Raw genomic sequence first — 72,089 nt, forward strand, 5'->3', positions numbered from 1 at the left:
ACCTTTGACAAGGTGATGGGTCCCGTGCTGGAAGCGGCCACACACAAGCCCATCTGGAGGCACAGTATCCTGGACCCTGACAGCATCTGCTGCCCAGGCGAGTAACCAACAATTACTAGAACCTCACTGTCACCCATTTTATTGTTACAACCTGTTGGTTACATCCATCTCCCTATAGAAACACGTAGAAGGATGTATTTGTGTTTTATGCAACCTAAAATGTGTATAATATGTCTAAGATTTGACATTCATACATAAACAACTAGCAAATATGGAAACAATGTGAGAGATACGTAAGTAATTGTGTGTGTCCCAGGTGAGAAGGTGGAGAACAAGCAGGTGCTGGTGAACAAGTCCATGCCCACCGTCACCCAGAAACCACTGGAGGGCAGTGCCCAGCCAGGACAGCCCCAGTACAGACACATGCCCATCAGGTGGGTCAGCCAGCCTCCTCCCCTCACCACTCATACACCCCTGCCTGCCCCCACACAGAACTATTATTATAGACTGGGTGGTTCAAGCCCTGAATGCTGATTGGCTGAGAGCCGTGGTATATTGGAAATATACCACACCTCCACTGGCCATATTGCTTAAATATAACGTTCGTTCCTCATCTACTATCTCTTCTGAACTTTGAGCAAAATACTTAGTGTCCACTATATGACATCAAACAACCAAGTCCTTTCAGGTCTCTTTCAGCGATTTAGCCTTGTCAGATCAGGTCAGATGATGCCCGTGCTTCCCTCTCTTCCCTACAGGCGCTCCACAGACTCCTACATCGAGAAGGTGATTATCTCCTCCAATGCAGACGATGCTTTCCTCATCAAGATCCTGCTGAGACAGACCAGGAGACCAGAGATATGAGAGTTCAGCAGTCGGCACTGACAGAAAGGTACTACTGACCCTCCCTTATCTGCCCTTTCAGGGCCATATGATGCTTATGATCGGGAAAGCAACTGATCTGTCGCAGGCCTGAAGTGTCTGTTGTCTGCACGAACTGCGGAGTCTCAGTGCCCCATGTCAACATTTAGTGACGGGAGAATATACAGATGTAATCTAACACAGTGTTGACCAACTGAAATGGTAGATTCCTTTGCAAGACTTTGTGTTTGTGTGTGAGCGTGTGCGCGCATTAGTGTGTGTGCACGTGTGCATTTGTGTGTGTTGAGTCAGGCCCCAGTGTTGCCAGTAGTTCCAGTGAGGGCCTCTCTCCTCGTCTTTCGAGGGGCTCTGCTTTTCAATTAATTGGCTCTTTGTCCTGCGCCAGACTATGCAAATGTATTACACCCCAGCAGTACACTGCCGCTCCTGGGAAAAGTGTTTACAACCGCCATTGTTTTGCTGCTGCACCTCCCTCTAGAAGACAGGGCCTGTATGATGTTTTAATCGGAAAGCTAACTGGCGCCATGCATAATTTACTCACTTCATTAAACGGGGTCGCTGCTGGGGCTGGCCGGTCAGTATAGTCATGGGACAATGTCCTCTGTCTCTTACAGGAGTGAGGGGTCACCAAGGGGTTAGGCATAGCAGGAGAGGGGGAATGCTAGAACTGGGGAAAGGCCCGGGATGGAGCTACAAGTGAACAACCTGAGAGTAGTGCTGTACTGTAGCAATGCTGGAGTGTGTTCTTGGGTTGTTTCATGTTGGTGCACTAAAGAGCTATCTGGATTTCTTTCCTGCTGCCATCCTCACAAGGATTTTGTACGGAGTGACGGACTGTTAGTACTGTTGTATACACTGTAGGGGTGGTATAAGTGTTGCAAATTACTTCGTTTTTTGTGAAGCGGGCTATATATTTGTTATATGAAATACAGAGAATCCACTTTCAAAAAGCAATTCTGTATTAGTTAAAAAAATGTGTTTAGCTGAGTTTTGGCAATTGCATTAAATTCTACGTCTAGCTGGTCATGACAAGTCTCATAAGTTATTGTAATCAGAGCAGAATAAGTTGGGGCAGCAGGTAGCCTAGTGGTTAGAGCGTTGGGCCAGTATTTCAGTTACTGGTCCAAATCCCCAAGCTGACAAGGTAAAAATCTGTCGTTCTGCCCCTGGACAAGGCAGTTAACCCATTGTTCCCCGGTAGTCAGTCATTGTAAATAAGAATTTGTTCTTAACTGACTTGCCTAGTTAAATAAAAAAAATTAAGTAAATGATTTAGCGCATACACACACACACACACACACACACACACACACACACACACACACACACACACACACACACACACACACACACACACAGCTGCAGGCCAGGGGTGGCGGGCGGGGGTTGGTGTGTGTGGTTGTGAGTGCTGGGGGCCCATTGTCCTTGCCGCCAGTGTGGAGCTGTATAGGGCGTGATGGAGGGCTCTGGACCCTCGCTGTTGTCTTGGCTTTCTCTGCCGATTTCATGCCTCTTTTATCATTCACTTTCACACAAAACAAACAACACAGAGGACGTCTGCTATGGGAACTAGTCTCTCTCTCTCTTTCTCTCTCTCTCTCTCTCTCTTGCCTGCTCCTTCTCTCTCTCCATTTTCCCTCTCTCATTTTATGCCTTTCTCTCCTTTGCCCTCTGGTCTATTTTTTCCTGTTGCTCTGCCCTTTCCCTCCCTCACACTTCCCTCCACTCCTGTTTTTCCCTCCAATATCCTCTCTCTCTCGGTCTCTCTCTTTCTCCCTCTGTATAGCCTATTAGACGTTTGCCCTTTCTTGGTTTTCGCTCTTCCTGTCCTCTCCTTCCTGCTGTTGGATGGGGCTCACTCTCACAAGGCATGGACCTCCTTAGTCCTTAGAAAAGCACTGTTCTTGTTCCCAATCAAAACATTTTACATTTACATTTTAGTCATTTAGCAGATGCTCTTATCCAGAGTTAGCTAAGAAGTACAACCACATATTTCAGTCATAGTAAGTCAATTCTTCCTCAATAAAGTAGCTATCAGCAAAGTCAGTGCTAGTAGGGGGGAATAGTCAAGTGCGAGTGTTAGTTCACGAAAGGCATGCTTTTTTGGGGGGGGGGGATTATTTAAGATACTGTTTAAAGAGGTAAGGTTTCTGATGTGGGAAGCTGGTTCCACCATTGGAGTGCCAGGACAGAGAAGAGCTTTGACTGGGCTGAGCAGGAGCTGCCTTCTTGCAGGGGTCTATGGCACTAATGGACCACTAAGTGTGGCTAACACTAACAGATCTGCCTGAACTTTACTCATGACTATCTGTAGAACAGTGACGCCAGCAGAGGTAACAACCATAGAAATAGAATGTAGACCTATGGAATACACATTTTTATTCTATGATGAAACCCCGTCATAAACAAGTGAATGACTGACACCACATTCAGAAATACTACTACCCATCATCTTACTGGTATATGTCATTGCAGGGAAATGGGTTAATGGGTAAATCCATTTGAATTCAATCACTTTTTGACGGCATTTACCCGTTTTGCATACCCCACAATACCATGAGACATCCATGTCTTCATCACTGGAAAAGATAAAAGATTGAGTTCGATACCATTAAAAAGCTTACAAAAAGGGTTGTTAAACTATTTTATAATTTCTTGGTAAAAAGTTTTTTTACCTTAACATCAATTATCTAAAAATGGGTCTCATGTACATTAGCTTAGACATTACATAATCTGAGTTTTTTGTGTTGCGCTCGCCATCGGTTGAGACACACCATGCTCCACAGGGTGGGTGTCATTTCAATCATAGAAATACAATTCACAGAATGGATCTATCCCTTCAGACCACTGCAATGTAGCAGGTATCCCATTGAAATTCCAATTGAATTGAGAAATGTTTTCTCCTAATTACTACCACCGAGATGGCTGTTGGTCCACCCACCATTGAATGTCAACTTAAATGGTCATGCCTATTCTGTTATCTATATTTCTATGATTTCAATAGGCTTCCAATGGAGGATTGACATTATTTAGAACAGATATTCCCATTCAAGTCAACATTCTCTGATATCTGGACCTCCAACCATCTTTGTGGTACCATTTGTAAGTTGACATTTCAATTTGATTCCCATTTTGGACCATTTGATTTAGTACATTTATCAGCCAAAACATCCACCTTGTATTCAAGAGTATGTTGTGTCTCAGCCGATGGCGAGCACAACACAAAAACCTCAGATAGTGATGATATGGTGGGGTATGCAAAATAGGTCAACTTTGAGCACCTTTATCTCTTTAATGCTTTGTCATTCAGGGCCAAAAAGTTACTTTTTGAGCACTTCCAATATGGACAAATATGAATGGAAGGTTTTGTTCAAATCAAAGGGGTGCTGTCAAAAAGTGATTGAATTCAAATGGATTTACCTTGAAGGCATTTCTCTTATGTCAAATTGGAACTTTATTTTATTATCCTCACATATAGTATACACAAAACTACAGGAACAGTTGTTTGGGTGATGTTAGGCACAGCGTATTTAGGGTGTATCGTTTAGCGTTCCCCATCTAGTGACCAACAGGTTCTACAGTTACAGTGAGGGAAAAAAGTATTTGATCCCCTGCTGATTTTGTACGTTTGCCCACTGACAAAGAAATGATCAGTCTATAATTTTAATGGTAGGTTTATTTGAACAGTGAGAGACAGAATAACAACACAAAAATCCAGAAAAATGCATGTCAAAAATGTTATAAATTGATTTGCATTTTAATGAGGGAAATAAGTATTTGACCCCCTCTCAATCAGAAAGATTTCTGGCTCCCAGGTGTCTTTTATACAGGTAATGAGCTGAGATTAGGAGCACACTCTTAAAGGGAGTGCTCCTAATCTCAGCTTGTTACCTGTATAAAAGACACCTGTCCACAGAAGCAATCAATCAATCAGATTCCAAACTCTCCACCATGGCCAAGACCAAAGAGCTTTCCAAGGATGTCAGGGACAAGATTGTAGACCTACACAAGGCTGGAATGGGCTACAAGACCATCGCCAAGCAGCTTGGTGAGAAGGTGACAACAGTTGGTGCGATTATTCGCAAATGGAAGAAACACAAAAGAACTGTCAATCTCCCTCGGCCTGGGGCTCCATGCAAGATCTCACCTCGTGGAGTTGCAATGATCATGAGAACGGTGAGGAATCAGCCCAGAACTACACGGGAGGATCTTGTCAATGATCTCAAGGCAGCTGGGACCATAGTCACCAAGAAAACAATTGGTAACACATTACGCCGTGAAGGACTGAAATCCTGCAGCGCCCGCAAGGTCCCCCTGCTCAAGAAAGCACATATACATGCCCGTCTGAAGTTTGCCAATGAACATCTGAATGATTCAGAGGACAACTGGGTGAAAGTGTTGTGGTCAGATGAGACCAAAATGGAGCTCTTTGGCATCAACTCGCCGTGTTTGGAGGAGGAGGAATGCTGCCTATGACCCCAAGAACACCATCCCCACCGTCAAACATGGAGGTGGAAACATTATGCTTTGGGGGTGTTTTTCTGCTAAGGGGACAGGACAACTTCACCGCATCAAAGGGACGATGGACGGGGCCATGTACTGTCAAATCTTGGGTAAGAACCTCCTTCCCTCAGCCAGGGCATTGAAAATGGGTTGTGGATGGGTATTCCAGCATGACAATGACCCAAAACACACGGCCAAGGCAACAAAGGAGTGGCTCAAGAAGAAGCACATTAAGGTCCTGGAGTGGCCTTGCCAGTCTCCGGACCTTAATGCCATAGAAAATCTGTGGAGGGAGCTGAAGATTCGAGTTGCCAAACGTCCGCCTCGAAACCTTAATGACTTGGAGAAGATCTGCAAAGAGGAGTGGGACAAAATCCCTCCTGAGATGTGTGCAAACCTGGTGGCCAACTACAAGAAACATCTGACCTCTGTGATTGCCAATAAGGGTTTTGCCACCAAGTACTAAGTCATGTTTTGCAGAGGGGTCAAATACTTATTTCCCTCATTAAAATGCAAATCAATTTATAACATTTTTGACATGCGTTTTTCTGGATTTTTTGTTGTTATTCTGTCTCTCACTGTTCAAATAAACCTACCATTAAAATTATAGACTGATCATTTCTTTGTCAGTGGGCAAACGTACATAATCAGCAGGGGATTAAATACTTTTTTCCCTCACTGTACAGTGTATTGTTAGACAGAATTTTCCCACATGCACTGATTTGATTTCCCCTCTCGAGTTGAGTTGATCCCCCTCCACTTCCTCTCTGGGCTGGACTGACTGAAAGTCATGTGTGTGTAATCCTGGTCTCACTGTCAGGCTAAGCACCTCTCTCCACTTCCTGCTCCCTTTCTTTTCACTTCTCTCCCTCTCTTTTTTGGTTTGCAAATGGGCCTACAATCTGTTTGCTCTAGCCAGGGATGGAAGAGTGCCTCAGCCCCTGGGCAAACATTTGCCCTCACACTTAAGGCCTCCAGTCCCAAGCAGCTACCGGAGGCCCGGGGCCCTTGCCTCTCACATCATGTGAATCTAAAGAGGGCCCCACCAGACAACAGCAGCATGGCAGTGTATGCTGCACTGGGGGTAACTTAGTGTGGAACATGCAAGTGTCACATTTTCCTTCAGTTAGTGTTGTTTTTTAGTATGCTCCACCAGAAGCAGCAAACTGAGGCAGAAATCAAAAGCTCAAGCCACTATCAATTGATAACGCTTCAGAGATGTGCATAGAAACTCTTGAAATAAACTTGAAATGTAGAAAGACTTCACTCACTCTTAGCTGTAGCATGGCTCATTGATTACAGTGGGTCCTTTTCATCCCCATGTCCAGTATATCATTTGTGCCTGCACTTGGACCTCTTTAACTCAATCTCCCTCTCTGAGATGTGTGACTGGTGTGTGTGGCCTGATCGTTCCTAAGGAGGACATGCCTTTCTGTGACTCGGGCATCTGCCCTGTTATCATCACGAACCCTCACGACTACCACTCCAGAATGACGATACAGTACCTCCACACAATTCAACATTACCTATTCTTTGCTTTGGGGGGTACAAAGTACCACTCAAGGGAACTGGTAGCTAGCAGATTTTAACAGGCTAATGTGGACGAAGATAGTGTCAGCAAGTTAAGGTTGGTCGAAAATTCTCTGTGCTACTCCGAACAGTACCTATCCTGTAACGGCTAATGGAACATCACATCCGCCCGTCACAATCTGCTAACTAGGGAACTGGATGTGGAAGATCAGACTTATCAAAGTATCCCAAGTTTCACGTGGCTTCTTCTAACTCATGGGGGAAATGAATGAACATTTGTTTTGATACAGTTTGAAACCTAGCCCCACCGAACCACTTATGGAGAAAATGAATCAACTTTAGTTTTGTTTTGGGTTGATAGTTTGATACCTACTCCACAAATCTCCCTCACTTTCTCCATTTTGCTCTCCTTGATATCCAACAGAAGCAGAAGCCCAACACGACTGCTGTGTTGACCCTCACTCTTCACAGGTTTGAATTAGCCCTTCTGAGACAAAGCGCTCATTATCCCCCCTACTCCATTGGCTGGGTTATCATGGGCTTCCAGAACACACGTCCATTGACAACACTAAGCAGTCAATGTTATTGTTCACGAACAGATATCGGTTGCTGTGGAAACCGCTGTTAAGGAAGTCGCTAGCTTCGTAGCTTCTGGTATTCCGACTTTTTTTTCTTTCTGAGTTTAGAATACAATAGAAAACTAGATTTTACAATGGACCTAAAACGCTGAATGACACACGATGAAACCTTTGTCATATGTTGCAATGGTATTTATTTGATAGAAATGTGTGGACTGTTCAGCAGCATTACACATGTCCCAGCCTTTGATCTGTCAGTGTACTTACGGTCTCTGTTACACATACGTTGTTTTAGATACAGTTCAATTTGATCCGTCTTTTTGAGAGAGTGGTTCCTTATTATTGGCTAGTGTTGTCTGAGGTTGTCATGGACAGGACACAGCAATGTTTGGCCAGAGAGGATGATCATGTGTGCTAAAGTCAGAGGTTAGAGGTCAGAGCTCTTCCTTCCTGTGACCTTAGTGATGGCTACTGCTTTTCAGTGGAATGGTCTGGAGTAGGGGGTGCACTGTACATTACTCTCAACAGCAACACTCATGCTGAATTTTTTTTTCTCTCTGGCACTTAATTGATCAATCACTGTTATTGATTATCTAGAGAATTCACACTGGTTAGCCTGTTATAAATTTGTCTCATTAATACAAGGGCATAAACCACTGAACCAGTAGGCCTGTTGACTGTTTACCGAGTTGTGTTGTAGAGCAGTTAACATTACCACCACACTGATTGTTATTGCTGCTGTACTTTCATCTCATCTTAAATGTTCATTATCATCTCATTTTGTACACTGCATGTACAGTACCAATCAAAAGTTTGGACACACCTACTCATTCCAGGGTTTTTCTTTATTTTTACTATTTTCTACATTGTAGAATAATAGTGAAGACATCGAAACTATGAAATAACACATATGGAATCATGTAGTAACCAAAAAAGTGTTAAACAAATCAAAAAATATATTTTATATTTGAGATTCGTGCCTAGTTAAATAAAGGTTAAATAAAAAAATAAAAAGTAAAACAAATTCAAAGTAGCCACCCTTTGCCTTGATCTTCCTGTCCGGGTTGGCCCCCCCCCTTGGGTTGTGCCGTGGCGGAGATCTTTGTGGGCTATACTCGACCTTGGATGGTAAGTTGGTGGTTGAAGTTATCCCTCTAGTGGTGTGGGGGCTGTGCTTTGGCAAAGTGAGTGGGGTTATATCCTGCCTATTTGGCCCTGTCCGGGGGTATCGTCGGACGGGGCCATAGTGTCTCCCGACCCCTCTTGTCTAAGCCTCCAGTATTTATGCTGCAGTAGTTTATATGTCGGGGGGCTAGGGTCAGTCTGTTATATCTGGAGTATTTCTCCTGTCTTATCTGGTGTCCTGTGTGAATTTAAGTATGCTCTCTCTAATTCTCCCTCTTTTTCTCTTTTTCTTTCTCTATTTCTCTCTTTCTTTCTTTCTCTCTCTCGGAGGACCTGAGCCCTAGGACCATGCCTCAGGACTACCTGGCCTGATGACTCCTTGCTGTCCCCAGTCCACCTGGCCGCGCTGCTGCTCCAGTTTCAACTGTTCTGCCTGCGGCTATGGAACCCTGACCTGTTCACCAGACGTGCTACCTGTCCCAGACCTGCTGTTTTCACATCTCTAGAGACAGCAAGAGTTGTAGAGATACTCTGAATGATCGGCTATGAAAAGCCAACTGACATTTACTTCTGAGGTGCTGACCTGTTGCACCCTCAACAACCACTGTGATTATTATAATTTGGCCCTGCTGGTCATCTATGAACATTTCAACATCTTGGCCATGTTCTGTTATAATCTCCACCCGGCACAGCCAAAAGAGGACTGGTCACCCCTCATAGCCTGGTTCGTCTTTAAGTTTCTTCCTAGGTTTTGGCCTTTCTAGGGAGTTTTTCCTAGCCACTGTGCTTCTACACCTGCATTGCTTGCTGTTTGGGGTTTTAGGCTGAGTTTCTGTATAGCACTTTGTGACATCAGCTGATGTAAGAAGGGCTTTATAAATACATTTGATTAATTGATTAATGACAGCTTTGCACACTGTTGGCATTCTCTCAACCAGCTTCATGAGGTAGTCATCTGGAATGCATTTCAATTAACAGGTGTGCCTTGTTAAAAGTTAATTTCTGGGATTTCTTTCCTTCTTACTGCGTTCGAACCAATCAGTTGTATTGTGACAAGATAGGGGTGGTATACAGAGGATAGCCCTATTTGGTAAAATACCAAGTCCATATTATGGAAATAACAGCTCAAATAACCAAAGAGAAATGACAATCCATCATTACTAAGACATGAAGGTCAGTCAATGCGGAACATTTCTTCAAGTGCAGTCGCAAAAACCATCAAATACCATGATAAAACTGGCTCTCATGAGGACCGCCACAGGAAAGGAAGACCCAGAGTTACCTCTGCTGCAGATGCTAAGTTCATTAGCGTTACCAGCCTCAGAAATTGCAGCCAAATAAATGTTTCACGGAGTTCAAGTAACAGACACATCTCAACATCAGCTGTTCGGAGGAGACTGCGTGAATCAGGCCTTCATGGTCAAAATTGAAAGAAGAAGCCACTACTAAAGGACACCAATAAGAAGAAAATATTTGCTTGGGCCAAGAAACACAAGCAATGGACATTAGACTGGCGGAAATTTGTTTTTTGGTCTGATGAGTCCAAATTTGAGATTTTTGGTTCCAACCGCCGTGTTTTTGTGAGATGCAAAGTAGGTGAACTGATGATCTCTGCATGTGTGGTTCCCACTATGAAGCATGGAGGAGGAGGTGTGATGGTGTGGAGGTGTTTTGATGGTGACACTGTCAGTGATTTATTTAGAATTCAAGGCACACTTACTTAACCAGCATGGCTACCACAGCATTCTGCAGTGATACGCCATCCCATCTGGTTTGCGCATAGTGGGACTATCATTTGTTTTTCAACAGGACAATGACCCAACACACCTCCAGGCTGTGTAAGGGCTATATGCCTAAAAAGGAGAGTGATGGAGTGCTGCATCAGATGACCTGGCCTCCACAATCACCCAACCTCAACCCAATTGAGATGGTTTGGGATGAGTTGGACCGCAGAGTGAAGGAAAGGCAGGCAACAAGTACTCAGCATATGTGGGAACTCCTTCAAGACAGTTGGAAAAGTATTCCAGGTGAAGCTGGTTGAGATAATTCCAAGAGTGTGCAAAGCTGTCATCAAGGCAAAGGGTGGCTATTTGAAGAATCTCAAATATAAGAAATATTTTGCTTGTTTAACACTTTTTTGGTTACTACATGATTCCATATGTGTTATTTCATAGTTTTGATGTCTTCACTATTATTCTACAATGTAGAAAATAGTAAAAATAAAGAAAAACCCTTGAATAAGTAGGTGTGTCAACTTTTGACTGGTATTGTATGTATTGTTTTGAAACGGATTGTGATGAGTTGAAGGATGACGCGACCTGTCTCCCGGGAGTTATTCATTAGGGCACACTGTTGCAAAACGTTTTGCAGGTTCAGGTTGTCCCTCCCTATTTCAGTCAGTGTTTTGTCCAGTTTGGTGCCTATTGAATAGCATGTCTCCTCCACCAGGTGGGGAAGATGATCGAGCTGCTGGCTGGGAAAGCAGGGGTGCTGGACGGAAGGTTCCACAACGGCACTGCCTTCGGTGGCAGCAAGGTGAAGGCTGTGTGTGAGGACCTGATCCACTACGGGTACAACTACCAGGGCAAGGACTAAGTCCCCTCGGGCATCACTGTGTAAACACATTTTGAATAAAAGACATGGAATGGAGGAGTGTTGTATGTCAGCCTGGTTAAACCAGACTGTTTGATACGTGAAACATTGGTGAGCGCGTTGTTCAGTCTGATTTAACCTGCTAGTTGTATTTAAGAATGTATACGTCACGTATGAGCATTACACTATGGCTACGGACATGACTTCTGTGGCCAATAATTTAACAGTATTATACAGTATTATAGCCATTCTCTAGCTCAGTGTTTCTCAATTCTGGTCCTGGGGACCCAAAGGGGTGTACATTTTAGTTTTTGCCCTAGAACTAATACAGTTGATTCAAGTAATCAACTCAACACCAGGCCTTTAATTTGAATCAGGTGAGTTCTAGGGCAAAACAAAAATATACACCCCTTTGGGTCCCCAGGACCAGGATTGAGAAACACTGATCTAGCTGTAAGCCCTCGAATTTGATGATGTCTTGTGTTCTCTCCTTCAGAGAGCCAATTGAGGCCTATATTTGGACCAGTGTATTATCAGAAGCTGAAGCACATGCATGCCAGATGCATGCCAGAGCCCACGGCCCCAGAGCTGTGCTCACCAGGTCAGATAAACCCAGGAATGTTATGTGCAGAACCATATGCAGAGTTTGGCCAACTTTTGCACAGAACGCCATGTTAGCACCTTTTCTCAAGCTGTTGGTGACGTAACAATACCAGAGCTCCTTAATAAAGGTCTACATGGCTGTGGTTGTATGATACCTCCCCTATCCAATATTACAGTCCTGTACTCCATTGTGTCATATTGACATTTCAATTGAATATTTGTCCGCTAAGTACAGAAAGTCATCCTCAAGCCACACCTGACACCCCCCCCCTCCCCCCCATCTTACCTGCCTGCTGCTGTCCTGTCCATGACGGCGCCCCACCCCAGACAGCCCACAGAGGGGCGCTCTAGAGACAGAGGCCTGGGTCTGGGGGAGATTGAGCGCGACTGTCTGATTGGCTACGGGGCAAGCATGCTGCCGCTGGAGCGCCTCATGATCTCCAGTGATGCCTTCGAGGTGGATGTGTGCGGCCAGTGTGGCCTGCTGGGATACTCTGGGTGGTGAGTGTCCTTTTTGGTCCATCTGTAATACCGGAGAATAGTAGTTAGAATCGAACTTGATACCAAAGGTTCAGTTTCCTTGTATTGCAGCTGCAGATTTTTACTGTGCTTACAACCAATAAAGTATTTGATGTGTGTGTGTCTGCTCTGAGCTTATGACTGAAATTAAGCTAGCTATAATCAAAAGATGGGCTTATAAGTTCTCATAACAAAATACATTTTCTTTATACAGAGTAGTGAGACAGACAGTGGTGTGTCAGGCTGCAATGAAGGAGGAAAAGGAGATACACAGAGAGAGGAAACATTGAAGCAAGCAGGGAGAGAGGTTAGTAGTACAGTGGTTCCCGAACTTGGGGTCCGGAACCCATGTGGGGTCCCCTAAAATTTTAATGGGGTCCCCTGAGATAGTCTAATCTTTTCAAACACATTAATAATGTGTTGGGACAGCCTGTGGGACCTAAAATGTTGTGAAATGTAAAGACAATTTAAGTATAAAGACAATTTAATATTATGTAAACTGAACAAAACTATAAACGCAACATGCAACAATTTCAAAGTTTTTATTTAGTTACAGTTTATATAAGGAAATCAGTCAACATCAGTCCTGACTTACCACTCATGTATGTAGTAAATATGTAGTGAAAGATGTATTATTGAGTAGAACTTGAATAGTAAGTTGTTTTTTTCATGAGGTTGTGACTTTATACTGCCATCTGTTGGCGACTAGAAACAATTGCATAATAGGAACTATTACAAATAGGTGGTCTTTGAAAATAAATATTAGTGCTGGAAAAGGTACTTGAAAGTCCTTGAATTTGACTTGCCACTCTCTGTATGAACCCTGATGATAATGAGTTAAATGCCAAAGCATACAAAAAACAGTTGTTTGCAAAAAATAGCCAAATGAAGGCTACTGCAAGTGGAATACTGGTATACAATTTTTGGTTGGCTTTTGTTTAAAAAATATATATTTTTATGTTTCTAAACATTTCAATAGTTTTGAATGTATGTTTAGCTACATTTGTGCTTTTCACCCTTTTTTTGTGTACATAATAAACAACACATATTATTTAATGTTTTTTGTTTTCATTTTACATTTTTGTTGTGGACCTGAGAACGACTTGTCAAATAGTTGATCGAGACATTGTTGAAAAATACATCAACAAAACTAAACTGAATGTATATTGGAAATTACATTTGAAGTGTTTTTGTAATTACGGGAAGATTTGGACACTAAAATATGGCCATGATTTGTCAATAAAAGCTACAGTAGAAATGAGAATTGGATAATGTCATTTAGCAGTCTTTTTTTACTGATGTTAACAGAACAGTGAAGACAAATCCATTTACATTTCAGAGACACACGATGACCCAACATGTGTGGGTAGATAAGTTGGACACTTCACACTGAATACCAGACACTGCTGAAGACGTGTTCAGTGTATGAACGCTAAAGAAAGGTATTATCCTTCCCTGATTGTGTTACCGCAACACAGCAATACATTGACAGCAGAAAAAAGGCTATTTTGTGTCATCCTCTTTCCCCTTTTACTCCAAAGCTTTAACACCACCAACACACAGCTCAAAGCATGCCCCCACCCACAAAGCTGAATTGGAGCTCTTTGATTGGACAAAAGCAGCGCACATCAGTAGGACGACGTGGAGGGTAGAGTGGGCTCTTTTGGGGTGGCTGCACCTGTCCAAGCTAATGAGGCTCTAATGAGCCAGTGACGGGCAGGATGGGAAAAGGATGTCTGCGGAGGGAGAGACAAGACCCCGCATCCTCGTTCCTTTTTTAAACTAAAATTAATTAGATCCTCATTTGGGGCCGTAGCTTCCCGTGACCCATTCTCTGGGCCCGTTTGATGTGGATGTGTTAGGCTGTCCTAGGATGTTCTGACAATGCTGCGGCCGTGTACAGGCTCTTGTAGGCACCTTAATTAGGAGTTACTTTTTGCTAATGGGTTATTTACGATTTATTGGTGATCCAGTTCCCATTCTCTCATCAGAACAGACTGCTGACCGAGCAGATATTATCTCAATGGCTATGATTGAATGCAGACTATAAGTACATACATTGATTAGACAATGGGTTTCTATAGTAGCCCACTCCTTATACTGTCCTGTGGATTACTTGGAGATCTGTAATCCCATAGATTATCTGTACATACATAGCGGTTTTGCTTCATATACTATTGTGCTGTAACTCACTTATAGAGTGTCTGGGATCTATACACATCCTGATCTGTGTATGCTGTAGAGCTATTTGTACAGTGTATTTGGAAAGTATTCAGACCCCTTGACTTTTTCCACATTTTGTTACGTTACAGCCTTATTCTAAAATGGATTAAATAAAAAAACATCCTCATCAATCTGCACACAATACCCAATCATGACAAAGCAAAAACAGGCTTTGAGGATTTTTTTACAAATGTATACAAAAATTAAAAACAGAAATAACTTATTTACATAATTATTCAGACCCTTTGCGATGAGACTTGGAATTGAGCTCAGGTGCATGCTGTTTCCATTAATCATCCTTGAGATGTTTCTACTACTTGATTGGAGTTCACCTGTGCTAAATTCAATTGATTGGACATGATTTGGAAAGGCAAACACCTGTCTACTGTATACAAGGTCCCACAGTTGACAGTGCATGTCAGAGCAAAAACCAAGCCATGAGGTTGAAGGAATTGTCCGTAGAGCTCCGAGACAGGATTGTGTCGAGGCACAGATCTGGGGAAGGGTACCAAAAAGATTCTGCAGCATTGAAGGTCCCCAAGAACACAGTGTCCTACATCATTCTTAAATGGAAGAAGTTTGGAACCACCGAGACTCTTCCTAGAGTTGGCCGCCCAACCAAACTGAGCAATCGGGGGAGAAGGGCCTTTGTCAGTGAGGTGACCAAGAACCTGATGGACACTCTGACAGAGCTCCAGAGTTCCACTGTGGAGATAGGGGAACCTTCCAGAAGGACAACCATCTCTGCAGCTCCACCACTCAGGCCTTTATGGTAGAGTGGCCAGACGAAAGCCACTCCTCTGTAAAAGGCACATGACAGCCCACTTGGAGTTTGCCAAAAGGCAAGATTCTCTGGTCTGATGAAACATAGATTAAACTCTTTGGCCTGAATACCAAGCGTCACGTCTGGAGGAAACCTGGCGCCATCTCTACGGTGAAGCATGGTGGTGGCAGCATGTGGGGATGTTTAAAAAAATATAACATATTTAGTATATTTAGTATTTTCCAATAAAAAAAGAAGACAGAGATACAAACATTGACATTCTTTGTAGTGTTGAATTGGATGGAAATTTAGAGTACAAAACTATTTTTAACTCACACATACAATTAAAAAAAAATCCTATTAGGTGGTACATTTTATAAGAAGACAGCGTATAGTCATTACAAGCAGTGTAGTTAAACCAAATATACATATTGAGTGGAGTACAGCACAGAGGAGCAGCAGATCATCAACCCAGTTATGAAGGGGTAATAGACCATTTATCCTGTATCGGCTGCCATATTTTGTAAAACATTGGACTTCTATTGGAGGTATTGTATCAAATCTTTTCCATATAAATGACATTCCCTATATCCCGTAACCTAATTTCAAAGTTAGTTGTAATATTAGTATTTTGGCTAATAGAATACAAAGAGAGACAGCCTTCCCTTCCTGGTTATTCCCGTCAACTGTACCAAACAGAGCGATCAATTGGTCTGGGGCTATATCTCTATCGAAGGCTTTAGATAAGTCATCAAAAATGAGAGCCCAGAAAGCATGTAACTTAGGACATGTCCAAAATAAGTGGTTCAAAGTTCCCTCATCCTGCTTGCACCTCTCACACAGTGGTGAGGTGTCTGGGAATATTTTATGCAGTTTCACTTTTGAGTAATGTAACCTGTGTATCACCTTAAACTGAACAAGGTTGTGTCTGGCATTCACTGAACTGTGGTTTATATTCCTGAGAGCTTCTACCCAGTCCTCATCTGAGATTTCTGAACTAAGTTCCTGATCCCAAGCCCATTTAATAGTGTCTGTGGATAGCTCTATGTGGGCCTGTAGCACATCATACAGTCTAGAGACCGGCCCTTTTGAATGGGGTTTGACAAGGATCAGGCTATCTAATGTAGGATTATTTGGCTTAATGCCACACTGTGGGATATGTGTCCTTATTAAGAAATTCCTGATTTTGAGATATTTGAAAAAATGTGTTGCTGACATGAACTTTCCCTGTAATTGTTGAAATGAAGCTAAATGACCATCAATGTATAAGTTACCGATTGTTGTGAGCCCCTTCTCCCTCCATTGTGAAAACACCACATCATCCAATTCAGGGTGGAAAGCATGATTCAGGCAAATTGGGCTGTCAATGTATACAGTGTGTATGTTAAAAAAATACCTCATCTGTTTCCAGATCCTAAGAATGTGACAAATTACTGGGTTAGAGTCATAAGTGTATTTTTTTCGTGGGGATGTTTTTCAGTGGGAGACTAGTCAGGATCGAGAGAAAGATGAACGGAGCAAAGTGCAGAGATCCTTGATGAAAACCTGCTCCAGACAGCTCAGGACTCCCTTCCAACAGAACAACGACCCTATGTACACAGCCAAGACAACGCAGGAGTGGCTTCGGGACAAGTCTCCTTGAGTGGCCCAGCCAGAGCCCGGACTCGAACCCGATTGAACATCTCTGGAGAGACCTGAAAATAGCTGTCTAGCGACGCTCTCCATCCAAATTGACAGAGCTTGAGAGGATCTACAGAGAAGAATGGGAGAAACTCGCCAAATACAGGTGTGCCAAGCTTGTAGTGTCATACCCAAGAAGACTCAAGGATGTAATTACTGCCAAAGGTCCTTCAACAAAGTACTGAGTAAAGGGTCTGAATACTTATGTAAATGAGATATTTCCGTAATTTTGGTTGTTTGTAAATTAGCAAAACTTTCGAAACCTGTTTTTGCTTTGTCATTATGGGGCATTGTGTGCAGATTAATGAGGGGGAAAAAACAATTTAATTGATTTTTGAATAAGGCTGTAACGTAACAAAGTGTTGAAAAAGTTGAGGGGTCTGAATACATTCTGAATGCGCTGTATAGTGTTGTGCTGCATATCAGTCAGTGTCTCATGTATGACCTGTACTCTCATGGACACCACGTGTTCTTTCCCAACTGACCTGGACGCATGGTAAGAGCACCAACACCGACAGTGTCCCTACGCCTGCGCACTGGAAACTCTGAAGAAGAGCAGAGTCTTCCAGTGCCATCCACAGTGTGGTGGGGAGTAATTCAGCCATAATCCCCCTTTCTCCTCACTCCCCCTCTCCCCCTTCTCCTGTGGTTCTATTCATATTCTAATCACAGCTTTCCCTTCTCCAGCTCACAGGCACTCCATCAGAGCCCTCCCAACTTCCTCCCTTTGTGGCCAGTGCTCTCCTCCGAGGCACACTAAAATAAGGTTGCCTCAAGGAGAGGGGGAGATGGGGAAATGACACCCCCCCCCCCTACAAAGTTCGCACTTGTGCCGTTTTAGACTAGGCAACATTGTGATTGTTTTTATTTTTATAAAGGCATCATAGTAAAGAGGGTGTTTTGAAATAAGAAAGTGATTGGAATGTGTGGAAAAAATGAAATATAATAGTACTCTCTTTAAGTAGTTTCCTAAAAACTTGCTCCAGTGGTCATGTTGCAGTTCCCATGGCCAATGGAGGAAGACAGACATCAAAAAAGTTCTGAAACGGGCCAACAAGTGTTGATGGGAGCTTGGTCTTTAAATAAGAGGGGTGGAGGAGGCGGTGGGTGTGTGTGTGTAGGACCGGGGTGGGGGGGTAGAAAAACCTATTAAATGCTATAATGGAAGACGGGGAGGCCACAGTGCTAGGATTGCATAGATCTAAGCCTCTTTTTTTCTTGGGGAGGGAGCCTTTCTTATTCAAAGCAGCCCCACAAAAGACTTCCAGTGAGCCTTGCCACATCCCCATCTGACTTGAGGCCATTCATCAGCCTTCTGAGCCTATCAATGACATGTCCCCATCAGGGCTCCTATAAAATCAGACCCTTTCCCATGAAACATCAGCAAACATTTTGACGGGTCTGGCTTTCCCCCCGCTGGATTTCTGGAGTCTCTACCCCCCCCCTCACCCCCACCACCTCCCCTCACCACCAACACCACCCCTCTCTCAGCAGAGCCCAGAGCCTCAACATCTCCTGCCACGGATAGGCAGTGGTCACGGAGACACGGAGCTAGACAAGAGGAAGCCTACTGAGGAGGGGGAGACGTGCACAGAGCAATTTTCTTGGAGGAGCCAGTGTGCCGTTGATGGGAAGAGGATGCATTGTGGGCTGCTGGAGGAGCCTGATATGGATTCCACAGGTTGGTCATCCTGTCCTGCAACACTGCAGACTTGCCTTATCAGGATGCATGGGGAACCACTTTCTGTTGCGGATCACTATAGCCACTGGGCCCCTGGGAATTTATGACTTTCTCTACAGCCAGTTTAGAGCCATGTGTTAGATTTTAGTTTCTTTAAGATATCAACAAAAGAGGCATTGTGGTTTTGTGCCATTAACTCATAACAAATATGTACCAACAAAAAGCAGATTTTAGGGATGGTTTGATTATGGAATGACATTAGGCCATTTATTTTGTGCCTAAACGTTGATTTAGGAGCATGAATGAAATGTCAACTATTAGACTACATTCAGCAAATTACAGCAGGATTCCTAAAAGTTTTCAATCTCTTTGGGAAAAAAGTATCTTCCAAGCCTTCGAGGCGCGTGTAGCCTGTGATGCACCTGCTTCTTGTAAACAACTTCTGGGGGAAATAAGCGGCCAGTCGCCCGCAGCAGGATAAAGTCGTACGGCATGGCCCAAGAAGCAGCCTAAAGTAAATTCGATGTAATATCAAAAACGAAATATTTATGGTAAACGTATTGTATCGCAAAAGTAACAGAAATAGCCTTTTTCTGAAAAGTGGGCTCTTAAAATGTTCAAATAAGGCGATTATAAGAAACAGCCATAATATGCAGATGTAGGCTATAATTAGTTAGAATGAATGTTGCGGCTTTAGCTATGCGTTTTTCTAATTGTGCTCTTAATCTAACGTCATACTTCATTTTATTCGACACATTTATTTACTTTACTGTATAATCGTCGGGGAGTTTTCCCCCCTGCTGTTTATGGTAATTCGCTGTCTGGTGGGGAGTTGGTTAACATGAAAGAGTGTGCCTATAAAATTATCAGAGATCCGTTTAGCCCGTTGATCGAATTTAATCCAATTATTTAGAGCTCTACCTTATCTGTGCTCATGGCAAATGATTCAATTACTACCCAGGGATCAGTGCTACAATGGAGAATTATTTTCACCTCAGTGGACTAACTTCATCAATGGTTGGGGAAACATTTTAAAGTATCAGCTAGTCTAATGCACAACACATTTAAATAAGTTACACGTCAGCCTAATAATGTACTGGTATTAATTGTAATGATTGGTCTAAAATAATACTTGATGAGGGTGATATTATTATAAATAATTATGATGATGACAATAATGATTATTTTTGTTTATTCATTTGATAATTCCGTTCAACTTTATGGACCTGATGACAGCACGTGTTCTCTGGTCAACCTGTGGGTTGTAAACAGTGTTAGGCAGCCTAATCATACTGTTCTGTTCTTACAATTAAAAACGAATGCCTGGCCTAAGGCTATAGAATAGGAGGGCTTTGCAAAGATCAAAGATAAATTAGGCATAGCCTACACGTTTGCTTTTATTCATGATAAAGCATTCTAGCTAATTTCTTAGGCTATTTATTGTAACAGCGCGTGCCACTCATCAACCAAATGTTCATTTATCCTTATAGTTCGGAGTCTCTAACTTTTCTATTTCCATGACCTCTTCTCTAACCCCTTCTGATGGGATGGAACAGGTTGCCTTGCCAACAGTCAAACCTGGCAACTGCTACTATGGTGATTGTTGTCATGCGGGCAACAGGATCTACAGGACTACGAGAAATATTAGAAGTGTTTCTGTCCCAAGAAAGGACACCAGTTGAGCTATTTCTAAATAGAAATTAGAATGGGACAAAGGCCTCTGTGTCGCGAGGCTGCTCCAGCAATGAGCGCGGGCTCAATTGGGCAAGTGTGCGCGCTTGTAGTCCCCTCAAGAACAATGAATGATTCCTGCAGTGTTGGTGAAAACATTTCACATAGAAGCACAGCTGCGCTAGGCCCGAACAATAGATTGTAGTCGAATTGCTCTGTCACATTAGGTGACCAAATGAGTGTGTGTAGGCAGTGATATGCAACTGGTTGTGCACTGTTTAGACGTGAGCTAGACTGAGTCTATGGTCTTTTTTTGCATCTGGCAAAATGTGTCTTAAAATGAAGTTATAAAAAGGCCACCTGTTGCAGCTGCAGCTTTAAGCAAAGTCAACTTTTGATAAACAAACCTGATTGTTAGATTGTGATTTATTTAGATTACTTTTTTTGTGAACCACATCTTAAAATAGGCCCTATATTGATTAGGGCCAATAGAGTAGGCTAACCAAATATTGGACAAATCTGACCACCCAATTGGTGCCACATTTTGATGGGCCATAGCGCAAATTAATAAAGAATTAAACCTCATGTGGGCTACAGAAAGATACCTACAATTGTACATTTCTGTAGGCTTTTCCCTGATCTGTGGGCCATCTTGCCTTTTTCTAGAGAGCTGGATTGAAAGATGCCTCAACGAGAACGAGAGCAAGCGGTATTCCAGTCACACGTCCCTGGGGAATACGTCCAATGACGAAAGTAAGCAGTGACTGTATAACGCTTTAATGTTGCATTTATTACTCCAACGCATAAAGTCATGGATAAATATCTCTTGAAATAATCTATTGTCATGTGGCTAAATTAAAGAGTGCTATTGATAAAATTGATATTTGCTATAAAAAGGTGCGCAATAATAAGATGCGCAAAATATGGCAAAAGTCAGTGCACTTGTAGGATTGGAATTTGTTCAAATAAAGCACACAACTTTATTCACAAAACGTGTCAATAACAAATGTCCGTGATAATCCACTGATTATCATAATCATAATATTGTTGTAGAGTAGAATAGTTGGATAAAGAGAGAAATTATCACTTTTTTAGTTTTAGTGTACTGCATCAAGCATCAACCTTTTGGCTGGCCCTGTTCAGTTTAGATTACATGTTTTAATTTTTATTCACAGCAACTGGATATTTATTAACATTTTATATTGCGCTGGCTAGGTACTTAATTGAAGAGGTGTGATGGTTGAAAATAGCTGACACATTCCTTTTTTGTCTGTGAAAGATGAGGAGAAAGAAAACAACAGGGCATCTAAACCACATTCAACACCAGCTACTCTACAATGGTAAGTGATCGTATATTCACCTCTTTCCTCACCTGTTTATTTCATTATGTACGTTTTGGTGAAAGTATGGAACTTGGTCCAACAAAATCCAATCAGATTTGCATAATGTTGTATTGTCCTAAAGCTGTAATTCTAGAGATGTAATGCTAATTCAATGTTCTCTACACATTAACTATTCTGCACATTTATTTTGTATTATTTGATGCATTTGCTTTTTGTTTGTTGATCAAATTAACAAGTGCATTTCCCTATTTTGTTCTTATATTGTTTGCAAAAATATGTTTGAGGATTCTTTGTATACAGTCTTCTCATGTAGTGGCCTATAAAATGTAATCATGTAAAGATGAAGGACATAATTGTAACATCAAACAGCACCTTTTAAGAAGCGAACTATCAACTTACCAGTTTTAGTGAGCATTGTAAGGGTGCTTACAGTTTATATTTACAATATGACATGGAAGCCGCTGTTGGGCTGGAAGGAAGGTTTAATTAGTATAATGGCTTTTTCACAAAAATAGAAATATTTTCATGCATTCATAGGACCTGTGTAGTTGCACCTTTTATGATCTGAAGGGAATAATATGCATTAGACACAATTAAAACAGTAAGCTGGCTATGCCAAGACATTCTTCTTCGTTTAATTATTTGTTGTCTGTATCTGAAATTTCATTCCTTCTGGTGAAAACACAATGGTGAAAACACTTGATCGGTCTGTTTGTTGGAGATGTCATTTTTTTGAAGGGTGGTGAATATGTGTTTATCAGTCATTTTCATGCCACTGTAGTTGAATCGGGTTGGTTTGTGTAGTGTTCAATCAATCAATCAAATGTATGTATAAAGCCTTTTTTACATCAGCAAATGTCACAAGGTGCTATACAGAAAACCAGCCTTAAAACTCAAACAGCAAGCAATGCAGATGTAGAAGCACGGTGGCTAGGAAAAACTCCCTAGAAAGGCAGGAACCTAGGAAGAAACCGAGAGAGGAACCAGGTTCTGAGAGGTGGCCAGTCCTCTTCTTGCTGTGCCAGATGGAGATTATAAGAGTACATGGCCAATAAGGCCAGATCGTTCTTCAAGATGTTTAAACGTTCATAGTGTTGTTGTCATACACATAGATTCCTATTTAGATAGATATACCTGGTCTATGGGAATATAGAGGAGCATTGTAAATCCCCAGGGATTACACACAGTCATTCACATTTCAACAGCAGTGAGGGAACTTCCCATTTTCATCACACTCCTCAAATGGTCCTTTTTGTTTTGGTTTATTGCTTGAGGGAGGTGTTCATGAGTCAATATATTGAGGATTCTTGTGAAATGTTCTTATTTAACGCTGCTCTGTAATAAGACAGATAAAATAATAGTTGTTGCTTTATTTTGCACTTAAAATACAGGTGTACATAGCCTCTTGATACTTATGAGTAATAGCAGACATCACAGTTCATTTTATGTTCATGAGATGTTCAAAATAAATGTTTTTATCATCCTGAATTGTATTACATGTATGCTACTAAGAGTGATTGATCACAACCGATAAGTGTTTTATAGCACTTTGAAGCTCTTCATGCATGTTGTAATGCTTAGTTTTGTTAAGTATTTATGTTATACAGTAGAGTATTTATGTTATACAGTAGAGATATTATGCTATACAGTAGAGATATTATGCTGTACAGTGGAGATATTATGGTATCAGTAGAGTATTTATGCTATACAGTAGAGTATTTATGCTATACAGTTGATATATAAGGTTATACAGTAGAGTATGTATGCTATACAGTAGAGTATTTATGCTATACAGTGGAGATATTATGTTATACAGTAGAGTATTTATGCTATACAGTAGAGTATTTATGCTATACAGTGGAAATATTATGTTATACAGTAGAGTATTTATGCTATACAGTAGAGTATTTATGCTATACAGTAGAGTATTTATGCTATACAGTGGAAATATTATGTTATACAGTAGAGTATTTATGCTATACAGTAGAGTATTTATGCTATACAGTCAAGTATTTATGCTATACAGTAGAGATATTATGCTTTGAAATGATGGTTTTAGTTCCGTCTTTCCCAGATGTTAAAAAATAAATCCACATGTAATTTCGCAAAGTAGCTCCTTATTTAGGTTTGATTATTCATCTAATATGGTCCACTAGAAAATAACCTGCCCTTGACTGAATAGATACAGGAGTAAACTGGGTAACACTTTATTTGGATGCCGGTAGATACGGTAGATGCCAGACTAAAGATGTCTTTGAGGTCGGTAAGAAGTCCATGGTATTCAGTGGGGATTGACTGACAGACCTGCTTTTCACCTACAGGCTGGAGGAGAACTATGAGATTGCAGAAGGGGTTTGTATCCCCCGCAGTGCTCTCTACATGCACTACCTGGACTTCTGTGAGAAGCACGACACACAGCCTGTCAACGCCGCCAGCTTTGGGAAGGTAGGACACAGCACTCTGCCCCGTCACTGACCACTTTAACAGGAAACTTAGGAGGCCTGCTTGGTTTAGCCCAAACTAATGTTGTGAACAATACTTCACAGAAAGAGAAAGTGAAATAGTCCCATTGGTGCAGTAGGCTATACCTGCGTAGGAAGGTTACCATTTTTCAGAACTATCTTCTTCATCGACAATAGTAAAACATGAAGGGGGGAAATAAATAGCATTGAACAAGTATGCTTACTGATTGTGTATGTAAATCAGTCTCATGGCTTGTTATGATATATTTGCAAAGTAATATCGACATGTACAGTCCCTTTGGGAAGTATTCAGACCCCTTGACTTTTTCCATATTTTGTTACATTACAGCCTTATTCTAAAATAGATTAAATAAATACAAATCCTCAGCAATCTACACAAAATATCCCATAATGACAAAACAAAAATACGTTTTTTTTACATTTTTGCTAATTTATTAAAAACTAAAAACAGAAATACCATATTTACATATGTTTTCAGACCCTTTGCTATGAGACGGAAAATTGAGCTCAGGTGCATCCTGTTTCCATTGATCATCCTTGAGATGTTTCTACAACTTGAATGGAGTTCACCTGTTCTAAATTCAATTGATTGGACATGATTTGGAAAGGCAGACACCTGTCTATATAATGTCCCACAGTTGACAGTGCATGTCAGAGCAAAAACCAAGCCATGAGGTCGAAGGAATTGTCTGTAGAGCTCCGAGACTGAATTGTGTCGAGGCACAGATCTGGGGAAGGGTACCAAAAAATGTCTGCAACATTGAAGGTCCCCAAGAACACAGTGGCCTCCATCATTCTTAAATGGAAGAAGTTTGGAAATACCAAGACTCTTCCTAGAGCTGGCCACCTGGCCAAACGGAGCAATCAGGGGAGAAGGGCCTTGGTCAGGGAGGTGACCAAGAACCCGATGGTCACTCTGACAGAGCTCCAGAGTCCCTCTGTGGAGATGGCAAAACATTCCAGAAGGACAGCCATCTCTGCAGCACCACCAATCAGGCCTTTATGGTAGAGTGGCCAGACAGAAGCCACTCCTCAGTAAAAGGCACATGACAGCCAACTTGGAGTTTGCCAAAAGGCACCTAAAGACTCTCAGAACATGAGAAACAAGATTATCTGGTCTGATGAAACCAAGATTGAACTCTTTGGCCTGAATGCCAAGCGTCACATCTGGAGGAAACCTTCCAACAGGACAACGACCCTAAGCACACAGCCAAGACAACGCAGGAGTGGCTTCAGGACAAGTCTCTGAATGTCCTTGAGTGGCCCTGCCAGAGCCCGGATCAAACTCGATCAAACATCTCTGGAGAGATCTGAAAATAGCTGTGCAGCAACAATCCCCATCCACCCTGACAGAGCTTGAGAGGATTTGCAGAGAAGAATGGGAGAAACAACCCAAATACACGTGTGCCAAGCTTGTAGCGTCATAACCAAGAAGACTCGAGGCTGTAATCACTGCCAAAGGTGCTTCAACAAAGTACTGAGTAAAGGGTCTGAATACTTATAATATTTCAGTTTTTTTCATATATATAATTTAGCAACAATTTCTTAAAACCTGTTTTTGCTTTGTCATTATGAGGTAATGTGTGTAGATGTTGAGGGGGTAAAAAAATGATTTAATTCATTTTAGAATAACAACCTAACCTTACAAAATGTGGAAAAAGTCAAGGGGTCTGAATACTTTCCGAAAGTACTGTAGTTATTGAGAGCCAACGGAACAGCCCACTGATGGTTCCTCTGAAAACCGCTGGACTGATTACACAGCTAGAGTAAACATGCTCGCCTCTGTTCCTGAAACCCAGAGAAGCCCGTCTACCCACCTACTCCCAGCCACCCCGAACACCCGGACCCTGATCCCCAGCCCCATCCTCATCCCACTCCCCCACCCCACGCCTCCCCAGCTCCTGTCAGAGGATATTGAAAAAGAGAAGGGGCCTGGATTAATGTGTAATTAAAGGAAATCTGGAAGGGTGAGATGTTGCGGAATGTTAGATCAGTGGCTGGAGCAGTGTGGGGTGTCCTTTAGGAAGGCTTCATTGATTCGGGACAAAAAAACGAGCAAGGGCCTGGGCTGCCTCCCTGTCTGCTCATTTATCAAGCGGGGCCTGACAGAAACTTCACAGCTTGGCCTCTTTTTTCATCCCGCACAATGGAAAGCTCCACTGTTTGCTAAAGTTTCTGCACCGGGAGCTGAACCAAGGAGCCAATCTCATGGACAAAAAGAAAGAGGGGGAGGGGAGAGATTTTGTTGAGGTTTTTAATATATAAAAAATAATACCCCTGAACATGTAAAAAAAATGTATGGTTCTCAAAGCCTTTTTCTCCAATACAGACCTCCCTGGGGTTAAGGCTCTGGGAACTTCACAGCTCTTCACATCTAGAACAGACCTCATTAAACAGATACTAACCCAAAACATTTGAGATACTTTCACTTGATTCATTGATATGTTCAATATAGATTTTCCTGTCATTCTTTGAGCTGTACAAGAATATTGATAATTCTGGATGGGGTAGTTACTTCAGCCGCTAGCTGAGGAAATTGTGGACTTTTTTCTTGGGTTGTCCTTTTAGTGTATCTCTTCCTTTACATCTACAGTATGATATCCTGTCAAGAGTGATCATGCATTTTAATAGGTGCTTTACATGGGGGATATACACATCAAAAAGCATGAAGAACCTCACAGAGGAAAAATAATTGATACACTTCTAATTCTCTGATTCTAACAGATTATTAGACAACAGTTTCCACAACTAACCACAAGAAGACTGGGGACCAGGGGACAGTCAAAGTAAGTCAACGTTGTTTTCTACTTTTCTGATCAAAATTCCTCAATGCATAAGCTGTCATGTCCTTCTTTGTGCGCATTGGTTTCGGGACTTTTTTCATTAATTCAAGAGAAATGCCATTGTTTTGTATGATGAAAGTTAAAAGCTCAGCCTTTCAACGAAAAAATACTCAGTATCGGAGAATGATAGTTGGATGGAGATAGTGAAGAGTGAGAGCCAGCTTTTAAGGATTCTTCAAGCCAGTACTCTTCACTATTTGAGGATGCAACCCCTCAAAATCCTATGATGACATGCCATACCCTCACACCCCGATTAAGGCTCTTTAGTGGAAATGTTGGTCAAATAAATCCACAGCAAGAAAAGATGACTGTGAAAACTTTATTTTCCATTTTTACACGTCTCTAACAACTATTCCCTAAAGGTACCACTACTATGGCATCGCTGTGAAGGAGAGTTCCCAGTACTACGATGTGATGTACTCCAAGAAGGGGGCAGCGTGGGTGAACGAGACGGGCAAGAAGGAGGTCACCAAGCAGACAGTGGCGTATTCACCACGCTCCAAACTGGGGACACTCCTGCCAGACTTTCCAAATGTCAAAGACCTAAATCTGCCCACCAGTCTGTCAGAAGAGAAGGTAAGCAGGACTCTAAAACGTCCCACAACCCCCTCCTCTTTCGTCCAGCCAACCTATCGTCCCTCTTGCACCCTCTGGCTCTCTCCTTTTATCTGACCCGGACCTTCACTGAGTCTGGGTTAAGAGAAGAAGGACCTTGAGGATTTATATGTTTCTGGCTTCTCACTAACTCTTAATCTTGTGGGGAGATAATAAGATCCAGTGCGGGACAAAGGACAAGCTCTAGCTGTCCTGCTTTTAAAAGAGGGGGTCATCATTTTCAATGGTTTATGAGTTGCTGATCTCTAAAGCCGGTTTTATGTAACATAGTTTTGGTGTGGGACCTGTTGCAGGTATTTATTGCTGTTGAGGCTTTTGGAAGGGATTTATTGTCTTGTTTTTTTGTATCAATCCCTTTGTGTATTATATCACTTGAAAACACTAGCTGCCGTATAAATATTGTAGTTGAATCTAGTTCCCTGATTAGAATACATCCTAACTGAAGCAGCATCCTGGTCATTCACTAAGAAAGTCACTAAGAAACAGTATGTCCCTTTGATAAGTAGCAGTGTGTTACAGACTTGGACCACGTTATTGCCATGCATTTAGAGTACATTAAGAAAGCATTCAAACCTTTTGACTTTTTCCACATTTTGTTACGTTACAGACTTTTCTAAATGGATTAAATCATTTCCCCCCTCAATCTACACAATCTAAATACCTCATAATGACAAAGCAAAAACATAAGTATTCAGACCCTTTACTATGTGTCTCGAAATTGAGCTCAGGTGCATCCTGTTTCTATTGATCATCCTTGAGATGTTTCTACAACTTGATTGGAGTCCTCCTGTGGTAAATTCAATTGATTGGACATGATTTGGAAAGGCACACACCTGTCTATATAAGGTCCCACAGTTGACAGTGCATGTCAGAGCAAAAACCAAGCCATGAGGTTCAAAGGAATTGTCCGTAGAGCTCCGAGACAGAATTGTGTCGAGGCACAGATCTGGGGAAGGGTACCAAAACATTTCTGCGGCATTGAAGGTCCCCAAGAACACAGTGGCCTCCATCATTCTTAAATGGAAGAAGTTTGAAACCACTAAGACTCTTCTTAGAGCTGGCCCCCCGGCCAAACTGAGCAATCGGGGGAGAAAGGCCTTGGTCGGGGAGGTGACGAAGAACCCGATGGTCACTCTAACAGAGCTGGGAGTTGGGAGAACCTTCCAGAAGGACAGCAATCTCTGCAGCACTCCACCAATCAGGACTTTATGGTAGAATGGCCAGACGGAAGGCACATGAAAGTCCGCTTAGAGTTTGCCAAAAGGTACCTAAAGCACTCTCAGACCATGAGAAACAAAATTCTCTGGAGTGATGAAACCAAGATTGAACTCTTTGGCCTGAATGCCAAGCGTCACGTCTGGAGGAAACTTGGCACCATCCCTACGGTGAAGCATGGTGGTGGCAGTATAATGCTGTGGGGATGTGTTTCAGCGGCAGGGACTGGGATACTAGTCAGGATCAAGGGAAAGATGAGCGGAGAAAAGTACAGAGAGATCCTTGATGAAAACCTGCTCCAGAGCGCTCAGGACCTCAGACTGAGGCAAAGGTTCACCTTCCAACAGGGCAACAACCCTAAGTACACAGCCAAGACAACACAGGAGTGGCTTCAGGACAAGTCTCTGAATGTCCTTGAGTGGCCCTGTCAGAGACTTGAACCTGATTGAACATCTCTGGATAAACCTAAAAATAGCTATTCATCGATGCTCCCCATCCAACCTGATAGAGCATGAGAGAATCTGTAGAGATGAATGGGGGAAACTCCCCAAATACAGGTGTGCCAAGCCTGTAGCGTCATACCCAAGAAGACTCAAGGCTGTAATCGCTGCCAAAAGTGCTTCAACAAAATACTGAGTCAAGGGTCTGAATACTTATGTAAATGTGATTTCAGTTTTTTTTATATATATATATATATATATATATATATATATATATATATATATACATTTGCAAACATTTCTAAGAAGCTGTTTTTGGTTTGTCATTATGAGATATTGTGTGTAGATTGATGAGGAAAAAAACTATTTAATACATTTTAGAATAAGGTTGTTACGTAACAAAATGTGGAAAAAGTCAAGGGGTCTGAATACTTTCCGAATGCACTGTGTACTCAGCGTGCTCTACCTTTTCCCACAGGTGTCAACGTTCATCATGATGTACAGAACTCACTGCCAGAGGATACTGGATACAGTAATACGCGCAAACTTTGACGAGGCAAGCCACTTTTTATATCTGTCCATCTCAATATCGCTCTCATCGTCACTCAATGCATAGGTTTACCTCAACTGTAATCACATCCTACCATTCCTTTGTCTGTACATTATGCCTTGAATCTATTCTATCGCGCCCAGAAACCTGCTCCTTTTACTCTCTGTTCCAAACGTACTAGACGGCCAGTTCTTATAGCCTTTAGCCGTACCCTTATCCTACTCCTCCTCTGTTCCTCTGGTGATGTAGAGGTTAATCCAGGCCCGCAGTGCCAAACTCCACTCCCATTCTCCAGGCGCTCTCATTTGTTGACTTCTGTAACAGTTAAAAAGCTTTGGTTTCATGCATGTTAACATTAGAAGCCTCCTCCCTAAGTTTGTTTTATTCACTGCCTTAGCACACTCTGCCAACCCGGATGTCCCAGGCGTGTCTAAATCCTGGCTTAGGAAGACCACCAAAACCCCTGAAATTTCCATCCCTAACTATAACATTTTCCGACAAGATAGAACTGCCAAAGGGGGCAGTGTTGCAATCTACTGCAGAGACAGCCTGCAGAGTTCTGTCTTACTATCCAGGTCTGTGCCCAAACAATTTGAGCTTCTACTATTAAAAATCCATCTCTCCAGAAACAAGTCTCTCTCACCGTTGCCGCATGCTATAGACCACCTTTTGACCCCAGCTGTGCCCTGGACACCATGTGTGAATTGATTGCCCCCCATCTATCTTCAGAGCTCGTGCTGTTAGGTGACCTAAACTGGGACATGCTTAACACCCCGGCCATCCTACAATCTAAGCTTGATACCCTCCATTTCACACAAATTATCTATGAACCTACCAGGTACAACCCCAAATCCGTAAACACGGGCAACCTCATAGATATCATCCAAACCAACCTGCCCTCCAAATAAACCTCTGCTGTCTTCAACGAGGATCTCAGCGATCACTGCCTCATTGCCTGCGTCCGTAATGGGTCTGCGGTCAAACGACCACCACTCATCACTGTCAAACGCTCTCTAAAACACTTCAGCGAGCAGGCCTTTCTAATCGACCTGGCCCGGGTATCCTGGAAGGATATTGACCTCATTCCGTCAGTAGAGGATGCCTGGTTATTCTTTAAAAGTGCCTTCCTCACCATCTTAAATAAGCATGCCCCATTCAGAAAATGTAGAACCAGGAACAGATATAGCCCTTGGTTCACTCCAGACCTGACTACCCTTGACCAGCACAAAAACATCCTGTGGCGTACTCCATTTGCATCGAATAGCCCCCGCGATATGCAACTTTTCAAGGAACTTAGGAACAAATATACACAGTCAGTTAGGAAAGCAAAGGCTAGCTTTTTCAAATAGAAATTTGCATCCTGTAGCACAAATTCTAAAAAGTTATGGGACACTGTAAAGTCCATGGAGAATAAGAGCACCTCCACCCAGCTGCCCACTGCACTGAGGCTAGGAAACACTGTCACCACCGATAAATCTGCGATAATTGAGAATTTCAAGAAGCATTTTTCTATGGCTGGCCATGCTTTCCACCTGGCTACCCCTACCCCGGTCAACAGCCCTGCGCCCCCCACAGCAACTTGCCCAAGCCTCCCCCATTTCTCCTTCACCCAAATCCAGATAGCTGATGTTCTGAAAGATCTGCAAAATCTGGACCCCTACAAATCAGCTGGGCGAGACAATCTGGACCCTCTCTTTCTAAAATTATCTGCTGAAATTGTTGCAACCCCTATTAATAGCCTGTTCAACCTCTCTTTCGTATCGTCTGAGATCCCCAAAGATTGGAAAGCTTCCACGGTCATCAACCTCTTCAAAGGGGAAGACACTCTAGACCCAAATTGCTACAGACCTATATCTATCCTACCCTGCCTTTCTAAAGTCTTCAAAAGCCAAGTTAACACACAGATCACCGACCATTTCGAATCCCACCGTACCTTCTCCGCTATATGCAATCTGGTTTCCGAGCTGGTCATGGGTGCACCTCAGCCACGCTCAAGGTCCTAAACGATATCATAACTGCCATCGATAAGAGACAATACTGTGCAGCTGTATTCATCGACCTGGCCAAGGCTTTCGACTCTGTCAATCACCACATTCTTATCGGCAGACTCAACAGACTTGCTTTCTCAAATGACTGCCTCGCCTGGTTCACCAACTACTTCTCTGACAGAGTTCAGTGTGTCAAATCGGAGGGCCTGTTGTCCGGACCTCTGGCAGTCTCTATGGGGGTGCCACAGGGTTCAAACCTCGGGCCGACTCTTTTCTCTGTATACATCAATGATGTCCCTCTTGCTGCTAGTGATTTTCTGATCCACATCTACACAGATGGCACCATTCTGTTTACTTCTGGCCCTTCTTTGGACACTGTGTTAACTAACCTCCAGACGAGCTTCAATGCCATACAACTCTCCTTCCGTGGCCTCCAACTGCTCTTAAATGCAAGTAAAACTAAATGCAGGCTCTTCAACCGATCGCTGCCCACACCTACCCGCCCGTCCGGTTCTGGATTAGAATATGTGGACAACAACAAATACCTAGGTGTCTGGTTAGACTGTAAACTCTCCTTCCAGACTCACATTAAGCATCTCCAATCCAAAATTAAATCTAGAATCGGCTTCCTATTTCACAACAAAGCATCCTTCACCCATGCTGGCAAACATACCCTCGTAAAACTGACTATCCTACCGATCCTTGACTTTGGCGATGTCATTTACAAAATAGCCTCCAACACTCTACTCAGCAAATTGGATGCAGTCTATCACAGTGCCATCCAATTTTGTCATCAAAGCCCCATATACTACCCATCACTGCGACCTGTATGCTCTCGTTGGCTGGCCCTGGCTTCATATTCGTCGTCAAACCCACTGGCTCCAGGTCATCTATAAGTCTTTGCTAGGTAAAGCCGAGCTTTATCTCAGCTCACTGGTCACCATAGCAGCACACACCCATAGCACGCGCTCCAGCAGGTATATTTCACTGGTCACCCCCAAAGCCAATTCCTCTTTCGGCCGCCTTCCCTTCCAGTTCTCTGCAGCCAGTGACTGGAACGAACTGCAAAAGTCACTGAAGCTGGAGACTCATATCTCCCTCACTAGCTTTAAGCAACAGCTGTCAGAGAAGCTCACAGATCACTGCACCTGTACATAGCTCATCTGTGAATAGCCCATCCAACTACCTCATCCCCATACTGTTATTTGTTTTATTTATATTGCACCCCAGTATCTCTACTTGCACACTCATCTTCTGCACATCTGTCACTCCAGTGTTTAATTGCTATATTGTAATTATTTTGCTACTATGGCCTATTTATTGCCTTACCTCCCTTATCCTACCTCATTTGCACACACTGTATATAGACGTTTTCTATTATATTATTGACTATGTTTATTTACTCCATGTGTAACTCTGTGTTGTTGTTTGTGTCGCACTGCTTTGCTTTATCTTTGCCAGGTCGCAGTTGTAAATGAGAACTTGTTCTCAACTAGCCTACCTGGTTAAATAAAGGTGAAATAAATAAATAAAATAAATGATGCCCCTTTATTTACCAGTCCCACTAAATGGAACAGGTCTTTGTGGTTATTTCTTTGTGGACTTTTTTTATTCTCTTGTTGAAATTGGTAAAAAAAAGAAAAAGATCATGAGCTTCCAAATTAAAACCTTCCATTTTCATGATCTAATCTCATAACCCTTAATCAAATGTTTATGCTACCAGTCTATCACAAGAAACTGCTTCTACCCTGAATTCATCTCATGAGAAATATTGTTTACGTCTTTCTAGGTGTATTGTATATGATGTTAAGACAATAACCCACCTATAACCCTCCTCTCTTGGGTGTCTCCAGGTCCAGAGCTTCCTGCTGCACTTTTGGCAGGGCATGCCCCCCCACATGCTCCCTGTCCTGGGCTCCTCCACTGTGGTCAACATTGTGGGCGTCTGTGACTCCATCCTCTATAAGGCAATCTCTGGGGTTCTCATGCCCACAGTCCTTCAAGCACTGCCTGATAGGTGAGTGAGTGTGCACTGTCGCTCCTATCCACTCCCCAGGGATGACTAATACCACAATCCTGTGTTTCAGCCCAACATTTCAAATTCATATACAGATCTATGAATGCAAAGACTGACAGTCCATGAGATCCACACACTTGTTTTAAACATACTTTGACCTGTATATTGTTTGTTTAAAAAGACTGACATGGCAAACTTGCCATTTCGAAAGCTTCCCACTGGGCACACACTGGTTGAATCAATGTTGTTTCCACGTTATACAATTACGTTGACCCAACGTGGAATAGAAGTTGAAATGACATCTGTGCCCAGACGGTTGGGACTATAAGGTTCTATCTGCCTAAAGATGATTCTGAGACAATTGGCTTTAAAGTTCTGAACCCTCATTGGTTTGAATGGTGTCAGCAATTTTGATCTTCTTTTTAACTCCAACAACATGAATTGGGGTATTTAGAGTATATGGGTAGAGAACATTGAACAGAACAAGGCTATGTCAATAACTAATTTTTCGGCAAAAATGCAGATAGAACCTTATAGTCCCAAGCTCTCGTTTTGCCTCGTTATTTGTGATGTAATTTAGATGTACTCTATGTGTGTTGATCCAGTTTGACCCAGGTTATCCGGAAGTTTGCCAAACAGCTGGATGAGTGGCTTAAAGTAGCACTTCACGACCTGCCTGAAAACCTGAGGAATATCAAGTTCGAATGTAGGCGTCTGCATTGAAAAATAGCATTGTTACTCTTACTCCTATTATGACAACGACGATGATATACTGAGTCTTAGAATAAGAAGAAAGCGCCGATTTTAGAATACTGGTTCTGATAGCTAAATGGTATTCTGTATAAAGCACAACAGTTCATATTTCCTCTCCCTTTAATCCACAGTATCTAGAAGATTTTCTCAGGTTCTCAAGCGGCAGACATCTTTGAACCATCTATGTCAGGTAGCTATATCCCTGTATCAATGTAATGAAATCCATATGAAGATATGACTGATAAAAGTATATGCAGTGTGTATCACTATCTAATAATGCACTATCTAATAATGTGTGTGTTGATGCGTCTCTGGGAAGGCGTCGCGGACGGTGATCCACAGTGCAGACATCACCTTTCAGATGATGGAGGACTGGAGGAACGTGGACCTGAACAGCATCACCAAGCAGACACTTTACACCATGGAGGACACACGGGAGGAGCAACGGCGGCTCATCATCCACTGTAAGGGCAAGACAAGCACACACGTAGGGACGCAGACAAAGACTTATGTACACACACACACACACACACACACACACACACACACACACACACACACACACACACACACACACACACACACACATCCCTATAACAGCATTCACATTAAGTTACGTTTAGTCCCAAAGTCTAGAATCCCCATTCTAAACAACCCTCTTGAGCGCCAATACACTTTACTTAAATTGCTTGCTCTCCTTCATGCATTGTAGGAGAGAAATGCACTTCATTCCCACACACCCACACAACACAGCTGCCAATAACACACAGTAGATGTCACACATTGGACAATCATTCCCACGGCCAGGAAAGTCAAGCCGTAATGATGGAGGCTGAAAGGTTAAGCAAGTCGACTCTGCTCTGAAACACCCCGTGGAGCATCTCAAATTCATTTCAGCAGTATCCCTCTGAAATGGCCGTGATAGGGTCACAGGTCACAGATTGGCTGGTGTCGCATAAATAACTCTCATTTTGTTCTATTAGACAGAGACAAATGATGCACTATAGCAACAAATAAGATACATAGCCATATACAAGACATACTGTATATGCTGCTGGTTTTGGTAGTTTGATTGATTTAAGTAATGGTTATTTAGGTCCACACACTACAATTTTTCCAATTCTTAATTTGATCCAAATTGCTATCTGTCAAGGCTCTCATCTGTGTAGACAAGTATGGGACTTTCTTCACCAGTTACAAATGTATGTGGCCTGAATAATGACATAGGCTATGTGTTGACAAACTGTGGCTAGATGCAGCTCTCGTCTCCTTCCTCTCTCAGTGTACCAGGAGTTTGACCGTCTGTTGGAGGAGCAGTCTCCTATAGAGGGCTACATAGAGTGGCTGGACTCCATGGTGGACCGCTGTGTTGTCAAGGTCAGTTAAAGAACTCATGAATTCATATTTCCACAAAAACATATATTTTTTATGCCCTGTTAAGATCTAGGATATAGCATCAGAAAACATCCAGACATCCTCTTGAGGCATGTGCTTTCTACTATTGCTACAGCATGGTGTATGCTGTTCGTGAGTGGAAACTCTAGAAATAACCTCTTCAATTGTCCCCCTAAAAATGTCCACAGTGTGTGTTACATTTACCAAGGCCATTCTGGACGACAATGTGTTATTTTATTGTTGAAGTATATTTATACAGAAAATCAGTAAGGATTATGGCCCTTTAAAAATAAACGATGTATTTGAATGATATCCGTTTCTCCATGCTGACGCAGAGCCACTCTCCTAGTTAATGATGTCTTCATGGCTCCCATTTGCGGCCATTATGCTCCAGATATGGGCTTGTAAAATGTTGTTGCCCTGGCAACATCCTGGACTCCCCAGACAATGGTTCAATGGGAAGGCTTGTCCCCAGGGGCAAATTAAATAGTTAACTTGTTGACATGTTTTTCGTTCCTGAGGGTTAAGCCCCAATACGAACCCAGGGGTTAATTCTCTCCCTCCCCAACCCTTCCCCTTCTTTTCTCATGGAAATGTCCACTTTAGGTGGCAGGGAAGAGGCCTGGGTGCCTGAAGAAGGTGGCTCAGCAGTTCCTGCTCATGTGGTCTTGCTTCGGGACACGAGTCATCCGGGATATGACCCTCCACAGTGCGCCTAGCTTCGGTGAGTGGTTGGATCTAGCGTTGGGCTGGGGCATGTATCAGCCGACACAGGAAAAAAGTTTGTTTTCGGGGAGTTATGTAATGTTATTGGAGCATGTTGCTGGTGTCACTAATGTCAGACAGTAGTTGACTAGAAAATACTTTGAAGAATACTAACATATTAACCAGGGCATTGTCCCAAAACGTGCTGAACTGAGATATGAATATGCTACTATGCACGTAGGTCCAAAAGTAGTTTAAGCCCCTTGCCCCATTTTTGGGAAATGATAATAAGAAAAGTTGTGCGCAGACTCAGCAGAGAATCCCCTTCGATTGTTCTCCCAATCCAAAACCGGGAAAGCGTGGTCGTAAGATGGCTGCCTTGTTGGCATGGCACCCCAAGCCTTTACTTTAATAGCTAGCGGTGCATGAGCAAGGCACTGAAATATATAGGGGCTGTAAAATGTTTAAAAAAATGACTCCCCTTCCCTCTCCTCTCCCCTTCAGGCCTGTCTGTAAATATCAAAGCCACAGCTGGTTGCAGTGTTTTGATAAAGCAGCTCTCTGTGCAAAAACAGTTAATTAACAATGGCTACCCCCCCCCTTCCCCAATGTGTTTGCCTATCTTTTACATTTTATGACCAAGCAATATTGCACTGCTCCATTCCGTGAATAGCTGCTGGTGTTTATTATGCGCACGATGGCTGGAGTGACCAGCACAATGTCACGATTGTGTCACGCTCCTTTCCTTCCCCAGCGACAGTCTCAGTCATCTCCCATACCAGACCCAGGGGTCAGCTGTCATATTTGGGGCAGTGACTTTGTACCAGGAAACAAGAAACAGCCCCCCTGTCTCTTTTGATGACAATGACTGCCCAGTCGTTCTGCTCCCTCACACTGCCTGTTCAGTTGAGTGTGCTGCTATGATGCAATCAATGGTGTACCGCAGTTTTGCGAAGCCTGCCCGAAAGGTCAGAGAAAAGGTGTGTTCAGCAGTAGTTATATCGGATGAACCATGACTAGAATACAGTATATACATATAAAGTGGGTAAAACAGTATTCAAGTGACCAGTGTTCAGTGACTCTATATACAGTTGAAGTCGGAAGTTCACATACACTTAGGTTGGAGTCATTAAAACTCGTTTTTCAACCACTCCACACATTTCTTGTTAACAAACTATAGTTTTGCCAAGTCGGTTAGGACATCTACTTGTGCATGACACAAGTCATTTTTCCAACAATTGTTTACAGACTGATTATTTCACTTATAATTCACTGTATGTCACGTTCTGACCATAGAAAGCTTTTATTTTCTATGGTAGAGTAGGTCAGGGCGTGACTGGGTGGTTAATCTAGTTTGTATTTTCTATGTGGGGTTCTAGTTTAGTTTTTCTATGTTTGGGTGATTTGTATGATTCCCAATTAGAGGCAGCTGGTAATCGTTGTCTCTAATTGGGGATCATACTTAAGTAGCATGTTTTCCACCTGTGGGTTATGGGATATTGTATTTATGTTTAGTTGCCTTTTAGCACTGTATTGTCATCATGGTTCCTTTATTTGTTTTGTCTTTGCTTAAGTTTCACTATTAATAAATTATGTGGAACGCTACTCACGCTGCGCTTTGGTCCGATCATTCCAACGAACGTGACACTGTATCACAATTCCAGTGGGTCAGAAGTTGACTGTGCCTTTAAACAGCTTGGAAAATTCAAGAAAATAATGTCATGGCTTTAGAAGCTTCTGATAGGCTAATTGACATCATTTGAGACAATTGTAGGTGTACTTGTGGATGTATTTCAAGGCCTACCTTCAAACTCAATGCCTCTTTGCTTGACATCATGGGAAAATCAAAAGAAATCAACCAATTGTTAGCCACTGCTAGCGGCCTTTACCTTCTGCACATATACCAGCGCTTTTTTTGGGCCTGGATAATACTCGCCACCCTACCAGTATCGGAATGTTTCTCCACTACAACGCCGGATTCCTGCCGTAAACCATGGACCATTATTCCTGATCTTCACAGCTAGCTAGCACCCACCGAGTTACCTAGTACCGAAGCTATCCCTGAGGCCCACCTCCCGGCCTACTCAGTTGTTCACCCGGACACGGCTAGAATCCACTACTCTACCGGATCCTCGCCGTAAGCTCTGGACCTTGGCACCGGATCATCACTGCTACCGAGCGGCTATAGTGGCTAACCCCCCTGCCCCGAAGCTAGCACCAGTTAGCCGTGAGCCAGGCGCATCTCCCGGCTAGCAAACTAAATTACTACAACTACAATACATCTTTCGTCATCTGGCTTGGATCCTTTGTCGACACGGCGCCCCGCCACACCACCACGACTGGTCTGCCGACGAATATTCCATCTGCTGTGCCTTCAACCGGCCTCCGTCGGATGTCGGCGCAGACGCTTCTATTAGCCTCGGACTGCTAACTTTAAACGCCGTGTCACACGCATGCTAGCGTAGTAGCGACTACTCCGCAGCTTCCCTGTTCCATCTATTGCTGCCCCTGGACCCTATGATCACTTGGCTACATAGCTGATGCCTGCTGGACTGTCCATTAATCACGGTACTCGATTCTGTTTATTTTTTGTTTATCTGTTGGCCCCAGCCGTGAACTCAGGCTCTGTGTGTAGTTAACGACCCTCCCTGCCCATTCATTGCCATTTTACCTGTTGTTGTTTTAGCTGATTACCCGTTGTTGTCTTAGCTAGCTCTCCCAATCAACACCTGTGATTGCTTTATGCCTCGCTTTATGGCTCTCTCAAATGTCAATATGCCTTGTATACTGTTGTTTAGGTTAGTTATCATTGTTTTAGTTTACAATGGAGCCCCTAGTTCCACTCATCTGATACCTCCTTTGTCCCACCTACCACACATGCGGTGACCTCACCCATTATAACCAGCATGTCCAGAGATGCAACCTCTCTTATCATCACTCAGTGCCTGGGCTTACTGCCGCTGTACCCGCACCCCACCATACCCTCCACTCCCAGCTGTGCCCTGGACACCATATGTGACTTGATCGCTCCCCATATAGCTTTAGAGTTCGTTCTGTTAGGTGACCTAAACTGGGATATGCTTAACACCCCAGCCATCCTACAATCTAAGCTAGATGCCCTCAATCTCACACAAATCATCAAGGAACCCACCAGGTACAACCCTAAATCCGTAAACATGGGCACCCTCATAGACATTATCCTGACCAGCTGGCCCTCCAAATACACCTCTGCTGTTTTCAATCAGGATCTCAGCGATCACTGCCTCATTGCCCGTATCCGCTATGGGTCTGCGGTCAAACGACCACCCCTCATCACTGTCAAACACTCCCTAAAACACTTCTGCGAGCAGGCCTTTCTAATCGACTTGGCCCGGGTATCCTGGAAAGATATTGACCTCATCCCGTCAGTAGAGGATGCCTGGTCGTTCTTTAAAAGTAATTTCCTCACCATCTTAGAAAAGCATGCCCCTTTCAAAAAATGCAGAACTAAGAACAGATATAGCCCTTAGTTCACTCCAGACCTGACTGACCAGCCCAAAAACATCCTGTGGTGGACTTTAATAGCATCGAATAGTCCCCGCGATATGCAACTGTTAAGGGAAGTCAGGAACCAATACACGCAGTCAGTCAGGAAAGCAAAGGCTAGCTTTTTCAAGCAGAAATTTGCATCCTGTAGCTCTAACTCCAACAAGTTTTGGGACACTGTAAAGTCCATGGAGAACAAGAGCACCTCCTCCCAGCTGCCCACTGCACTGAGGCTAGGTAACACGGTCACCACCTAAAATTTCAATAAGCATTTCCCTACGGCTGGCCATGCCTTCCTCCTGGCTACTCCAACCCCGGCCAACAGCCCCCCCAGCTACTTGCCCGAGCCTCCCCAGGTTCTCCTTCAACCAAATCCAGATAGCAGTGTTCTGAAAGAGCTGCACAACCTGGACCCGTACAAATCAGCTGGGCTAGACAATCTGGACCCTCTCTTTCTAAAACTATCCGCCGCCATTGTTGCAACCCCTATTACCAGCCTGTTCAACCTCTCTTTCGTATCGTCCGAGATCCCTAAAGATTGGAAAGCTGCCGCTGTCATCCCCCTCTTCAAAGGGTGACACTCTAGACCCAAACTGCTATAGACCTATATCTATCCTGCTCTGCCTCTCTAAAGTCTTCGAAAGCCAAGTTAATAAACAGATAACTGACCATTTTGAATCCTACCGTACCTTCTCCGCTGTGCAATCCGGTTTCCAAGCCGGTCACGGGTGCACCTCAGCAAGGTACTAAACGATATCACAACCGCCATCGATAAGAGACAATACTGTGCAGCCATCTTCATCGACCTGGCCAAGGCTTTCGACTCTGTCAATCACCGTATTCTTATCGGCAGACTCAATAGCCTTGGTTTCTCTAATGACTGCCTCGCCTGGTTCACCAACTACTTTGCAGACAGAGTTCAGTGTGTCAAATCTGAGGGCATGTTGTCCGGACCTCTGGCAGTCTGTGTGGGGGTACCACAGGGTTCAATTCTCGGGCCGACTCTTTTCTCTGTATATATCAATGATGTCGCTCTTGCTGCGGGTGATTCCCTGATCCACCTCTACGCAGACAACACCATTCTGTATACTTCTGGCCCTTCCTTGGACACTGTGCTAACTAACCTCCAAACAAGCTTCAATGCCATACAACACTCTTTCCGCGGCCTCCAACTGCTCTTAAACGCTAGTAAAACAAAATGCATGCTTTTCAATCTTTTGCTGCCCGCACCCGCCCACCCGACTAGCATCACCACCCTGGACGGTTCTGACCTAGAATATGTGGACAACTATAAATACCTAGGTGTCTGGCTAGACTGTAAACTTTCCTTCCAGACTCATATTAAACATCTCTAATCCAAAATCAAATCTAGAATCGTATTTCTATTTTGCAACAAAGCCTCCTTCACTCACGCCGCCAAACTTACCCTAGTAAAACTGACTATCCTGCCGATCCTCGACTTCGGCGATGTCATCTACAAAATAGCTTACAATACTCTACTCAGCAAACCGGATGCAGTCTATCACAGTGCCATCCGTTTTGTTACCAAATCACCTTATACCACCCACCACTGTGACCTGTATGCTCTAGTCGGCTGGCCCTCGCTACATATTTGTCGCCAGACCCACTGGCTCCAGGTCATCTATAAGTCTATGCTAGGTAAAGCTCCGCCTTATCTCAGTTCACTGGTCACGATAACAACACCCACCCTTAGCACACGTTCCAGCAGGTATATCTCACTGATCATCCCCAAAGCCAACACCTTATTTGGCCGCCTTTCCTTCCAGTTCTCTGCTGCCAGTGACTGGAACGAATTGCAAATATCACTGAAGCTGGAGACTTATTTCCCTCACCAACTTTAAACATCAGCTATCTGAGCAGCTAACCGATCGCTGCAGCTGTACATAATCCATCTGTAAATAGCCCACCCAATCTACATTTTAGCAGACCCCCTTATCCAGAATGACTTACAGTAGTGAATGCATACATTTCTTTTCTTCTTTCGTACTGGCCCCCCGTGGGAATCGAACCCACAACCCTGGCGTTGCAAACACCATGCTGTACCAACTGAGCCACAGGGCTGTTTTTATTTACTTTTCTGCTCTTTTGCACACCAGTATCTCTACTTGCACATCATCATCTGCTCATTTATCACTCCAGTGTTAATCTGCTAAATTGTAATTCTTCGCTACTATGGCCTATTTATTGCCTACCTCCTCATGCCTTTTGCACACACTGTATATATACTTTCTTTTTTCTACTGTGTCATTGACTTGTTTGTTGTGTTTTTGGCTTGTTTATTCCATGTGTAACTCTGTTGTTGTCTGTGTCACACTGCTTTGCTTTATCTTGGCCAGGTCGCAGTTGTAAATGAGAACTTGTTCTCAACTAGCCTACCTGGTTAAATAAAGGTGAAATAAAATATTAAAAACCGCACAGGAAGGAGATGCGTTCTGTCCCCTAGAGATGAACGTACTTTGGTGCGAAAAGTGCAAATCAATCCCAGAACAACAGCAAACGACCTTGTGAAGATGCTAGAGGAAACCGGTACAAAAGTATCTATATCCACAGTAAAACGAGTCCTATATCGACATAACCTGAAAGGACGCTCAGCAAGGAAGAAGCCACTGCTCCAAAATCACCATTAAAAAAGCAGACTATGGTTTGCAACTGCACATGGGGAGAAAGATTGTACTTTTTGGAGAAATGTCCTCTGGTCTGATGAAACAAAAATAGAACTGTTTGGCCATAATGACCATCGTTATGTTTGGAGGAAAAGGGGGAGGCTTGCAAGCCGAAGAACACCATCCCAACCGTGAACCACGGGGGTGGCAGCATCATGTTGTGGGGGTGCTTTGATGCAGGAGGGACTGGTGCACTTTACAAAATAGATGGAATCATGAGGTAGGAAAATTATGTGGATATTTTGAAACAACATCTCAAGACATCAGTCAGGAAGTTAAAGCTTGGTCGCAAATGGGTCTTCCAAATGGACAATGACCCTAAGCATGCTTCCAAAGTTGTGGCAAAATGGCTTAAGGACGAAAGTCAAGGTATTGGAGTGGCCATCACAAAGTCCTGACCTCAATCCTATAGAAAATGTGTGGGCAGAACTGAAAAAGCGTGTGTGAGCAAGGAGGTCTACAAACCTGACTCAGTTACACCAGCGCTGTCAGGAGGAATGGGCCAAAATTCAACCAACTTATTGTGGGAAGCTTGTGGAAGGCTACACAAAACGTTTGACCCAAGTTAAACAATTTAAAGGCAATGCTACCAAATACTAATTGAGTGTATGTAAACTTCTGACCCAATGAGAATGTAACGAAAGAAATAGAAGCTGAAATAAATCACTCTACTATTATTCTGACATTTCACATTCTTAAAATAAAGTGGTGATTCTAACTGACCTATTTTACTAGGATTACATGTCAGGAATTGAGTTTAAATGTAAAATGAGTTTAAATGTATTTGGCTCAGGTGTATGTAAACTTCCGACTTCATGTAACGGTCGTCATACGTAGTGGACCAAGGCGCAGCGGGTTGAGTGCTCAGTGACTTTTATTGAACACAAACAAAACAAGAAAACGATCGAACGAACAGGATTGCAGGCTACACACAGAGCCATGCAAACAACAACTTCCCACAAAGGGACAGGTGAAACAGGCTACCTAAGTATGACTCTCAATCAGCAACAACGATGTACAGCTGTTCCTGATTGAGAGCCATACCAGGCCAACACAAAGAAATACACAACATAGAAATACAAAACAAGAACATTACCCAAAAACCCCGGAACACAAATCAAACACCCCTCTTACATAAATACATATACCATTAAACCCCGAACCACATAAAACAAATACCCCCTGCCACGTCCTGACCAAACTACAATAACCAATAACCCCTTATAATGGTCAGGACGTGACAGTACCCCCCCAAAGGTGCAGACGCCGGATGCACCTCACACAAAAATAAACACAAAATAAACCCCCCAAACTAAAGGGAGGGAAGGGAGGGTGGCTGCCGTCACCGACGGTTCCCGTGCTTCACCCCCCCTCCCCAATCCTCCTACTGTGGAGGTGGCTCAGGCTCTGGCCTTAGTCCACCACCTAACCTGTCCACCCCCGCTGAATACCTCTGGCTGAGGCACGTCGCTGTAGACCTCGGGCTGAAGCACTTCGCTGTAGACCTCAGGCAGAAGGATGATTCTGGGAGCTCCGGACTGTAGGGCAACTCTGGGAGCTCCGGACTGTAGGCCGTCTCACTCGGTTTTGGACTGTAGGCCGTCTCACTCGGTTCCGGACTGTAGGCCGTCTCACTCGGTTCCGGACTGTGGGCCATCTCTAGACGGGGCACTGTCGCTGGACACTCTGGACGGGGCACTGTCGTCGGACACTCTGGACGGGGTACTGCTGCCGGAAGCTCTGGACGGGGTACTGTCGTCGGAAGCTCTGGACGGGGTACTGTCGTCGGAAGCTCTGGACGGGGTACTGTCGTCGGAAGCTCTGGACGGGGTACTGTCGTCAGAAGCTCTGGACGGGGTACTGTCGTCGGAAGCTCTGGACGGGGTACTGTCGTCGGAAGCTCTGGACGGGGACTGCGCACTGAAAGCCTGATGCGTGGGGCTGGTAGTGGAGGTACCCTACTGGAGGCACGCACACCAAGGCTAGTGCAAGGAGCAGGAACAGGACGAGTTGGACTGGGCTGACGCACTGGAGGCCTGGTGCGTGGGGCTGGTACTGGAGATGCCAGACTGGATACACGCACCCCAAGACTAGTGCGGGGAGCAGGAACAGGACGAGTTGGACTGGGCTGATGCACTGGAGGCCTGGTGCGTGGGGCTGGTACTGGAGATGCCAGACTGGATACACACACCCCAAGGATAGTGCGGGGAGCAGGAACAGGACAAGTTGGACTGGGCTGATGCACTGGAGGCCTGGTGCGTGGTGCTGGCTTTGGATGTGCCAGACTGGAAACACGCACCTCAGGGCTAGTGCGAGGAGCGGGAACAGGATACACTGGGCCGTGAAGGCGCACTGGCGATCTTGAGCGCAGCACTGGCACCACCCTTACTGGCTGGATGCCCGCTTACCCCTGGAAAATGCGGGGCGCTGGCACCGTGCACACCGGCCTGTGAATGCTCGGCCTCGACGCCGTGCGCATCACCCCATAGCACGGGGCCTGACCAGTAACAAGCTGCCTCCGATAAGCACGGGGAGTTGGCCTGGGGCTTAACCCTGGCCCAGCCAAACTACCCGTGTGCCCCCCCCCCAAAACATTTCTTGGGGCTGCCTCTCATGCATCCTACGTTGGGCCCGCTCTTCGCTCCGCTTTCGCCATTCCTCCCTCGCTGTCTCCACCTGTTTCCATGGCAGGGTCTTGTCCCCTGTCATTACCTCCTCCCATGTCCAAAATGTCCTCCACTCCCTTCTCTCCCTGGCCCAGGATCCTTCCTCTTCCTGGGCCCGCTGCTTGGTCCGTTGGTGGTGGGAAGTTCTGTAAAAGTTCTGTCGTCATACGTAGTGGACCAAGGCGCAGCGGGTTGAGTGCTCATAGTGACTTTTATTGAACACAAACAAAACAAGAAAACGATCGAACGAACAGGATTGCAGGCTACACACACAGCTATGCAAACAACAACTTCCCACAAAGGGACAGGTGAAACAGGGCTACCTAAGTATGACTCTCAATCAGCAACAACGATGTACAGCTGTTCCTGATTGAGAGCCATACCAGGCCAACACAAAGAAATACACAACATAGAAAACCATTGAATTACAAAACAAGAACATTACCCAAAAGCCCCGGAACACATAAATCAAACACCCCTCTTACATAAATACATATACCATTTAACCCCGAACCACATAAAACAAATACCCCCTGCCACCTCCTGACCAAACTACAATAACCAATAACCCCTTATACTGGTCAGAACGTGACACTTCAATTGTACATAGGGCAAAGCAGTCTCTAAGGTACAGTGTAGAGTACCAGGTGGTAGCTGGCTAGTAACAGTGACTAAAGTTCAGGACAGTGTACTGGGGGAAGGTCGGCCAGTGGCGACTGTTTAACCGTCTGATGGCCTGGAGATAGAAGCTGTTTATCAGTCTCTCGGTCCCAGCTTTGATGCATCTGTACTGTCTCCGCCTTCTAGATGATAAAAGCGAATAATTGAAATGTGCCCTTGAAACAATCATTGTTAAGCTGCGTATGTCAATATACAGAAACTTTAATCTCACCTCTCTCTCTGTCTGTGTGTAGGCTCGTTCCACCTGATCCACCTGATGTTTGATGACTATGTACTGTACCTGCTGGAGTCCCTGCACTGCCAGGAGAGGGCCAACGAGCTCATGAGGTCCATGAAGGCAGAGGGCAACACAGGTCAGACCCCCACCCTGTCAACAACTACTAAGGGAACTGCTTCCAATACTGCTACAGCACTGCATTGCCACTGCAACTATTAGTATTACCACAATCACAATTACTAATACTAGAATTTCTACTACCTTTACCTTTTACTCCTACTATTACTAATAATAATAATATTACTAATACTTCTGTATAGGACTACCATCAGTATTGCTGCTGCTACAAAAACAACCAGAAATGCATTTTAACAACAACAACAAAAAACGACATGTATTTTGACAGACTGATATTGAATGCTGTATGAAGTACACTGACTCTTGAGAACATAAGAACCTGCTGTCTCTCGAATAGTTTATTGACCTCTGACCCCTTCTTATAGCTGAGGAAGAGATGATGCTGACGGAGACCACGCCCACCTCCACGTCCCCAGGGCCCTTCTCCCCGGCCAAGTCTGTCACCTCAGTGGGGGTCCCAGCCGCCAGGTCCCCCACTGCTGCCCAGTCCCCAGAATACACAGGGGCCACAGCCACCACAGGTGAGAGAGACAGACAGCAACACTGGGGGACTGGGGAGGGAATCTGTAAGTGGGGAGTGTTGCTTGGATATTGAGCTAATACTAGACTGGAACTACAATACTATAGAAGCAATCCCACATGTCTGTGGTCATGTTCTGTAGGTCATTTTACAATCATGTCCAACAAAGTACATCATGTCAGAGTCATTAATTAATACATAGCAGTTGAATTAAATTATTTATTAGAATGGGCATATCCTGCCTGTGCTCATGCATTGGGTTGGTTTCTAAGGGTCATGGCAAGGTAGATTCCTCTGTGCCAATCCCTTTGTCTCTGTGTGTGTATGTGTTACGTGTGTGTGCCAGGAGCTGTTCAGTCATATACCTGGTCCCTTACGTACACAGTGACAACATCAGGCGGCACCCCTTCTGAGGGCGGACAGCAGCAGCCTTGCATGCGCAGTGGTGCCCCAGTGCCCCCTCCTTCCTCCGCCCATCGACTGCCAGTCTACGCACACAGGGATGAACACGGGTGAGCTGTCATAGAGGGCTGTTATGAGCTGTCATAGAGGGCTGTTATGAGCTGTCATAGAGGGCTGTTATGAGCTGTCATAGAGGGCTGTTATGAGCTGTCAAAGAGGGCTGTTATGAGCTGTCATAGGGTGGTTATGAGCTCTCATAGGGTGATTATAAGGTCTTATAGGGGCATTATGAGCTCTCATAGAGGGGTTATAAGCTCTCATAGAGGGGTTATCTGATTTTGTACAAAAAAATCTATGAAAACATTTAAAGTACTACATTGAATACATGATGTTGACCTGTTTTTGTGCACGCTCTCCAGGTTCACTGGAAGCTATAACTACGGAAGCTACTCCAACCAGCACCCCCACTCCATCCAGAGCCAGTACCCCAGTCTGGCCCATGAACCGGGCATCCCTGCCCCCCTCCACTATCCCGCCTACCACCGCACTTCTGCACAGGTCAGTCCAAACTTGGACTCCCAAATTACAAATCAGACCATATCACCTACATTCACCTGAGAATCTGCTAACGGTGTATACTGGATGGAATCACAGTGGAGAAAATTCTGTAACTTTATACTATATTACGCACATCCAGTCGAAAAGCGTTAGCTTACATTAGCTTGATATTAGTCTCTCAGAGAACACACAACATTTGGTTCTGGTTGCCGAGATTGACTTTAGATTTGCTCAACACTTTACCCTTTGTCATCCAACATATATCTTTCTGGCATGTTTGATAATGCTGAAATTTAGCCACAGAGTCAACAATTCCAACTTTTCACACAGTTCACCACACCTGCAATACTTTGTTGGTGACATTAGTTGTTCTTGGCTTGGGTCCTAGAGTGGACTCCATTGTATTTCATTGACGTCAGAGCAGAGAGGGAAGAAAGCCAGTGAAACACTGTATCAAATCCATTACAAAGAGAAAAATTAGACCGTCTGCTGGGTTATTTGACAGAGAAAAGCTGTGAAATCACCTAATAACCATAGTACATCATTAGAGGCGCTAGACCCACTGACATATGTGGCATTGAATCAGGCAGAATGATGCAGAAGGCATACTTGTTTATTTTTCTTCAACGTGCCACTAAAGACCTCCCTCTGATATCTATTCACGTCCCTATGTAATATAGATGTGATATTCCTGGTTGGGTTGTAGGCGAGGCGTCAATTCTATCCTAGCTTTTGTAAGGTTGAATTTTACACAAGGCGGTAAATCAGAGAGGAATGTTAATATGAACAGGATGTGTAAATGAGAACGGGGCTCGTTAGTATGCAAAACACACTCTGTAGCACGGCATGCCGGGGGGTATACAAGAGTGAGTGTGAAAGAAGAGAGAGAGAGGAATCCAACAAGAGCAAGAGCAGGCGAGAGGAGGAGGGTGCAGCAGCATTGTGGTGGTGTCGGTGGAGCTCATACACTGTTATGGTGTCCGCATGCTTCCCAGCTGAAACAGTTCGGAAGAGTTTGTGCATATATTATGATGACATTTTGTGACTTATTTGTTCATTTTGGACTTCAGGGAGGGGTTTTTCGGATGTTCGGGCACACACTTTTTTCTAGAGGCAAACCGAAGTTGGTAGCCAAAGTCTACACCCCTTCATCGGTGATTGGTCAACAGTAGGGATTCTTCAATAAAGTCTTTGTTGTCCTTCAATGAGAGACGACTCATTTTCATGTACATTTTTTGTTTGAGAAATACTGCACCAAACATCTTAGTTAGATGTAAAACTGCACGACTAAAAACTCCTCGGTAAAAATGTTGGTCCAATTTCTTGAGTTATTTTAGATTAATTCTGACTATTTTGAGAAAGTGGTTATGGCATATCAAGATGGATAAACAGTACTACCACTGTTTGTACTTGCCACTTTTTTCTCATATTTCAAGCAAATGTCCTTTAAGGGATTATGAGAGCACGCTTGCTCAGTTCTGCTAGCCGATTTCAGCTAGGCACCAGCCTAACTGAAGCATACTGATGCCTTTAGCCATAGCAGCGAGTGGTATGAGTTGACCCTTCTGATGGTAATTTCCTGTCAAGGGTCCTCCAGCCTCCCCCGTCTTTGTAGTGGGAGGAGATCAGCTGGCTGTCAGTAGTCTGAATCCCCCTCTCCTCTCTTATCCAGAGCGACTTAAGGCGTCCGCATGCTTCCAAGCCCAAACAGTTCGGAAGAGTTCATGCATATATTATGAAAACATTTTGACGTTTCTGTTCGTTTTGGACTTAGGCAACGTTTTTTTCGGCTGTTCAGGCACACAAGAAGTGGTAGCCGAAGTCTACGCCCCTTCGTTGGTGATTGGTCAACAATAGTGATTCTTCAATAATGTCATGTCCTGACCAGTATAAGGGGTTATTTGTTATTGTAGTTTGGTCAGGACATGGCAGGGGTGTGTTTGTTTAAAGTGTTTCGGGGTTTGTTGGGCTATGTTCTGTTTTAAGAGGGGTGTTTGTTTAGAGTGTTTCGGGGTTTGTTGGGTTATGTTCTTGTTAGTCTATTTCTATGTTAGTTCTAGTATGTCTATTTCTATGTGGTGTTTGTTGGGTTGACCTTCAATTGGAAGCAGCTGCTCCTAGTTGCTTCTAATTGAAGGTCCTATTTAAGAGGGGTGTTTTTCTATGGGATTTGTGGGTAGTTGTTCCTTGTATAGCTGTAAGCCTTACAGGACTGTGTATTGTCGTTGTTTTTTTGTATACGTGTGTTTTGTTTTTCCTTCTTTCTACCTAATAAAAAGAAGATGAGTATACACACTCCCGCTGCATTTTGGTCAAATCCATACGACATCTGTGACAAATAAAGTCTTTGTTGTCATTCAACAAGAGACGACTCGTTTTCATGCAAATTTTTTCATTGAGAAATACTGCACCAAACATCTTACTAAAATTGCGTGACTAAGATCTCCTCTGCAGAAACGTCATAACTCAAGAAATCTGTCATTAATTATCTTAGATTAATTTGGACTATTTCGAAGAAGTGTATACTGGCTATGGCGTCTCAAAATGGACAAACAATACTATTGCCTCTTTTTTCTCGTTTTCCAATGGTCTTTTAAGGGATTATGCAAGCACACTTGTTCGGTTCGCCTAGCCGAACTGAAGCATGCTGACACCTTTATAGAAGCAATTGGGGTTAAGTGCCTTGTTCAAAGGCACATCGACAGCTTTTTCACCAAGTCGGCTTGGCAATTCGAACCTGCCGCCCCTCCCCTCTCCTCTACTCCACACCAGCGGAAGCAGCACACAGTGAAAGGTGGTCTAGCCAGTGGCCCGGGTCGCTGTTCTCTGCTCTGCTGTGCCTCCCCTTCCCACCACTCAATAGTCTCTTCACCTCTCTGAGCCAGTGGTCATAGACCCCATAGACCAGGGCAGGGGGGTATTTATTAAAATATTGTTATTCAATGGTCTCTTTTCAGCATGAACAAGAGGTCGCTGAGCCACCCTGACCCGTGATGACAGCCTTTTTCCGTTGCACCATCCCTCATAATCAAACCGACTGTTGCCTGTGTTTATATTTAGTGGGATAAAGAGGAAAGACTTTTACTTCCACTTTTGTCCGCCCTGCTCTGAACTTAAATCGGGCACAATGTGTGCGCTTTGTCTGAGTGGGTCTGAGAGGATCTCTCAAGAGGAAGGGAAGGAGAAGACACAAATGGGACACTTTGTTGGATTTCTTGACCAGTCCCAAATATTTTGTAAGAGGAGCTGATTCTGTCCGCGCTGTTAGTCGTCAGTCACCCTGGGCAATGAAAATACTACCGGCTGACCATTTATCTTAGTCCAACGCTCATCTCAGTTTCAGGAAGTGACTTATTTATGTCCATCATTTACAATGTTTTGGTGTGCATAGGGGTTCTACTGTTGCTGTTCATTATGAATGATAAACTTCATAGTGTTACAGAGAAATCAAAGATTTGTGTTGTTACATATCATTTATTACATAAGGGCCAGTAGTTTTGACCAGGAAAAACTCTGGAGTCCAGCTATAGCCTAATTAGGGGTGGGGGGTTTCTTTTGTCAGGTCATGTGTTCAGGGAAAAACCCAGCCCTAGATATGATACATACATGTTACATACAGTATAATACCATAACCCTAACACCCAAGATTCTCTTCTGTTTGGCAGTACCCACTCAACAGCCAGATGTCTCGGATGGAGCCCTGCTTGATGGGAGGTGCTCCTCGGCTGCACCCTACGCCCGTGGCCCCCCGGTGGGCTGATGTCTCACCGGCCAACAGCTGTTACACCAGTCCCCCTATACACTCCTCTCGCTACGCCGCCTCTGGAGACATGTACTCCCCCCTGGCCCCTCGCAGGAACTCTGAGTATGAACACTCACAACACTTTCCCGGTTTTGCCTACATCAACGGAGAGGCCACCACAGGCTGGGCCAAGTAGGCTTTCAATTCAGCCCTCAGAGAGAGGAGCTCCCCTGGGCACAGTCATCCCCATACAGCCTGCCTGCCAAGCCTATGGATGCAAACGTCCCACTGCCTTTCCCCAACACGACCCAGAGGCACCTAATCAGGAGTATCAGTGTAATGGTAGGGGAGAGAGGCTGCAGAGTAGCAACACTGGCTTACCTGAGCCACAGGCAACAGCACAGACAACCAAGCTAAGATTCAGGACTTCTTCTCACATTACACAATCAGAATATTGTGGCGTAGGCCTAGTCTGTTCAGGGCAGCAATCATCTCAATGGTGGAGCTGTTTGCAGAAAATGGCAGTGCAAACGGAGGCAGTGTGCAGTGTGGACTACACAGCCGTGCCTTTGCAATCGATGAACACCCATCCCTGCAGTCGACCTACAGATGTAGGATCTTAGTTTTATCACCATGTTGTTGCAGGAAATATCCTGCACAGTAGTAAATGCAAATTTGTAGTGTTTTAAAAGGCTTCTAGAATTTGTCATTTCCACATCAAAATGATTTGCCGTAACAAGAAATGTATCAAACCCTACAAAATTGCTGCAGCATTATTTTCCTGCAGTGAGAAACTGGTCAAATTAAGATCCTACATCTGTACCAAGTCAAAACACTCATCACCCCTCCCTCCCTGTACTCAGCCACTAATGTACGCAACCAATGTAATTCTGTTTACATTGTCCACTGTGGCTGACATCAGTACAGTCTCGTAACGACGTACGCTGTTTTCTCTTGGTCAGCACCACCTCATTGCCTGTGTGGGCTCAGAGCAGGCCTCTCAGACGCTGTTCAGAAGACAAGCTCCAGCCTGCTGCAGAACCAGGGTCGTATTCATTACGGCACAACAGAGCAATACATTTTGCAACAGAAAATGAATATAGTGTTTCTTATTGGGTTCAGATTGTCATTCCCTATTTGTCTGTTTTCTTCAGTTTGGTGGCTAATGAATACAACCCAGGATGGATTATTGTTTCACCGCTGGAGTGCTGTGCCTCAGCCAGATTATTTGTGTGCTTTGTCACAAGCTCTGTTGCTGTATTTGTGGGAGGAGGAGGAGATACTATAGATGTATTTTCTGTAACTTTGTAACATGGTGTTCTTTTTTGTTTGGTTTTCTGTGTTACGGTTGGTATTTTGTTCATTTTTGTATGGATAGTGAAGGAAACATTAACCTAGGTTTGTGTGTTTCATAAGGCACTCAAAGCTACTGTGGACCTATTACCCTATGGGTAGGAATAAAAAGGAACAAATATCAAAGTGTAACATATATGAACTCTAGTCACTTTTTTTCTGTAAATAAAAGCACTCGACAACTTCTGTGGTGACAACTGTTCCAGTTTAAACTGATATGTATGTGGAATTATTTGCTGCCACATAAATCATTTTGAAAACCCCAATCAAAATGTGGACCGCGTTCTTATTTCTTCATTCTTATCTTCTCTCAAACACATACCATTGGTAATAAACATGTCACTGTTCTGCAGTCTGTTTGTGTATAGCCTAGAAACCTTGTTCAACCTCATAGTTTTGGCCAGGCTAGTTTCTTTCCAGTGGAATTCTCCAAACTAACTTGTCTGACTGATAAAAATGTTGCACTTATTTCTTGATATTGATGATACACTGATCGCACCTTGGAAATGTTGATCAATACATTTTCAGAGGAGTGTTCCGTATTACAATGCAATGACACCACACATCTTAATTTACTTGCAGTTTGGCTTGCGTGAAAGTATCGCCACATAGTAGCTCTTGGTTCAATATTTGGTGTAGTATGTCATTGCACAACTCCCCCTGCCTTAAAGCGGAAATCAGCAGTTGAAACAATAACAAAGCGTTCTCCACGCCCATCTTTCAGTAAAAAGCTGAGGGATGGGGCTGGAGAAGTGTAACTACTCTCAAATTCATAAACATATCTATGGATGCAAAGACTGACCATGCATGATATTACAATTATAGTTTTATCCATGTTTTGAGGCTATTTAGTGTTTGTTTATATTTACTTTAACATTGGAGTATAACAAGCTTATATTTTGTGTTCTAATGATGTATGACGCATTTAATGATCTAATGATGTATGACGCATATAATGACGCATTTATATTTATATTCTTCAAAAATCAAGGGGTACATATCATTAATTTATAAGTCCAAAATTGGATATAGAAACTGCAGATTGCCCCTTTAAACCTCCATTTTGAGTTTGATGTCAACAAAGGAGCCCAAATCTTTTCAAATCCTCTGAGCTGATTTTTACTCCAATCACTTGCCAGCAGTGGGAAGACTGGGAACACAGTGGGGGCTGGGCGAGAAGCGAGAGGGACACTGCGGAAAGAATTACATTTCTATAGAGAGATCCTGCTGGGGTCATCGCACCTCTGTCCCTTAACCTTTGACCTCTAACCCTTTCAAGGTTTCTTTTATTTATTTGAACGCAGATCCCCTGTGCTCTGAGCCCATTTTCCTGCACACCATAAAAGTTCACAACTAAGGCTTTGCATGCTGTAGGCCCGTTTGATACAAAGGATACAAATGCAATGAACACGGGAAAACCACACAGTCCTGAAAGACTATAAGCCTGATCAAAAACATCTGATACCAGCTTAGACCATTTGGGAAGTGTCAGAATGCAGAGGAGCATCAGAACTATAATATCATATCCCCTTGGCCTATGCTCACCATATCTAATATCCCTTCCCCTTTTGTCCCGTCAGGGATTAGTTCATTTTGAAAATTGTAATTCCAAATTCAAGATTTAATGAATACGTTAGAGCTGTGAGACTCTCTATTTCCAGTTCCAGAATGGGGATTGAATTCAGTTTCCAGTGCTTGGAATGATTCATGACTGACTATACATCTTGCCAATAGATCGCAAGGAAAGGATTAAGGCATCACTTAACTTGAGCCAGAGGTGGCACCACAGGTCCCAGAGTGGTGTGGCGAAAACAACATTCTGGGGCCTGTAGTTTTTCCTGATCTGGTAACTTAACCAGGTAAAACTCTGGAACGTATAGGGTTTGACGTGATTCATATTTTGTAAAAAGGTTTATTATGGGCTATGATGGGACCAGAGTTTTTCTAATCAGTTCACATGGTTTTACAAAAACTCCTAGAACAACTCGTGGCCTTGGGGAGGATGAAAACCCTGTCAAACTGCACCAACCTTGTATTTGTTCATAGGAATAATGTTTAAATACTAGGGGGTGTTCCTATACACAGACACAGAGAAAGCAACATGATTGGACAATAAAACACAGGGCTGAGCTTGCTTTATGCAGGCTTGCATTGTGTAGTCCACTCCTGCCCTATGCAACTGTAGGTCTAATTAAAAATTAACTCACAGTCTATGTATGCTATTTTGTTTATTGCTTAATTCCAGTTAATCAATTTGTATTGAAAAAGTCTAGGTACTCTAGTCAGCCCAAGTTTGAATATAAACCACATTTGATCACATTCACATTTTCTCATAAACAAATTAGGGTTCCGAGTGGCGCAGCCAGACCCTGGTTCAAATACAGGTTGTATCACATCCGGCCGTGATTGGGAGTCCCAAACGGGTGCCGCACAATTGGTCCAACGTTGTCCGGGTTTGGCCGGGGTAGGCCGTATTTGTAAATAAGAATTTGTTCTTAACTGACTTGCCTAGATAAATAAAGTTAAATAAATAAAAGAATACAACACATTACTGAGTACTACTGTATGACTGCATCATGTTATGGGTGTTTTCATAATCATTAAGAACTGATTAGGTTTTCAGGATAAAAAAGAAATGGAATGTAGCTAAGCACAGGCAAAATCCTAGAGGAAGACCTGGTTCAGTATGCTTTCCACCAGAGACTGGAAGACAAATTCATCTTTCAGCAGGACAATAACCTAAAACACAAGGCCAAATCTACACTCGAGTTGTTTACCAAGAAGACAGTGAATGTTTCTGAGTTACAGTTATGACATAAATCTGCTTTAAAATCTATGGCAAGACCTGAAAATGGTTGTGTAGCAATGATCAACAAGTAATTTGACAGAGCTTGAAGAATTTTGAAAAGAATAAATGGGCAAATGTTGCACAATCCAGGTGTGGATAGCTCTTAGAGACTTACCCAGAAAGACTCACAGCTGCCGAAGGTGATTCTAACATGTATTGACTCAGGGGGTTGAATACTTAAGTAACCAATATATTAGGGTTTTATTTTCCATTATTTTTTTTTACAAATGTTAGAATTTGTCTTCCACTTTGACATTACAGAGTATTTTCTGTAGACCGTAGACAAACAGAGAATTAATGTCACGTTTGTCGCATGATGAAGGAGACCAAGGCGCAGAGTGTGTATTGTTCCACATTTTATTATAACTGTGAAACTATGCAAGACATACAAATAAACTAATAAACAAAACAACAAACCGTGACGAAGAGGTGCAACATACACTAACTCAAAATAAACTCCCACAAAACCTAGTGGGAAAAACAACAACTTAAATATGATCCCCACATAGAAATACATAAACTAGACAAAACCCCCAACATAGAAAAAAGAAACTAGAACCAACATAGACATAAATAAACTAGACAAAACCCCCGTCACACCCTGACCTACTCTACCATAGAAAATAAAAGCTTTCTATGGTCAGGACGTGACAATTAAATCCAGTTTAATCCCACTTTGAAACACAACAAAATGTGGAAAAAGTCAAGGGGTGTGAATACTTTCTGAAGGCTCTGTAGCTAGCTAACTAGCTAATGTTGGACACTACCATTAGATAGCAGACGATCGTTAGCTTTGTTAATTCAGGAATTTGTCAATTTTGAAGAACCACTCAGTTTTAATATCCTGAATTGGTGATCTGGCTAGCCTGCTAATGAGAAGTGTTGCAAATCATATTTTTCAATCTGTTTTCTTTCAGGGACTAAACAAAGCAATTGATGCTTTGGCAGGACAAAGCACTCTTTTCCAACTGGTGTGGCGTAAGTAATTGTAACATTATCTTATTGAAAATGTTAGAAATTCAGCTAGCTGCTTTCTGTTCCATTGCTAGCTAGTCAAGTCATTTGTTGTGAATCCTTAGCTACATTTGTTTCCTAGTCAATGCATGCATTACGTGTATGATTACTGTCAGTTCCCTCCCTCTCTCTGTATTGTGTTGCACCATTAGGTTGAGGAGCTGGGCAATGTTACCAGTAAAAAAAAAGGCAAAGTTATACTGTAAAGACTTATTAGTAAAAATCATTCATCGGACTATAATAACATGAGGGTTTAATTGTGTAACAGTGCACAGGCCATGTTATGATGATGTTACAAGATAATCTGATTATTATTATGAAGAAAATGTTTTAAAGTATGAAAGTAAACCTGTGACAACTTGATCAAGCTTATGAATATGTAAAACTGCATGATGATGGCATATTGAAGGTCAGAAACACTACATGCACTGATTCACACACATTGACACACTGTCATCCATTCACACACACACAAGGAAGGTGTTAACAAGTAATCAGGAACAAAAACCGTGTGCTATTTGCTTGGGTTCCAGCATGTAGTCCTCTTGCCTCCTTTTACTGTGTGACTCCTGTTTATAAGCTTGATGAAATAGCTTAACAACATGCCATTTTAAATGTCTTGTTCTGTGTAACAAGTGGTTTGGGCAGCCCAGTTGACATCGAACTCAATATTGTTATTATATTCCTACTGTTCCCACAGAGCTGTCCATTCTGAATCAATCTAAGAAAACCCTGCTTGTCCTGTTCTACCACTGACCAGCTGCTTTTGGACCCTACTGCAACTCCCCACTAGTCAAGCACCTGTATCTTTCAGGACCTTCCTGAGTTGTTTGATTGGACTGCTGACTCAGCTAAGGACCTATAGCAGCGTTTCCCAAACTCGAACCTGGGGACTAACGTTTAGGTGTGTAGGTGGCTACATTTACGTAAGGGTGAATGCTTGTGTCTGTCAGGAGTGATGTGTTATCATTCACGCTTGCTAAATAAATACCGGAGGAAAGTGGAAAGCGTGCCTTGAGCTTTGTGCATTTTGCCACGCCTGTGCAACCTGCGATTTCCATGAATCTGATTGGTCAAGATTCCCAAAGAGCCTGCAGCAGCACTCTCACGTGAAGGACAGAGAAAGTGTGCACAACTTGACAAATGGGTCATTCCTCGCACTATGCAGTGCCTTTCGGACATCAGATAAGTCCGTGGATCAGTATGTTTCTCCGCGATTGTATCGTTGGGCCAGCTGAACACATGCTACTGCAATGACTCGTGGAAGAAGAACGGCTGCTCCATGAAAACTCCTAATAATGTAAGCATTAGCACTACTAGCTACAGTAGCTAACTAGCTTCTGTTGAAAGATTCAGCATTGTGTGTACAGTGAATTGCGAAAGTATTCACCCTATTCACCCTATTCACCCTACTATTGTTTTGCCTTACAACCTGGAATTAAAATAGATTTTTTGGGGGGGTTTGTATCATTTGACTTACACAACATGCCTACCACTTTGAAGATGCAAAATGTTTTTTATTGTGAAACAAACAAGAAATAAGACAAAAAAACTGAAAACTTGAGCGTGCATAACTATTCACCCTCCCAAGGTCAATACTTTGTAGAGACACCTTTTGCAGCAATTATAGCAGCAAGTTTCTTGGGGTATGTCTCTATAAGCTTGGCACATCTAGCCACTGGGATTTTTGCCCATTCTTTAAGGTAAAACTGCTCGAGCTCCTTCAAGTTGGATGGGATCCGCTGGTATACAGCAATCTGTAAGTCATACCAAAAATTCTCAATTGGATTGATGTCTGGGCTTTGACTAGTCCATTCCAAGACATTTAAATGGTTCCCCTTAAACCACTCGACTGTAGCTTTAGCAATATGCTTATGGGTCATTGTCCTGCTGGAAGGTGAATATCAAATCTCTTGGAGACTGAAACAGGTTTCCCTCAAGAATTTCCCTGTATATAGCTTAATCCATCATTCCTTCAATTCTGACCAGTTTCCCAGTCCCTGCCAATGAAAACATCGCCACAGCAAGATGCTGCCACCACCATGCTTCACTGTGGGGATGGTGTTCTCGGGGTGATGAGAGGTGTTGGGTTTACGCCAGACATAGCATTTTCCTCGATGGCCAAAAAGCTCAATTTTAGTCTTATCTGACCAGAGTACCTTCTTCCATATGTTTGGGGAGTCTCCCACATGCCTTTTGGCCAACACCAAACATGCTGCTTATTTTTTTATAGAAGCAATGGCTTTTTTCTGGCCACTCTTCCGTAAAACCCAGCTGTGTGGAGTGTACGTCTTAAAGTGGTGTGCTATGGACAAATAATCCAATCTCTGCTGTGGAGCTTTGCAGCACCTTCAGGGTTATATTTGGTCTCTTTGTTGCCTTTCTGATTAATGCCCTCCTTGCCTGATACGTGAGTTTTGGTGGGTTTGTCTTGGTAGGTTTGTTGTGGTGCCAAATTCTTTCAATTTTTTAATAAAGGATTTAATGTTGCTCCGTGGGATGTTTCAAGTTTCAGATATTTTTTTATAACCCAACCCTGATCTGTACTTCTCCACAACTTTGTCCCTGACCTGTATGGAGAGCTCCTTGGTCTTCATGGTGCAGCTTGCTTGGTGGTGCCCCTTGCTTAGTTGTGTTGCAGAGTCTGGGTGTCACGGTTGTCCAAAGAAGCAGACCAAAGTGCAGCGTGGTTGTAGTTCCACATTTTATTTAATCCGTGAAACTTTGCAATACATAAATAACTGAAAATGGCAAAACAACAAACCGTGACGCAGAGAGAAACAAACACTACTCAAAATATAATAACCCACAAAAACCCAGGAAGAAAAACCCCTACTTAAATATGATCTCCAATCAGAGACAACAAGGACCAGCTGCCTCCAATTGGAGATCAACCCAAAAAACAACAACATAGAAATAGAAACCTAGAACATAAACCTAGAAATACAAAACATAGAAAACCACCCAAAAACACCCCCTGTCACGCCCTGACCTACTCTACTATAGAAAACGACATCTTACAAGGGTCAGGACGTGACACTGGGGCCTTTCAGAACAGGTGTATTATTACTGAGATCATGTGACAGATCATGTGACACTTAGATTGCACACAGGTGGACTTTATTTATCTAATTACATGACTTCTGTAGGTAATTGGTCGCACCAGATCTTATTTAGGGGCTTCATAGCAAAGGGGGTGAATACATATGCACGCACCACTTTTCTGTTTTTTATTTTTATGAAGTTCTTTTTTATATTTCACTTCACCAATTTGGACTATTTTGTGTAAGTCCATTACATGAAATCCAAATTAAAAATCTATTTAAATTACAGGTTGTAATGCAACAAAATAGGAAAAACACCAAGGGGGATGAATACTTTTGCAAGCACTGTAGCTGGTTGGTGAGCAGCATTGTTTCAGTCAAACATGATTTCAGTGATTGGTGCAGCTGTTGGACAGATTTATAATAGCTTTCTGTGCCTGACCTCAATAATACTGCTAATTGAAGCCCAACAATCAAATCAAATCAAGTGTTCAATCAAGCAAGCAAATGAATTTATAAAGCCCTTTTTACATCAGCAGATGTCACAAAGTGTTATACAGAAACCCAGCCTAAAATCCCAACAAGCATGTAGCAGCTAGCTAAGGAAGCATGTAGCAGCTTCCTTAGCTGGATGTGAAATGGGGCAACTAAGACTTCCTCACCCCCCCAAAAAAATCAACATTATTGACATATGTATTGTTTTAGCGTAGATTTATTCCGACAGCTTTGAGGCAGAAATTAGGTTCAGCAGGCAATGTCACCTAGGTTATATTTTCAGAATGCTATGTCAGCCCATTGTAGCCAGACTACTTTTGATCTCTCCCATTACTTTGTGAGATATGAGACAGATCAGGGCAGGCAGAATCAACGCACACATCTGATGTAAGATAATGGGTGGAACCCAAGGAGCCAGGGTTCCAGTCTGGAAGCACACTTTTGACTGCACCTACAGTATTGCTTCTGTACTGTAGTTTAACTGAATCACGTCCGAGAAAGACAATTCCCATTGATGACCCCATAGAGAAGTCAAATTTGATAATTCCTAGTAACACTTTAGTCATCAACTTTGTGTACAAAACATCCATTGAATTATTCAACTTATTGTCGCCGATGCCGATTTTTTTTCTTCTTCTATCACTCACAGACTTAGATATTAACATTTTATATTCATGAGGTCATGACCTCAGATAACCAGGGGTTGTGCCGGTTGGCTTGTTAATCTGTCCACATGTTCTGACAGGTCCCAGAGCACATTAGCAAGATACTGCTGTCTGTCCAATGTGCACTGAGCGCTAGTGTGCAGGCAGATTAATCACAGTAAGAAAGATGGCAGCAACCACGAAATGGCGTATGCGAACTTGAGTAAATAATATTGAAAACAAAGGTCGGCCATCTTGTAGGCCGTCTCTAGTTCTTATTATACCTCAGTGGGGGAACCTAACGAAGTGGAAATGTGGAGCCTAAATTAGCCATAGCTCTGTTAGTGAGGAAGATTATGCTAGCTCAATGGTGAACACTTGAACAGGATTTTAACTTCTCTATCAAACAGATTTTAACATTTTTTAATTGTGTTAATTTTCTCTATAATTTAGCTCATGAGTGGGACATACAGACTAACAACATGAAAGGAAACAAAGACAGTTCCTGAATGTGGTGTCAATGTAGGAAGGTGTTGTTTTCTTAAATGGAGGATTACAACAAACTAAAAAAGGTGGAAAGTGATATTAGGGACACACATAAAATCTTTAAAAAATGTTTTATAATAACTACAATAATCATGAAAAAAAAGACACCTGACCTTATATTTAAAGCCTTTTGGAATCCACATTTTACATGAAATAGAAGTGATATTTCCTGAGTACAGAAAAAGCACCGCATTGTAGGAATGACCCAAATCATGAGGCAAATAAAAAAAACAGCACTTGGTCACTCTTTTTAACACTTTACATCGATATATTTTATAAAACTAAATCAAAAGTTGAAAAGTACTGGGGCAAATGCCGCCTCGCCACACATTTTCCGACAGCTCTGACTTGAGCCCTTATTCATAAAAACATGAAGCTGTAATTAATGACAGCTGACGTAAATCATTATCATGCTTAGCTATCATAATCTACACAACTGTGTCCATGGTGATAAGTGTAAAGTTGACTTTGTTCAGACATTATGAATGATTATGTGTTATGCCTTTATTATTCAGTGGTCTACTGACCTGTATTGGAAATGCCAATGTGTAGATAGAAAAAGAAAATGACAATTGATCAAATCAGATTGGACCATAAGTGAACATAGCTGCAGATAACAGGACATGCAGAAAAATATCACAGACACAGGCTTTTTGTCTCTCATGTAAGCCTATCAACTGGAGTTGTGCATAAAGGGTGTGACCATTCAAATCAAATCAGATTTTATTGGTCACATACACATGGTTAGCAGATGTTAATGCGACTGTAGCTAAATGCTTGTGCTTCTAGTTACAACAGTGCAGTAATATCAAGTAATCTAACAATTCCCCAACAACTACCTAATACACACAAATCTAAAGGGGTGAATGGGAATATGTACATGTAAGTATATGGATGAGCGATGGCCGAGCGGCATAGGCAAGGTGCAGTAGATGGTATAAAAAACAGTATATACATGTGATATGAGTAATGTAAGCTTTGTAAACATTATTGCATTGGCGTTGTTTAAAGTGACTAGTGATCAAATGATTAAAGTGTCCAGTGATTGGGTCTCAATACAATATATACAGTTGAAGTCGGAAGTTTACATACACCTTAGTGTGTTGTTCCCTACTCTTACCACCTGGGGGTGGCCCGTCAGGAAGTCCAAGATCCAGTTGCAGAGGGAGGTGTTTAGTCCCAGGGTCCTTAGCTTAGTGATGAGGTAAGAGGGCACTATGGTGTTGAACGCTGAGCAGTAGTCAATGAGCAGCATTCTCACATACAGTTGAAGTCAGAAGTTTACATAGACCTTAGCCAAATACATTTAAACTCAGTTTTTCACAATTCCTGACATTTAATCCTAGTAAAAATTCCCTGTCTTAGGTCAGTTAGGATCACCACTTTATTTTAAGAATGTGAAATGTCAGAATAATAGTAGAAAGAATGGTTTACTTCAGCGTTTATTTCTTTTATCACATTCCCAGTGGGTCAGAAGTTTTTACATACACTCAAATAGTATGATATAATCTCTATTGCACTCCACACTGCCCTTTCCTACCTGGACAAAAGGAACACTTATGTGAGAATGCTATTCATTGACTACAGCTCAGCGTTCAACACCATAGTACCCTCAAAGCTCATCACTAAGCTAAGGATCCTGGGACTAAACACCTCCCTCTGCAACTGGATCCTGGACTTCCTGACGGGCTGCCCCCAGGTGGTGAGGGTAGGTAGCAACACATTTGCCACGCTGATCCTCAACACTGGAGCTCCACAAGGGTGCGTGCTCAGTCCCCTCCTGTACTCCCTGTTCACCCACGACTCCAAAATCATCATTAAGTTTGCAGACGACACAACAGTGGTAGGCCTGATCACAGACAACAACGTGACAGTATATAGGGAGGAGGTCAAAGACCTGGCCATGTGGTGCCAGAATAACAACCTATGTCAGATGTGCCCGTTTATGAAGCCTGACCAGAAGACCGCTCCGTCTGCCCCTTCTGCGTCGCCGTTGTTTTCGGTCAGCTGCTGGGATTAGATCCATTGTCCTGGGTGGTGGTCCGAAGAGAGGATCTGCTTCGGGAAAGTCGTATTCCTGGTCGTAATGTTGGTAAGTTGACGTTGCTCTTACATCCAATAGTTCTTCCCGGCTGTATGTAATAAGACCTAAGATTTCCTGGGGTAACAATGTAAGAAATAATAAATAAAAAAACACTGCATAGTTTCCTAAGAACGCAAAGCGAGGTGACCAACTCTGTTGAGGAAGCTAATCTCCTAGGTATAACATTGGATGGTCAATTATCATGGTCAAGTAAGTCATATTGACAAATTTGTTGTGAAGATGGGGAGGGATATGTTTGTTATTAAAAGATGTTCTGCTATTTTGTGTGTTTTTTTTGGCATTGCAGTGGATAGCGGTCATTTTACGGGCTCCTGACCAATTGTACATAATGTCTCTGACATCATTTCCTATGACTGGCTTCTGGACATCAGAACAGATATCACTAACCTCGATTTGGATGAAGATTTCTACTTCAACGAGTCGTAAGCTTGCAAGTTCTCATGAAAATGAAAGAATGAGGGATTCCTTTGACCTATGATTTCAACACTCATATTCCTCCAAATTTCAACTTGTTACCGGCTAAACACAATCCATTAAGATCCCAGGGACTCGAAAGAGGAAGCGTCTGCGAAAAAGAGACAGGCAAGGCGGCCTCCTAACAAGATTATGTCAGCGAACAAATAGACTGTCATTGCCCTCTGTTCTGTTGGCGAATGTGCAGTCACTGGAGAACAAACTGGATGTACTCTGTTCTAGACTATCCTATCAACGGGACATGAAGAACTGTAATATTCTATGTTTCTCTGAGTCTTGGCTGAACAATAACATGGACAATATGTGCCGTTGAAGTCGGAAGTTTACATACACTTAGGTTGGAGTCATTAAAACTCGTTTTTCAACCACTCCACGAATTTCTTGTTAACTAACTATAGCTTTGGCAAGTCAGGTTAGGACATCTACTTTGTGCATGACACAAGTAATTTTTACAACAATTGTTTACAGACAGATTATTTCACTTATAATCCACTGTATCACAATTCCAATGCGTCAGAAGTTTACATACACTAAGTTGACTGTGCCTTTAAACAGCTTGGAAAATTCCAGGAAAAGGATGAGGATCATGAGGATGGAAATGATATGGATATATTGAAGCAACATCTCAAGACATCAGTCAGGAAGTTAAAGCTTGGCCACAAATAGGTCTTCCAAATAGACAATGACCGCAAGCATACTTCCAAAGTTGTGGCAAAATGGCTTAAGGACAACAAAGTCAAGGTATTGAAGTGGCCATCACAAAGCCCTGACCTCAATCCTATAGAGAATTTGTGGGCAGAACTGAAAAAGCGTGTGCGAGCAAGGAGGCCTACAAACCTGACTCAGTTACACCAGCTCTGTCAGGAGGAATGGGCCAAAATTCACCCAACTTATTGTGGGAAGCTTGTGGAAGGCTACCCAAAACATTTGACCCATGTTAAACATTTTAAAGGCAATGCTACCAAATACTAATTGAGTGTATGTAAACTTCTGACCCACTGGGAATGTGATGAAAGAAATAATAGCTGAAATAAATCACTCTACTATTATTCTGACATTTCACATTCTTAAAATAAAGTGGTGATCCTAACTGACCTAAGACAGAGAATTGTTACTAGGATTAAATGTCAGGAATTGTGAAAACTGAGTTTAAATGTATTTGGCTAAGGTGTTTGTAAACTTCCGACTTTAACTGTATCTTGCGGGTTTCTCAATGTATTGTCTAGTCCGGACAGCAGCCTTGGGTAAGACGAACGGAGGAGGGGTGTGTCTCCTTGTTAACAGCAGCTGGTGCGCAATCTCTAATGTTAAGGAAGTCTCAAGTTTTTGCTCACCTGAGTTAGAATACCTCATGATAAGCTGCAGACCATACTATCTACCAAGAGAGTTTTCATCTATATATTTTCGTAGCTGTCTGTTACGGATACAGGTATCCTGTGTGTGTATTTGTTTTCTTTCCTTCTGCCCTAGTCACAGGTGTCACTCATCAGTCGCCAATCAGTCACCAATCAGAAGACACTCCTTCTCCTTTTCCCTTACCCAATCACATCCCCTTTCCCTTGGTTTAAAATAATCCCAATCAGTTGTCTCTGGAGTTCTCTCTTTTGTTTTTGCACCTACATGTCACATTTGTCCGTTATGTGAGTATGTATTGTTATGGTGTATGACTGTTTGTTTGTTGGTGGGAAAAGGGGATACCAACACAAGTCGCCCATGGGCATACATTACCCGTAGGAAAACATTGTCCGGGCGGACCACCCACTGTATTTTATTGGTTAGTTAGCTAGCGGTTATTGAAGCAAGTAAGACTAACTTAAGGGTTTTTGGATATTTATTATTTCTTTCCTTGGGTCCAGCTCAGCCCCCCCCCCCTTACCGTGTGTTTAACAAATAAACCATAAGTGTTTGACGGTAGATTTAGGTTGTCTGTTATTAGTTCTCACTGTTCCTTTTCACTATTATAATTTGCATGAGATATGTTACGGGTCTCGTTTCAATCCCCCCTAGACTGCAGGGCCAAAGGGGTTCGTAACATAGGTGGGGGCTCATCCGGGATCAAGTCTTTACTGACACCCATGCCCCTCGTGCAAATAATTGTGGTGGTCTAGTTCAGTGTTGAGCGTCACTGCTGGGAATAGCTGATGTAGCATTAGAGTTTGCTATTTGTTGGCTCGTGTGTTTTACTGGTAGTTCAAAATGGCTACTTTTGATTTGAAATCCTTTTTGGATAACCCTACGTAGGAGGTTTTTGACAAATGTCGTAGAGTTGATTTACTGATCTTGGCTGACCATTATTCAGTATCTATTCCGCAGAGTTTAGTTAAAGCAGAGGTTAAACAACTGGTGTTAAATGTTTTGTTGGAAGAGCAAGTGCTTGTGTTACCACTGCCTGAGCCTACTACCCATGTAGGAGATGTTGCTGCTCCTGTAAGCCCGTTGGTGTCTGAGGGCAAGGCTAAAGCTCCAGCCACATTGCCCTGTTTTGAGCCACTCTCCCCACTGTCAAACGGTGATGCCATGAGGGATGGCCGTTCGACACAGCTCCAACTGGAGGCGGAAGAGAGCCCAAATTAGGCGAGAAAATTTCCAGTTGGAAATGTGTAAAATTGAGGCAGAAAGAGAACAGCGGCAGTTGGAGTTCAAAATGTGCCAGAAGGAACTGGAGGCAGAGACAGCGAGGCTAGCCTCCGTTCCTGCTGTGCCTATTAGTGAGCCGTCCTCACCAGCTGTGTCTTCCAACACTTTTGACATTAGTAGGCAGATTGCCTTGGTACCTTTGTTCAGAGAGTCAGAGGTTGACTCCTATTTTTGTGTTTTTGAACGTATAGCGTAGCATTGAAATGGCCTGAAGAGGTATGGTGCCTATTACTTCAGTGTAAATTAACTGGTGAAGCCCAAGAGGTTTTGTCAGCGCTACCTCTTGAAGACAGTTTGAATTATGAAGTGGCCAAAGCTACTGTTCTTCGCGCCTATGAGCTTGTGCCTGAGGCATACCAACAGAAATGTAGGTCTCATAGAAAGTCTTCTAGTAAGACTTATGTGGAGTTTGCTAGAGACAATGGCATGCTGCTAGCAAGGTAACTGATTTCAACTCTCTCCAGGAGTTAATCTTGTTGGAAGAGTTTAAAAATTGCTTACCCAAATGCATTGTAGTTTACCTAAATGAACAGAAAGTATCCTCCCTGTCAGAAGCGTCCGTGTTGGCAGACGAGTTTGTGTTGATGCACAAGAGCGTGTTTTCGGCTCATACTGAGAGTAGAGCCACTGAATTGCCTACTTTTAGTCCTAGTCGGCCAGAAGTACATCAAGCATGCCCGAAAAATGAGCGTCCCTGTTTCTATTGTCATAAGATGGGACATATGATTAATGATTGCTTCCTGCTAAAACACAAACAAGGGATGCCTCTTCGTGCCAAGCCGCCAACAGGTGTTGGGCTAACTCGTACGGTTGTGAGGTCTGAAATGGAATAGGTGCCTCAGGGTAAATGTAGTTTGAAAGTCCCAGTCCCCGACCGCAGTTATGAACCGTTAATTTTCGAGGGTTTGTTTCCCTAACGAATGACGAAGCATCTCAGCGTCCGGTTAAAATCATTAGAGATACTGGTGCGGTGCAGTCATTTATATTGTCTGACGTGTTGCCCTTATCCGCCATTGCACTTTGTGAATGTACACTCTGAGTTAATCAGTGGAATATTCAGAGTGGGGGGTACGTCCTATGTTGCCAGTAAAAGGTGTGACCTTTATAATGGGTAATGATATTGCCGGAGGAAAGGTGGTACCCGTATTGGATAAAAGTGACCACTCTCTCTCCAATGAGCTGGCACAGAGTTATCCACATGTGTTCCCCGCTTGTGCTGTCACTCGTGCTCAGGCACGACAAGTGGGTGACGTAATAGATTTGTCGAACACTGTTCTGTTCAAAGAGTTTGATCAAGAGGATGGGTTGTGTGCTACCTCTGGGAAACTGATCCCCTTTGACAAACAGCCCAAGGAAGAATCGAAGTATATTGAACTTATTGCTGATGCAATAAGTCACTCGTGAGCAGCTGATTGCTAACCAAAAGGTTGACAACAGGCTTGCTAAATGTTTTTCTAGGGTTGTCTCATGGGAAGAGGTAAAGAAGAAGAAAGTGGCTTACTTCATAGATGGTAATCTCCTCATGCGTAAATGGACCTCCCATGTTGACGCGGGCGGAGATTGGAATGCTGTTTACCAAATGGTGATTCCTACAGCCTTTCGACAAAATGTGTTATCCCTTGCTCATGATCACCAGTCGTCCGGTCATTTAGGAACACCAAGACTTACGATCGGGTCCTTCGACATTTCTTTTGGCCAGGTTTAAAACAAGATGCAGCTCAGTTCTGTCGGACATGCCACACATGTCAGATAACAGGAAAAACAAATCAGGTTATTCCTCCCGCTCCACTTTGTCCAATACCTGTCATAGGTGAACCATTCGAACATGTGGTGGTTGATTGTGTTGGACCGTTACCGAAGACAAAATCAGGTAACCAGTTTCTGTTAACGGTTATGTGTATGGCAACAAGATACCCCGAGGCCATTCCTCTGCGAAGGATTACAGCTCCGGTGGTAAGTAAAGCCTTAATTAAATCGTTCATGACATTCGGGTTACCTAAGGTGGTACACACTGATCAGGGTAACAATTTCCTATCAAAGCTCTTCAAGCAGGTGTTAAAATCCTTGTCAATTACACACCGTGTGGCAAGCGCATATCCCCCAGAGTCTCAGGGTGCGCTTGAACATTGGCATCAGACACTGAAGTCTATGCTACGTAAATATTGTTCGGAATCTGAGAAAGATTAGGATGAGGGAGTTCCTCTAGTTTTATTTGCTGCTCGTGAAACTACAGGAGTCCCTAGGGTTCAGCCTGGTTGAACGAGTGTTTGGTCACACAGTGAGAGGACCAATGAAAGTCCTTAAAGAACAGTTTTTGTCCCAAGAGTTGTGTGCAGGAGATGAGAATGTGTTGGACTACGTTAGTCACTTTCGTGAGCGCCTACACCAAGCCTGTGCTCTCGCAAAGGAAGCTCTGTCTTCCTCACAGAGGAGTATGAAAATATACTATGATAAACAGGCTGTTTCTCATCCACTACAGCCGGGTGACCAAGTTCTGGTGTTATTGCCTGTTCCAGGGTTTTCACTGTCAGCTCCTTTCTCTGGTCCTTATTTAATTGAAAAGAAATTAAGTGAAACTGATGTGCTTCAAACTCCTGATAGAAAACGCCAATCTCGTGTGTGCCACATTAACATGTTGAAAGCATACCACACCCGACCCATCGCCCAGTTAGATAGTTCAAAAACAGTGGCAGGTACTGCTGTCTCCTCTGCTTCTGCTGCTATGATAGTGGGCTGTCATATTAATGATGTTGATGGAGATGGATTAGAGTTGCGCAATACTCTGCAGCAGTGCGTTAGATTGCCCAACTCAGAAATGCTGCTGTCTCTCCAGTCAGGCCTGGTTCATTTAACGGACGGACAGGCCGACGATATTGTGAGGCTACTACACAGTTTTCCATGTCTCTTTAATGACGTTCCTATTCGCACAAACGTGTTGGAACATGACATTAATGTTGGAAATGCTGCCCCTATAAAGCATCACCCATATCATGTAAACGCTTTTAAGAGGAAGATAATGAGGGATGAGGTGAGATTTTTGTTGAAGAATGACCTGGCTACGCCAAGTTCAAGCCCTTGGAGTTCTCCTTGCATTCTGGTTCCTAAACCTGATGGTACGTCCAGCTTATGTACGGATTATCGAAAGGTAAATTCTGTCACAATGCCAGATTCGTTCCCGTTACCCAGACTGGACGACTGTATCGACACTGTTGGTGCTGCTACTTATGTAACTAAGTTAGACCTCTTAAAAGGTTACTGGCAGGTTCTGTTATCCTAGACTGCAGGGCCAAAGAGGTTCGTAACATAAGTTTATCACTACAAACCGATGCTGGCACTAAGACCGCACCCATGTACATGGCCATAAGTAAACAACAAAAATACACATCCAGAAGCGGCGCTTCTCGTGGCTGGTGATTATAATACAGGAACACTGAAATCTTTTAGTACCTAATTTTTACCAGCATGTCACCTGTGCAACTAGAGGCGACAAAACTCTTGATCACCTTTATTCCAAACACAGAAACGCATACAAGGGTCTACCTTGCCCTCCTTTTGGCAAATCTGACCATAACTCTATCCTTCTGATTCCTGTTTACAAGCAAAAACTCAAACAAGAAGTACCAGTGACGCGCTCAATACGGAAGTGGTCCAATGAAGCAAATGCTAAGCTACAGGACTGTTTCGCTAGAAAAGACTCGAATATGTTCTGGGATTCATCCAATACATTTGAAGAGTTTACCGCATCAGTCACCAGCTTCATTAATAAGTGGATTGACAAAGTCGTCCCCACAGTGACCGTATGTACATATTCCAACCAGAAGCCATGGATTACAGGCAACATCCGCACTGAGCTAAAGGCTAGAGCTGCCACTTTCAAGGAGTGGGACACAAATCCGAATGCTTAAAAGAAATCCCACTTTGACCACGGACACAGGGGCCCCTCAGGGGTGCGTAAGTCCCCATCTGTACTCCCTGTTCACCCACGACTGTGTGGCTGCACACAACCCCAATACCATCATTAAGTTTTCTGATGACGCAACGTGGTAGGCCTGATCACCAACGACGATGTCAGCAAGACAAATGAGCTAATTGTGGACTACAGAAAATGGAGGGCCGAGTACGCCTCCATCCACCGACAGCTGAAGTGGAGAGGGTCAAGAGCTTTAAGTTCCTCTGTGTCCACATCATTGAGGAATTAACATAGTCCACATTTACCAACACAGTCGTGAAGCAGGCACGACAACACCTCTTCCCCCTCAGGAGGCTGAAAATATTTTGACTGGCTGCATTACCGCTTGGTATGGAAACTGCTTGGCATCTGACTGCAAGGCGCTACAGAGGGTAGTGGTACGGCCCAGTATGTCACTGGGGCCGAGCTCCCTGTCATCCAGGACATCTAAACCAGGCAGTGGAAGGCCCTATAAATGGTCAAAGACTCCAGCCACCCAGGTCATACTGTTCTCTCTGCTACTGGACCCTGAACAGCCCCTGTGCACTTAACCTTTTGACTCATCACATACGTTGCTGCTACTGTGTATTATCTATCCTATTGCCAAGCCACTTTACCCCTACCTACAGTGCATTCGTAAAGTTTTCAGACCCCTTGACTTTTCCACATTTTGTTAAGTTACAGCCTTATTGTAAAATGGATTAAATAGATAAAAAATGATCATCAATTTTTTAGCACAGTTATTAAAAATAAAAAAACAGATACCTTATTTACATAAGTATTCAGACCCTTTGCTATGAGACTCAAAATGAATCTCAGGTGCATCCTGTTTCCATTGATCATCCTTGAGATGTTTCTACAACTTGATTCGAGTCCACCTGTGGTAAATTCAATTGATTGGAAATGATTTGGAAAGGCACACACCTGTCTATATAAGGTCCCACAGTTGACAGTGCATGTCAGAGCAAAAACCAAGCCATGAGGTTGAAGGAATAGTCCGTAGAACTCCGAGACAGGATTGTGTCGAGGCAAAAAAATGTCCGCAGCATTGAACGTTTGGAACCATCAAGATTTTTCCTAGAGCTGGTCACCCGGCCACCCGGCCAAACTGAGCAATCGGGGGAGAAGGCCTTGGTCAGGGAGGTGATCAA

The 72,089-nt window shown here is 43.2% G+C and overlaps 1 protein-coding gene across 1 annotated transcript; it reads left to right on the forward strand.

Moving 5' to 3' along the window:
* The first annotated feature begins 18,475 nt into the window (after positions 1-18,475).
* LOC106573296 (transcription factor RFX4) lies at positions 18,476-53,449 on the forward strand. Its single transcript, XM_014148225.2, has 18 exons — positions 18,476-18,679; positions 21,017-21,103; positions 21,630-21,690; positions 24,015-24,138; positions 26,901-26,962; positions 27,382-27,595; positions 29,768-29,845; positions 33,681-33,844; positions 34,450-34,550; positions 34,729-34,787; positions 34,917-35,061; positions 35,880-35,974; positions 36,599-36,716; positions 46,487-46,606; positions 46,974-47,129; positions 47,475-47,640; positions 47,950-48,088; positions 51,754-53,449. Exons 1-18 carry the CDS (start codon positions 18,637-18,639, stop codon positions 52,024-52,026), a joined length of 2,205 nt encoding a protein of 734 aa, XP_014003700.2. The 5' UTR covers positions 18,476-18,636; the 3' UTR covers positions 52,027-53,449.
* Positions 53,450-72,089: the final 18,640 nt, after the last annotated feature.

This window comes from Salmo salar, chromosome ssa16 (genome assembly GCF_905237065.1).
Source record: "Salmo salar chromosome ssa16, Ssal_v3.1, whole genome shotgun sequence".
NCBI lineage: Eukaryota > Metazoa > Chordata > Actinopteri > Salmoniformes > Salmonidae > Salmo > Salmo salar.

Coding starts and splice junctions, on each gene's coding strand:
- LOC106573296 (XM_014148225.2), top strand. CDS start 18,637: ATGCATTGTGGGCTGCTGGAGGAGCCTGATATGGATTCCACAG. Junction 21,691..24,014: donor ACACCAGCTACTCTACAATG/GTAAGTGATCGT, acceptor TTTCACCTACAG/GCTGGAGGAGAACTATGAGA. Junction 35,975..36,598: donor TGGACCGCTGTGTTGTCAAG/GTCAGTTAAAGA, acceptor TGTCCACTTTAG/GTGGCAGGGAAGAGGCCTGG.